Source organism: Hetaerina americana, unplaced genomic scaffold (assembly GCF_022747635.1).
Source record: "Hetaerina americana unplaced genomic scaffold, ioHetAmer1.1.p SCAF_4, whole genome shotgun sequence".
In the NCBI taxonomy this organism is placed as follows: domain Eukaryota; kingdom Metazoa; phylum Arthropoda; class Insecta; order Odonata; family Calopterygidae; genus Hetaerina; species Hetaerina americana.
In genome coordinates this window covers 63,657,180-63,729,268 of record NW_027286985.1, presented here as the reverse complement: position 1 = coordinate 63,729,268, position 72,089 = coordinate 63,657,180, and the positions used below count along the sequence as shown (strand labels likewise).

Genomic DNA, 72,089 nt, shown 5'->3' with positions numbered 1-72,089 from the left:
TGACTAACGCGGTCTTGCTGGTACCACCACCTTATGGACGCGATGATCGAATAAGGCCTTCCGTCATAATCCCACCCTTCTCCCTATAAATAGATACTTTTATCTTTCTCCTCGCCCCTCATTCACTCTCCCAACACAAAAGGCACCACTTCCTCGCCCCTCCCCTCTCTATTCCGCTCACAATCGTTTCCAACCCGTCCCCTGAACCAAGCCCCACCGCATCGTCTGCCCTTCCCCCCTCCGTGACTCACCTTGCCGTTGACACACCGACCCACACCCCTTCTTTCCCAGCCATCCCACCTTCCTCCTTTGCACAGCCTCACGTAGACTACGCTCTATCCTCACATTGAAGGCATTCACCAATCGCCGATGTCGCGCCCATCAAAGTTGGGGAAAAACCTTCATCCGCCTCAGGACGTGTTCTTTTATTCTACCCCATTGGTTGGACGAAATGCTTGATTTTGTTTGCAATAGAGGTTTTGGCCCGCAGCCGGGGTCGTTCGGGCATAGGTGGGGCAATTGGTTCGTTCATCTACATCTATGCAATGCCCCCTGCAAGACGCCACAAGGGCGTTCGTTCCCTGGGAATGTTTGGACGCCACACGGAAAAGAGAATTGAACTACATGCAGAGAGAAAACAGAAAAAAAACACAAAAACCAAAAAAAATTATGCCAATTCACACTCGCACGGACACCCCTATATACTTATATATATGTCATCATCATTGGTCGTTTAGTCCTATGATAGGTTGATTGCAGCCCTCCCTACCTACCCACCCTATCTAATGCTCATAATTGGCTTACTTCCTGGTATTTTTGAATGCAAATTACTTTCTTCTTTATTTGCCCCATGTATTTATCCCTAAGCCTTCCTCTTGGGACTTTTCCCTCTATTTTTCCTTCTATTATATTCTTCACGAATCCACATACAGAGATGGATTCCAGGAGAGATAGCTACAAATACTCATTCTTTCATCGAACAATCAGAAATCATAATAGCAAGAAACCGAAGTCACTTTAAAAATATTTAAAACATTTAAGGTACAAGTTGAAACACAAAATTGCAAAGACATCAGGTATATTTGTGGGTGCATGTGTATTTTAGTTGGTAGTTTGTGTGTTTGCATGAGTGTGGGGTGTAAGGGTTTTTGCATGAATGTGTACCATGTTTTGTTTGTGGATAATACTATTGTAAATAAAAATAAAATTAAAAAAAAAATTAAAAAAAAAATCAAAAATCAAAAATTAAAAATCAAATTTATTATTATAAATTTGTGGCTTTTGCATGCCGTTTTTTCCTAAATACGGGTGGTGCTCTAACATTCCCCGCCAGACGTCTTTGCGGCGGCTTTCGGGGTATTAAGTAGATGTAGATGTGAATCCATTGTGCCTCGGGGAGTGGCGAATCCATCTGGTTCGTCATTTCTCTATGGTATTCCATAAGCTACGTTCTTCGTCCATTCTTCTACATACTTCTTTATTGGTTGTTTAACCCGTCCATTTGATTTTAAGCATCCTCCTCCATCACCAGGTTTCGAAGGCTTCTCGTCTTTTCTGGTCTGGTCTACTACTCCGATGGTCCATGCTTCTGATCCAGAGAGTGCCTCACTCCATACGAATGGTTTCACGTATTGTTTCCTCGTCTGTAGTTCTGTATTCTTTGAACACAGCAGTTGTCTTTTCATTGTGAATGCTATCTTAGCTTGAGCTAGTCTTCGCTTGATGTGTGTAGTACTTTTTCTGTCCCTTGTGAGGAAGGTCCGTCCGAAATAGGCGAAGGAATCAACTTGCCCTAATTTTTGCCTTTCAGTGTGACTACTATGCTCCGCCTCTCTCTTACACATACTAGGATTTTAACCTTCGTCTTGTTTGTGTTCATGTTGTATCTTTGTAGAACTTGATCCAATACGTTCAAAAACCCTTTGAAGATCCTCCAGGTTTTCTGCTATCATTGCAATATCGTCGGCTAAGCGTAACATGTTTATCTCTTCTCCATTGATCCTAATTCCGTTTGATGCGATGCCATGTGCCCTTATTGCCTCCTCCAGATACATGTTGAACAGCGCAGGTGGGAGGTTGTATCCTTGTCTAACGCCTTTGTTAATTTTAGCCCCTCTATGGCCGCCATCTCTCATTCGCATTGTGCCTACTTGCTTCTTGTACAGCCGATGGATTATTCTTCTGTCGTTGCATTCTATTCCATGTTTTTCCAGCCGTCCAAGCATCTTGTTCCATTCCACTTCGTCCAAGGCTTTCTCCAAGTCCACGAATTCCACATACATCTACATCTACATCATACCCCGCAAGCCGCCGCAAGGGCGTGTGGCGGGGGGTGTTAGGACACCACCCGTAATTTAGAAAAGAAAGAGAAAAAAAACCGCATGCAATGACCACAAAATCATATATAAAAAAAAAACTTGGCATAAATTCATGCATGAACACTTACACCCCACACACATGCAAACACTCAATCTACACCTTACATACACATGCACCTGAAAGTATACCTAACATCTCTATAGTGTTAAATTTTGTTCCGACTTGTAAATTCAACGTTTTTAATATTTCTAAAGTGACTTCGGTTTCTTACTATTATGATTTCTGATTGTTCGGGGAAAGAATGAGTATTTGTACCTATCTGTCCTGGAATCTATCTCCCTTAGTTTATCTTTGTGGTCTGATCTACCTAAGTAGTGTGGGGCCATTATAATTCCTTCAGTGTCATAGTTAAACTCGTTTGTTCTGAACCTTTCTAACAGTCTAAGCCTCGCTTGTTCTCTCCGCATTTCAAGTGGTTCCCAGCCTAAATCCCCTAAGAGACCTGCCACACTTGTGTTGTGTTAAAACGCAAAGCGTTACCGAAATGCTCATGGATTTGGGGTGGGAATCATTAGAAGAGAGACGATTCAATGCAAGACTGAAATTATTAAATAAATTCAGATCCGCATGTTTCAGCACCGAGGTCTCGCAGATTATTCGTACTCCTACATACATTGGTCGCTTGGATCATGCATATAAAATTCGGGAAATAGATGCCAGGACTAGCCGACTCAAGGACTCCTTCTTCCCACGGACAATACGGGATAGCAACTGTAGGATTATAGATAGTAAAAATTCCACTTGCCACCCTCAGTGTCTAAAAAATAATTAGTTCTACTTAAATGCATGCTCCTCCACTAACCTTATGTGTTTTGTTATAATAACCCATTCTTTCCGCATGATATCATTCGTGTTCTGTTCATCTGTTTTTAAGTTTCCCTTTCAGTCCCTCTTCCCTCCCGGCGGGGGGAAATTCCTGCTACCTACAACGTTGGGTCGAATTCCCTTCCTTTTACTGTCTCTTTGGGGGGTTGAGTGTTTTGTGGTGCATTTTCATGTGGTAGTGATGTTTCACATTCTTGCTTGTTGTGTCCTGGCTTGCGTGTTTTAGGATGGCTTTCGTGCTGTATCCTGGGGTGCAGTTTTTTGTTGTTTGGCGGTGTATGTGTTTGCATGAGTATTGGATGGAGGGAGTTTTGCATGAGTGTGTGCGCTGCTGGGGTGTAATTTTCCGTGTTGTTTTTTGCATGTGGTATTTTTCGTTTTTACGGTTGGTGACCTAACACCCCCCGCCACACGCCCTTGCGGCGGCTTGCGGGGTATTATGTAGATGTAGATGTAGATGTGTTCTTATCATAACAATTTTTAACGAATCTAGCGGATTTTCTCTGGACTTTATCTAATTCTTTTTGCCAAATTTTCTCCCAAGGATCCCAAATACTTGCGGCATATTCCAAATGAGGTCTAACTAGAGCAAAATAACACCTCTCTTTAACTTTTTCATTACATTTCCCCCCACCCGTTTAATGAAGCCAAGTTTCTTTAAAGCTGATCCGCATATTGTCCTGGCATACAGTTGCTTGCTCGCGTGTATTGTTTTCTCTATCATGACTCTCAGACAGAGTATGAACTCCCTGGTTCCTCTGTTCTTCCTGAAGCCAAATTGGTCTTCCGATAGATTATCTTACCCTCTTCAGTTCATCCCATCTCTCACCGGTGCTCCTTTCTCCTTCCTCACCTAGCTGGGTGGCAATGGCCGTGGCGAATCTTTCCCTTTGGTCTTTTTCCGCCAGCAATTTTGAGTCCCACCTTGGCTCTCTTTTTGGCCTTCTTAATTTTCTTGTTGCGAAGTTGGCTCTCCATGATTACTAAGTTGTGATCACTATTTATGCCGGCACCGAGGTAGCTCTTGCACTGCTTCGCCTGGTTCTTGTATCTCCTTCTTACTAGTATGTAGTCTTTTGGTAGTGTACTGGTGAGTATGCTGGTAAAGTTTCGTACCTGAGGAAAATAAACTTGTAATGTGCTCTCTTAAATGTTGTTGTGGATGGGGAGTATTCTATGCCATCCGGGAGAGTTCAACCGACGCCATGCTGTAACATGAAATGATTTGATCTAGATTTTCGTGCGATGGTGTGGGACAAGACGTTTATTGATACACTTCATCTGCATCTACATCTACATGATACCCCGCAAGCCGCCGCAAGGGCGTGTGGCGGAGGGTGTTGGGTCACCACCCGTAAAAGATAACAATACCACATACAAAAATAACCACATGAAAAAGTACACCCACAGCAGCGAATGCACTCATGCAAAGAACCCCTCGTCCAACACTCATGCAAACACACATACCTTATACCAACAAACAACTGCACCCCAGGATGCAGCACTAAAGCCATCCAACAACACGCAAGCTAGAACACAACAAGCAAGAATGTGAATCTCCACCACCACATGAACATGCAATACAAAACACTCCCCCCCCCCCCCCCGAGGAGACGGTGAAAGGAGGGAATGCGACCCAATGTTGCAGGTAGCAAGAATTTCCCCCCGCGGAGAGGGACGAGGGATTGAAGGGGAGACTTAAAAACAGATGAATAGAACACTAATGAGATCATTCGGAAAGAATGGGTTATGATAACAAAACACAGTTCTCTGTATTGGCTGTCATTGTTTTTGTCTTTCATTCTGATAATTCTATTTTAAAATATTCTCGTTGTCCGTTAAAATTTGCCTTGTTGTATAGGCATATTCTACGCTTTTCTTTGTTTATTTTGACGAACTTAGTTTTTAACTCTACAAAAATAGCCTTGTGGTCACTGATTCCATCCATTATTTCAAGAAGTCGCAAAGATATCTAGTATGCTTTGTCCCCGTGTTGGTGATTTAACAATTTGTTCTAAGGAGTTCTGAGTTTGTGAATATATGAAGGAGATCTTGGCATGAATTTCGGTTTATTGCAGATTTTCCTTCGCAGTAGTTGTCCCAGTCAAATGACGGTAGATTTGTGTCACCAGCGATTATAGTAATACTGTTGTTATGTCTGGTGCTGAGAGTGGATATTTGTTCGTCGAGCTTGTGTAGAACATCTGTGTTAGAATCTGGGGGTCTATAAAATGAACACACTAATAGGCTTGTGCAGTTGTTCGGGGAAGAATGAGTATTTGTATCTATCTGTGCTGGAATCTATCTCCCTTATTTCATCTTTGGGGTCTGATCTACCTAAGTAGTGTGGGGCCATTATAATTCCTTCAGTGTTATAGTTAAACTCGTTTGTTCTGAACCTTTCTAAAAGTCTAAGCCTCGCTTGGTCTCTCCGCACTTCAAGTGGTTCCCAGCCTAAATCCCCTAAGAGATCTGTCACCCTTGTGTTCTTATCATAACAATTTTTAACGAATCTAGCGGATTTTCTCTGGACTTTATCTAACTCTTTTTGCCAAATTTTCTCCCAAGGATCCCAAATACTTGCGGCATACTATATTCCAAATGAGGTCTAACTAGAGCAAAATAACACCTCTCTTTAACTTTTTCATTACATTTCCCCCCACCCGTTTTATGAAGCCAAGTTCCTTTAAAGCTGATCCGCATATTGCCCTGATATGTGCTCCCCATGAAAGGCGTGGTGTTAGAACAATCCCCAAATATTTAACTTGATTTGCCGTAGTCAATACTGAACCCTCTATTTTGTAGTTTATATCCTGTTCCTCGCTTCCTTTATTCCAAAATTTTAAAACTGCGCATTTATCTATATTAAGTGTTAATCCCCATTTATTGCACCATTCCGAGATATTGTCTAAGTCTCTAGAGAGTAGCTCGCGATCTAGTTGGCTCCTTATTTCCCTGTACACCACCGTGTCAGCAGCAAATAACCTCAGATTGCTACCAACGTGTGTGCTTAAGTCATTAATGTATATTAAGAACAGAAGAGGCCCTATTACACTTCCCTGGGGGAAGCCCGAAGTTACATCTCTATCCGTTGAGCACGACCCATCTATGACTACTATTTGTTTGCGGTTTGACAAGAAGTCTCTAAGCCAATTCATTATTTTCTCGTTGATCCCATAGTATTTAAGTTTATGTAACAATTTCTTGTGTGGGACTTTGTCAAAGGCTCTTTTGAAATCCAGGAATACTGCATCGACTTGTGTGTTGTTTTCTCCCGATCTAAGTATATCGTGAATGAAGAGACCAAGTTGTGTTTCGCAAGATCTGCTTTTCCTAAATCCGTGCTGGTTGTGGATTAGTATTTTCCTACTATCAAGAAATCACATAATGTTAGTGCCAATAATGTGTTCCAATATTTTACAAGAGATCGATGTTAAAGAAATGGGTCGGTAATTGGCTGGTTTATCCCTATCGCCGCCTTTATAGATGGGAGTTATATGGGCTAGCTTCCAGTCGCGAGGCACTGAGCCTTCTTCTATCGATTTTAGAAAAACAATATGTAAAAACGGGTCAATGTCTTCAGGGAATACCTTTAATGTTCTTGCAAGTATTTCTTCCGGACCAGATGCCTTGTGTGCTTTGATACTACGGAGCAGATGTACTATTCCCAGCTTGGTCGGTGTACTATCGCTCATGTGTTCCCCGGGTGGGTGTGGAGGATCGTTTGGTGCGTTTCTGCTTTTATTGTAGACGCTCTGGAAAAAATGGTTTAAAATAATTGCCTTTTTCACGCTATCTGTAATGATTTCTTCATTTTCCGTCTTCAAAGAATGAACAGTTGGACGTTTACCCTGTGTTTCCCTAACATAGGACCAGAATGACTTTGGATTTTCCTCAAGATTAGCTTAGCATTTTAGATTTAAAAGATGATAGTGCTGTGCTTAGATTGACGAACATAGTTTTTAACTCTAATGGAAATTTTGCTGTCGGGTCGGTCTTCAGTTTCTTATGCGTTCCATCTTGGAGAAGTTTCGTAATTTTGCTCCGGTATTCCTCTTTGTTGGTTATCACAGGTGCGTTCCCCTTGTCTGCAGATATTATGAGAATGCTCTCGTTTTCTTACAGTTTCTTCAGAGCTCTTCTTTCGGCGGTTGTGATATTCGCCTTAGGTGGTCTAGTGTTGCGTAGAATGATTGCCACTTCTTCCCTTATCTCATCAGCGCCTCCCTTTGGAAGTTTTCGGATGGCCGACTCGATACCAGTTATGATCTTCTCCCTTGGTATCATGGCTGGAGCAATGGCGAAGTTTGGACTCTTGGATAGGACTGCAGTGGAGTCGTCATCTAAAGTCAGACCTGTTAGGTTGAAAACGGCTCGGTCCTTCAACCACGGACTATTAACTGGGTGTTGCCTCGAGTTAAGCTTTTCAAATTTCTTGATTTGCGTATCCCGGGTTGACTCATGGGCAGTGCGGGAAGAGTCGTATGTTATCCATTCTATTGTGTCCCATTCAGAAGCGCTCAGAATCTCGCCCACATCCAGATGAATCGCCAACAATTCTTCTGAACAGAGGTAGAGAGCAAGGCGTGTGTGGTGCACCCGCTCTCGTACTTAGACCTCATTGGTGCGACGAAGAATTCTTTTTGCTGCCTTGGTTCTTAGGTGGTGTTTTACTTCAAAACAGGTTGGCAGTGTATCCGTGTTCCTGCAGCGTTGGAGGAAGGCCAAGGAAGACAGGAGTCTTCCTTTCTTCTTCCGCTGCTTCTCAAATCTCCTTATCTTCCTGGGAATTCCCTCCCCGTGGAGGTGAAGTATATGGCTGCGCAGGTTTTCGCGGCGGTGGTTTGAAGGATTCTGCATTCTCGGGTTTCACCGCGTCGTTGTTTGATTCAGACAACAGTTTCGCCAAAGTTGCATTCGGCGTCTTCAGGTCGAAGATGAGGGACTCGGAATTTTGCCACCCTTATATAGGTGGTCCCGTCTAGTGGCTGCTCGCTGATTGGTCCGTTCCCGGAGAACTCTTCCACGCGTTGTGGAGATGGTAGCCTTCATCTCTGTTAATGTTCTCCGGGTTTTTTGCGATCTCAATTGCTTCTCTAATTAATCGTGGGTAGTATCTACTCTCCTTTGCTATGACATTTGTGTCAAACTGTTGTCGGAATCAAAAAACGACGCGGTGAAACCAGAGAATGCAGAATCCTTCAAACCACCGCCGCGAAAACCTACGTAGCCATATAGGTTATGGAAAAATTGTATAATTGCTAGTTCGATAATCTGGAGTTATTAATGAAAAATATGCATCGATTCTACCTTTTTCCTCAACCTTTTCGGTAGATCCTGCGAGACACAACTTGAACTTTTAGTTCGTTGACATAATACCCTGCAAGCAAACGTGAGGGCGTGTGGCGGGGGGTGTTAGGTCACCAGCCATGCGTGCAAAATCCCAATCATGTCACTTCTACAAAAATAGTAGTTTGATCTGCTAATTAAACGTATAGATAACTTAACAGTCGTTAAAATGTCGAATGGGAATCATTTCCTAATTAGAATGATGCAAGAATGCCTTCACTGCTGGTATTTATGGTGCGACGGATAACTGGATTAGTTTTTCCTTTCCTAGCCTCCGTGATGGCCTAAATGTCCCAATTTATTCGTCGGCGGGATTACGTTTTACCCTGCGCTAGAATTTTGCCCAAAAAGTCCTTCGACGCAAAGGGGAGAAGGAGAAAAAGGAAAGTACCCCTGCTTGTGAGCATAATCTGTGTTTCGGATTCATGAAAACTAGACAATGCCTCCAGGAATCATTCTCAGCGGCAGAATACCTATCGCCGATTAAGTGAGCCGTCCTCTCCCTATGCACAGTGTATTGAAGGTGCTTTTTATTATTAAAAGCAAACTTTATTAGTTTGCTTTTTTATGTTCATTATATTCTTATTTTGGGAGAGAGCAATGTTCCCGTGGACGCGATTTTTTCTAGATTTTAGGAAAGCCTTCGACAGAGTACCTCATAGTAAACTAATCGCAAAGCTAGAAGCATATGGCATTAATAAAAATATCCGGGATTGATTTACAGACATTTTGAATGGTCGGGTTCAAAGAGTAGTGATAGATTAAGTTAGCTCAAATGCAGTAGAGGTTACTTCAGGTGTTCCCAAGGGAAGTGTCATCGGATCTCTTTTATACCTACTTTACTTAAACGACATGGACTCCGTGGTCACTGGTAAGATACGTTTGCCGACGAAGCAGTGGTTTACCGTGATATTCATGATCCTGAAGACACAGCATTTATTATCAGATGACCTTAATGCTATACAACGCTGGTGCGACACTTGGCAATTAGAATTAAACTTTAAAAAGGGCGTAGTCATTAATTTTTGTAAAAAGAGAAATTCCCTCCCGAATGCCTACTGCATTGGGAATACCGAAATGGAATGTGTAGACTCGATTAAAGACTTAGGCGTTACCCTCACTAACGACCTCCTAGGAGGTCTAAGGACGAAAAAACGAAGGAATCCCGTTTTAGAGGCGTACTTGCAAAAATTGGGGGGATCCACTCTTGGGGAGGAAGGGGAGAAGGTATTGGCCGCGGTGCATGAAGGGGGATGGGCTGGGAAGGTCTCACATACGCCGATCCATGCCCTCCTCTCCCTCCCTCTATCCCCCTCCCCCCTTTCTCTCCCCTCACTCCTCTTTACGTCCGGCGATGGCATTTTTACCGTAAATATGCTCCGTCTCTCCCTCCTTCCTCTCTCTCTCTCTCTTCGTCCTTGGCTCGGTCGCGGATGGAATTCCTCCCTGCCTTTCGCATACCATCGCTTCGAAGGAAGGGGGTGCGGGGGGGGGGGGCAGAGGGGTCGACGGAAGCGAGCGAGCGGCGGGAGGGCAGCGCGTAGGCTGCGGGCGCACGTCGGGGCGGAGGGGGGGGGGGTGGTGCCCGTGCGTATTCGCCGCGCGCGCTTGTGCGTGCGTGGGTGGGTGGGGAGTTGCATAATTGCGGGTGGCCAGAACCCACTCCTGTTGCCCTGCATTGTCGCTCTCTCCAGGATGGTCAGGGATACTGTTGACCTCTGAAAAGGGTGGGACTGGCGAGGTGATTGCCTCAGGCACCACCGAAAAAGGGGGCGCCAAATATTTTTAAATGACGCTTTCGTTGCCCGTGGAGCGATGTGAGGGTCTCTCGTCGCGGGCCGATGTCTCTTCGCCCGTTTTCGCCGTCTTAATCATATTCGGAGTGCGTGCGTGGGCGCGTGCATCATGAATGGTGGTAAATGAGGGTAGATGGACAGCGGACGGATTTCAGGAGAGAAGGAGTTCTGGCCTTGAGCTGGTCATCGTCTTCGCAGCGCTATCGCCGAATTTCGCCGTACATGTTCAACAGTTATGATTATTCATCTGAAAAGGACGGAGAATATAATCGATGTACGAGGGTCATCCGGAAAGTAGTACCCGTTCGTGAAATAAAAAGACAAAAGTAAATATTAACAAACATAAAAAATTTTATTTGAAAGAGGATACTTTAAACTACTTCTCAACATAATCTCCAAGCAAATTAAGGCATTTGTCATAACGTGTGACAAGTTTCTGTATTCCTGCTGCATAGTCCTTCGCCGCCAGCTCATTGAGATACGCGAGGGACCCATCTTGCACAAATTTTTGCATAATGCAGATGGTGTTTAACAATTTCATGAACAATTGTTCGAGAAACATTGGGAAAATGCTCACAGATGTCATCAATTGTGACGCGCCGATCGTTCCTCACGAATTCGTCAACTGAGCTCACCAGTTGGTCTGTAATGACAGACGGTCTCCCCGAACGCTCATCGTCGTGTGTGTTCCCCCTCCCCATGTTGAAGTTGCGACACCACCGCCGAACAGACGACTCGTCCATTACATTGTCTCCATACACCTCCTTTAATTGGCGATGAATATCACATGGGCGAACGTTTCTTGCATTGAGGAATTTAATCACTGCCCTCACTTCACAACTGGCGGCGTTCTCAATTTTTTTAAACATTGTAAACAATCACAGAAACAACACAGGCAATGCTAGCGTCACGCAACTTGGCTCAGAGAAGGCAGACAAGCCACTGAAGCTATCTGACCTCGTCCAGCGGCTACTCGCGTCGTCAGCACTTCATGCGGCACGAACGGGTACTACTTTCCGGATGACCCTCGTATTATGTGAGAAGTCTTCCGAGTTGTCCGAAGTGCAAAGAACCTTTTCGTGCGTGCCATTTTCTTCAAGAATCCCCTTGACATTGCGGTTTGTTTTGCGGGAATTGTTTTTAAATTACTTACGGTTGGACCAGAGCTGCACGACGTTAGATTTCTGCCATTTCTCACGTAAATCAATCTTTGATGGAAGTGTCGATGCACTAGCTTTCCGATAGAAATGGGGACATCGCGTTCCCATCGCATTATCACATTCGCGTTATTCCTAGGGGTCACCATGTCTTTCCCGATAACTATAATAATCTTATTAGACAATGAAAGTCGTATTGATGGCGATAGAAAAATACTGGCGTCTTCGTCAGCATAGCATCCTCAAAGCCACTGGCAAGATTTGTCTCGGGGGTTTCTTCCATTCCAGGCGTACGCCATTCACGTGACGTACCGCTTAGAGGTCAGGAGCCCAAACACTCGATCAATTGAAGTGACCGCGTCAACTTAGAGCTTTGCATGCGCTGCGGTATTACAGTTTTGAATATCGTTCTCTGCATTCCAGTTGGATGTATTAATTGGAGTTATATAAACTGTAATGTACAGAAAAATAACCTCTTATAGCCATGGACTAACTAAATGTCCGCAATTTTATTTTTTCAATATCTCATTCAAGCAGGAAAATCGAAGCGAATGCAACGGCATTGTTCGGGAATCCGATATCGCAGTGTCACCACATGTGACAAGCGTAGAAAATGGCGAGGGATGCGTGGTGCCGCCGGGATGTTGCGACCTTTGAGGAGGGGAAGGGGCGACGGGGAGAGGGGGGGGCGGTGACGTAAGCAGGAAGGGGGGGGTTGGATCCAGATGCATCCGGTGGGTGGGTGTCGGGAGGAAGTAGGGTGGGCGGGAGGGGAAATCAGAGGAGGGGAAGGGAGGTGGGCGCGCCATTTAAAGTCACGATGGGAAGAAGAGGGGAGGCCTCTCCCCCTCGCTCCCCCACCCTCTCTCTCTCTCTGAGTGGTTAAAGGGTGTCAAACTTGCTCACCTACTATTCTGTTTTAATCGAATAGGTAAATAAATACCTTGCGCCTCCCCTGTCGTTTATTTTTCCTTCTTGTTTTTCTTGGATTCGATGGATAACATGCGAATGCCTGAGTGCCATTGTGTTGAAAGGTATTTAAGACGGCCTTAGTGGTTTAAGGAATGAAGAAGGAGAGGATTGGTTCAACATTCCAGGACAGACATTAATCATTTGTCGAATACTCTTCGGATGGTCGGTTTCGAGTTTCCTCGTGAAGAGCACGCGAATCATGATCACTGAAGGTCTACAGGTTTTCATCTACGTCTACGTTATTACGTTATACCCCGCAGGCCGCCACAAGGGCGTGTGGCGGGAGGTGTTAGGCCACCACCCGTGAAGGAGAACAAAACCACATGCAAAATCAACACATCTTCAGTTTTGCTACAATTGCTCTGTGTATAATATTTCTATATAATTATACATACAGGTATATAATACAATAGTTATTGCATTTCCCGGACACCACGAGCCTTTATTGTATAAGGATTTGAGGAAGATGCACGAGGATTTAAGGCGCGCTAAGAGCTTTCTTCGTCCTTCGGGCAAAATTTAGCAGATTTATTTTATTGGTTTGACGTAATTTCATCGAAGTCTTGCCAACCTGTCGAGTTGACTCCATGTGACTTCAAAACCATCAAGTCATTGTCATCGCTCCGTAGTGTATTTTGTGCAATGTACACTATTAGGGTTTCCTTCGGTCCGGAAGGAGTTAATGACGTGTTTACCTAGTAGAATTAAATTAGCCTTAAATCTGATCCCTTCTCGTTCTCTCCCTCTCATTGCAGTGTGAGTCGTCGTTTCTTCTGCACCGGGGACCCCTCGACCGTACCCCTCCCGCCGGTCCCCAAGTGAGAGGTTGATAAAAGGACGAATGGGGGACCAGGAGGGGGAGGCTCTTTTTTAGCAGAAACCTGGCGGTTCCGAAGTGGAGGCGAGGGGGAGGGAGTGGGAGAGGGCCACTTCGAACTGCCATGTTCACACCAAACATGACACTCCTTGTCTTGGAAGCCTCCGCGGGTCGTCGGATGGGAGGACCAATCGTCTGCCCTTAAGGGCGTCTTTTAATATCAACGTAGCAGCGCCCTTAACTTACCGAAGTGCCCCAAAGGATTCTCCCCGTCTCTCTCTACCCCCGCCCGCCCTCTTGCTTTCATTCATGCATGTTTTAGGAAAATTGTATGAACATTTAAATGAAATGCGAGATTTATAACTGAAAGTATTTCCTACCTATGGTGGGAAAAGGATTGGGCGTTTACGCGCGCGCTACCCGTGATGTCCTACCGAGGTATTCGCTTGGAGGTCCCCTTCTCAGGTTACCTAAGCTTGCTGGAGTCCAAGGAGCGAGCATGTTTTCTCGGAAGGACGCGACATTGATGGCTTGCTCTCGGAGCCAGTCGCTGCTCCGCGGCGGCGCGTTCTCGAGGCGTTAGTCATCGAGCGGAGCACGGCCCAGGCCGCCTCGTATGCCCGCGATCTAACCGGCGGCCTTTGGAATCTCCGGCCACCGGTCCGAGATTGGTTGAGGACGATGGCAGGGTGGCTCGTGGGAAAGGAGAAGGGAGTCGAACCCTTTCCGGAATTTCTTCAGGTTCCCCAATTTACTCGATGAGCAATGTAGTGTCTCTTCCGAGTATATGGACTTTCGATTGTCCAACGACTGCACTTGCGTGCCTCGGAACCATTTGAGAAAGGGGCTGTGGGGTCGGACATGAACTCATGCGCGATGAGAATAAATACTTGAATCGCCGAATAATTACCAAAGTTTTCCCTTTCGATTCATAAAAATGAGGAGTTTTATTTTTACACGGAAAAAAAAGCTTTCAATGAAGTGTTTCTTTATTTCGTCTATTTCCGAAGTCTCTGCGCTAACTTGTTGCTCGAAGACAGTTCATTGAGTCTTTAATGAGCCGCGATGTAAAATGACATAATTGACTTTATTCTGACCTTTTGCAACCACAGTGAGCGGTAATGAAGCTCTTCCTTTGAAATAGAAATCCAAATGACGGGCGGAAATAAGTATTTCACTGCATTCATGTGCATCGGAGTACTCTTCATATGCCGCTTAATCCTCTCGCGTCGTTTTTGTCGATATTCAGGGACGAGGGGAGTTGAGTAATTCAACGAACAGGCAACATATTACGCCCCCGTATTCACTTCTGCTAATGAAGGTATGAGTGGAGAGGTTGCGAAAGCTAGACCAGCGCGCAGCATCGCACGAGGCCATCAGCGCCGTTGGAAGCTGTGCTCGAGTGCGTAAATGACTGCCCATTCGAGGATCGGCCGCTCGTGCACCATCGCCCCTCCCTCCTACCGTCGACTTTCCTCACGTGAACACCTCGCCGAGATGACGTCACATCTGTAATATCCCATGAGAATGTTTCAAATTCGATTCCATTTAATCCTCTTGTCAACTGACGGGTGATTACATTCCATGTGTTGAGTCCACAATCAATTATTGTCTCGTGTCCTCTATTGAAACAATTTCGGTTGCTTTCGGAGAGGCGTTTAATAAAGACCCTAGGCCCTAGACCTTCCCCAAATGCCGCAATGTCAGTTGCCAACATTCGCTTTGGGTGTGACCTGTGACAACCCCGTGTGTGGGCTGGTCGTGCAATCTTTTCCTTTCGTAACTTCCTCCGTGGATTATCAAAGGAGCAAGATGCAAGAGTCCTTGGCGCGCGCACTCAAGTGTTATCTTTACCCCAACATAGACGTCGCCCGATTGGAAAAGGCACCGTGGAGTCTGCTCGTCGACTAAGTTGCGTGGGGAAGTTAGGCTGCGTCATTCGTGTCCCACGGCATCGATCGAACCAAGTCAATAGGTCAATTATTCGCACGGTATCGGGCGTGTGGCTGTTTGGGCCGAGGCGTGAGCTCAGGCGAGAGAGGAATCGCCGAAATTCCTCGAAAGCATCTCAGTCATCTCAAGCGTAGCTGGGCGGCGCGTGATGCCCAAAAAATGTGCCAAAGAGAGCGATTTAATTAGTCATCAAAGCTCCCTCCATGCTTATTCTACGTAATGTCCCGCAAGCCGCCGCAAGGGCCGTTGCTTTTCTTGATTTTTGTTAACGGTTTGAAAAATTGTTGCTTTTCCCTTCGTGCATAACTTTTTCAGGAAAGAAGCGCGGTGGAATGTCTAATCTGCATAAGAATATGAATAAGAATATGCATAAAGAATCGGAGGTGCGAAAAAGGAAACTGAGGTGATGCCCCTCCGAAAATGACTCAATTTACATGCGTTTTCGCCGCATTCCATTTCAATCTTACTTGAAATTCACCCCGTTGCGAGTCGTTTCTTCGCCGTCTTGCGTGGCTGTGTGTCGGCTTCTCTTATTGGCTGGCTCTTTCGACCCGAAATCACCGTGACACACGTGAGGATTTCCGATTGGAGAAAAGAAATTGCGGTCGGAATTCAGTTTTCATATGGATTAACGGTAAGTGGATATTAGGTGACGCTCCATAATTGTGCAATCACTTCTCCTCGCTAACGGGCAATAAGGTTGCATCTTAACGTCATATTTTGGTGGACGTACTGACATCACGATAGATTGCGTTTTGCACTTCATCGGGACTACGCTACATGTGCAGACATAAGCGCGTACTATTTGTTACACATCGCATCTACATGTGGCATCATCACAATCGCCACGTCTCAACATTTTTGAATCCGATTTTACACTTTTGGGCCCTCGAGGAACCATCATCCTAATGTTTTGTCATTATGGATTGTGATGGTACATTTACTTTCTTGGTTCACATGAAGAATCCGTCTCCTAAGTTATCCCTTACTTCTTCGGTTGCGAATATCTTGCATTATGCATACCTTCCACGATCGCGTTGCGGTGCGAAGCAACCTCGTGTGGGGCACGTGAAGACGGCGACTCTCGCCACCGTACCCGGCCTCGCCTCTCACTGGATCCCTCGTATCCATGGACTTGTTGTATTTTATTTAATTTTTAACGACTCCACCTAATGCTAATGTCCATCTTCCCTTTTACGGGCTGGGCTCCTTTGAAGCCCTCTCAGTATTCCAATCCTTCCCCTATTTACTATTCCCAGTGGTGAGCGGCCGCGCACTCCACCCCCTCAACACTTCCTCGGGAGTCTTGGGTATCTGGGCACCGTAACCTGTTTATCGCAAACAATTTCCCTGGAATGCGAGAGCAGGTCGAGGGGGGGGGGGCCTCGGGCCGCCTGCTGAGAGAACCAAGCGAATACGGCCAGCCGGATTAACCTGGTCGGCATTTTCCTTGCCGACTAACTGGAAAGCCCTTTGCGAGGGATGCATTGAAACGGGCCGTCTCGTTAACTCAATTGCTAAGAATGTTCAACCGGAAATCGGGAGATCCTGGTTCGAATCCCGGTCATTAGGGATGATTTATGCTATCGCAAGTTTACCGCGAGTTATTTTTTTCTTTTTCATCAAGAAATAATACACCTTGGAGGTTCGAGTTTCAAAGCCCCGACTCCACCGTCCACGTCTTAGTGCGGGCAGGCATTTCGATGCTCGTGCGACGTAAAAATTCTGTTGCAGGCTTCCCACCGAGAGGGCCCGGGTTCGATTCCTGGAGACGACAGATATTTTGGAGTGGTATCTCGATCCCTAGATGAGGTGCTTTGTGGAGGGCACTTTGAGTGAGTACGCCGTCCGTCGGATGAGACGTTTAACCGCGTGTTACCCCTTGGCGCCTTTCGTTATTAGAGTAGGCTAACACCGGATTTCTCTCCACCCTTCATCCTTTCATCCTGTCCATCCCTAATGGCGCAAATCACCTCAGCTGTCGGTCGCCTCCCATAAACACTACTACTGCGGTCCGTGGTTGGCAGTAAGCCTTTAAGCTTCTGTGGCAGGGTTGGTATTTATAAGATATTTCTTTAGGGTAGGTAAAAGAGTGATGGGATGTTAGGTTTTTTGTTTGTTTTTCTTTTTTATAAAGATATTTTTATTGATTGTTATTGTTATTAATTGAAAGTTTGTTAAATTATTATTTTTTGTTAATGAATGTTTAGGATAGGGTATGGAGATGCTAGGGTAAGGTGGATGCTCAGGTAGGGTCCGGTGGGAGTAGGTTAGGGAGTTCAGGATTGCCAGGGCCTTGGTTTTGTCTTAAATTTTTGTTCATGGGTGGTTTAGTCTTAGGTAAGGGGAAATCACGGTTGCATTGATTTAGTATCGGGTGAAGGGTTATATTTTCAGGGTGTTTTTCCCTTTTTTTATTTTTAGGGATGCGGGGTATGGATTTGATAATTTGGTGCGGGTATTGGCATTTGCCGGTGGGTAGGGATGAGGACCAAAGATTGTTGATGAGAGGGTTTTTTGCATGCTTGAGCGACTTCCTGTAGTTAGTCAATGCAGTGGATATGGCTTCATTGATAGTTATTAGGTTAAGTTCTCTGAATACGATCCTGTTGGGAATGAACCAACGGGCTCCTCCTATCCTGCGGGCCATTTTATTTTCCCAGATTTGGACTCTCTTTATTGCAAAAGCCGGGGTTGTGGCACATATCGGAGACGCGTATAGGATTTGGGGTAGCAGTATGGTATTGAGGATGTCTCTTTTGTTGTTGAGGGAGGTTTTGGAGGTTTGAGTGAGGAGAGGCTGAAGAGCAAATGTGGTTGCTCGGATTTTAGAAATTTTATTGTTATGGTGAGGGGTGAAGGTTAGTTTTGAGTCCAATATCACTCCGAGGAATGTGTGGGTTGATTTCTGTGGTAGAATTTGTTGGTTTGTTTACACGATATCGCCGTTAAAGTCATCGGGGTCTGTAATGACTCGTATTCTCCCCATCGCCCCCTCCCTTTGTGGGGGGTTACGTAAGATCCAGTCGCATATATATGTATGTATATATATACGTCGTCGTTTATATATATATATATATATATATATATATATATATATATATGTGTGTGTGTGTGTGTATATATATATACAAACTTGGACAGCAACAAACAATATAGTAATATGTAAAACGAACACTCACACGTTATTTCTTAATAATTTCGACGGAATTTAGCTCCGTTTTCTGAGGAAGACGGAGATACACTCCGTCGAAATTATTAAGAAATAACGTGTGAGTGTTCTTTTTATGTGCTATTATATTGTTTGTTACTGTCCAAATATGATTCAACACTTCCGTGTTACTTCGGCGAAATCATCTATGTATGTGTGTGTGTATGTATGTATATATATATATATATATATATATATATATATATATATATATATATATATAGTCCAGGGGGTAACGTGTTGGACTGCTTTCGACGCTTTCTCATTACGGCTGCCGGACGTCCGGATTTTGTGTTATGTTAGGAGTCACAAAATATTTTATTTAGTAGCTGTATCCATCCAACCTACCTTAACCGGTAGATTACCTAATAATACAAATAATATGTATATGTCATATGTATATATATATATATATATATATATATATACGAGGGTCATCCGGAAAGTAGTACCCGTTCGTGCCGCATGAAGTGCTGACGACGCGAGTAGCCGCTGGACGAGGTCAGATAGCTTCAGTGGCTTGTCTGCCTTCTCTGAGCCAAGTTGCGTGACGCTAGCATTGCCTGTGTTGTTTCTGTGATTGTTTACAATGTTTAAAAAAATTGAGAACGCCGCCAGTTGTGAAGTGAGGGCAGTGATTAAATTCCTCAATGCAAGAAACGTGCGCCCATGTGATATTCATCGCCAATTAAAGGAGGTGTATGGAGACAATGTAATGGACGAGTCGTCTGTTCGGCGGTGGTGTCGCAACTTCAATATGGGGAGGGGGAACACACACGACGATGAGAACTATGCAGCAGGAATACAGAAACTTGTCACACGTTATGACAAATGCATTAATTTGCTTGGAGATTATGTTGAGAAGTAGTTGAAAGTATCCTCTTTCAAATAAAATTTTTTATGTTTGTTAATATTTACTTTTGTGTCTTTATTTCACGAACGGGTACTACTTTCCGGATGACCCTCGTGTGTGTATATATATATATCAACCATAAACACAGTGATCAACCCGAAGGTTGGTAGGTGATGGTGGAGTTCACCCAGTACTAAGCCCGACGGCGTGTGAAATTCACACATCAGGGTAAGGGGGTCGGATAGATTTCTGCCTTGTCCCTAGCATCGTGGTATAAAATATTGTTTTGCCTGATGGGCTGGTCTGTGCGGCCTTTCTTGGTCAGCTGCCTGGCAACCTTCCAGAGAGAACCGTCCTCAAAAGAAAGGTTGCTGATTTTGTCCTTCCACTGGTCGTTAAACCGACTTTTGATTTCTCGCTTGACGCAAAGAAGTTATAACGCCGTTTATAGACATTATCCCTTGTTCTCGCCCATTGTCTTCGAGCCTTGTTGCGCTGCTTAATGAGCTGCGTGATGTCATCGGGAAGGGCGTTGGAGGGTGGGGGAGGTTCACTATATGGAAGCGATGCGAGTGCATGCGCATTTTGCATTGTTTCCGTAATTGTTTGGACATGCGCGTCAATGTCCTGGGGATAAGTGGAGTGTGGGATTGGGATGGCGGAGAACGCATCGTGGGAAAGGTTGACGAACTGTTTCCAGTTGGTCTTAGTAAGAGAGGAAAGGGGTAGCTCATAGGGTATGGTCGCAATGTTAGTCATGATCGGATAATGATCGCTGGAGAGGTCCCTGAGAACCGAAGGAGTGGTGATGATCGGCGAATTTTTAGTAAGGCAGAAATCAAGGATATCCTCCTCTCCACAGGCGTCCATGTGCGTCGCCGATAACGGCGCTTCGATGTCTACCATGATGGAGTTCGCGATTTTATGCAACCGCCGGCTATTAATATTAGCGGCTCGGCACCCCCATTCCGCGTGTTTTGAGTTCCATTCGCCGATGGCTATGACGCGTCCGTCATTCGGGAATAAGGGACGAATTTCGTCAGAAGAGATAGTGTTACCAGGAGGTTGGTAAACAGGATAGATGTCAAGTTCACCTATGGCAGTTGGGAGTCGTATTCCAACATATTCTATTGTACTAAGGGCGTGCGCTTTAAGTGCCTTGTGTTTGATAGACGATTTCACTGCGATGAGCACGCCACCGCCGCGGGCGGCGACGCGGTCACGCCGATATGTTGTATAATTGGGCAGTTTTAGTGTATGATTCGGTTTTAGATATGTCTCCTGAAGGGCGACTAAATCAAAATTGCCAGAGCTTATTAGGTTTTTGAATTCCCGTTGGCGGCCGAGAATGCCATTGCAATTCCAACTGAGGAGACATGTTACGGAGCTTAGTAGTCATTAAGCTCGTGCAACTCGCATAATTGCTGGAGCATAAAGATATTTTTCTCCGTTTTGGTCTTTAAGAGACATAACTGTGTGTATATGGACATAAAATATCCAAACAGTGATTGTTCTGCGACACACACATATATATATATAGATAAAAATCTATTTTATGTATAATATATATTGTATATATATACACAGTATACCATAAACACAGTAATCAACCCGAAGGTCGGTTTGGTAGGTGATGGTAGAGATAACCCAGTACTAAGCCCTATACGGCGTGTGAAAATTCACACATCAGGGTAGGGGGGCCAGTTCCTTTCCCTGTGCCGGTTATGGTTTCCCAGGAAGATCTGGTGTCCGAAAAATCACTTTAGCTTGGGTGGAGCTGCAGGTGCCCAGAGTGCCTTGCCCGGGAATCGAACCCGGGACCCTCTGGTCAGCAGTCTAACACTCTACCCACTGGACTACCGCGACCCGCATATAATATATTTATTTATTTATTTTATTCAGTATTAGTCCGAAAACAGCGGATTTTGGCCTTTACATCGAACTGTTAACAACGATAACAATGGTCACACATTTACAAACACCCAAGCCCTAGATGGAGGGAAACACCCAGGCGGGAATCGAACCCGCGACCCTTGGAATGGCAGACGAGGACGTTACCCCGCCTCCACCGGGGTCGGCATATATATATATATATATATATATATATATATATATATATATATATATATATATATATATTTCTATATGTATAGAGAGAATGTGTGTATAGAAGATGCGGTCATGCACCACCGAGGGGCGGGCGACCTCATTGTCGGACTGGCGACCTTGGTTACCGGCTGGTGCCCACGATGACTCGGTGGCTGTCCGTGACGAACCTCATCCCTTTGACGACGAAATCGCGTGCTTGATTCGGTGTCACATCCGTGACTCGGAACTGCCTTTCCAAGGATTTTGCATCAACTGACTTTCCTGGTTATATCACATCGCTTCGCTGTATTTATTAGTCATTACTCCATTTTAATTCCTTTGAAAGAAGGGAACCGAAAGTGTTTCATCTCGTTCTCCTCCTTCGTACCTGCCCAGCAGGCCCATCGAACCGGCCCTCCACCGGGTGACGTCATGCTCCCGGTGGAAGGACATTGGGGCGTCATCTCTGCATCCTCCGTGGCCTCTTGTAGGTGGGGCGCAATCAGACGAGCGAAATACTCACTCGCTCGCCCGCTCCTCATGAACACAGCCCAGCAGATGCCAAGTTCCTCCCCCCTCTGAGCCGGAGGAAGTCTCGCGTCACGTGGTCGACGGTTACGCAACGCCGTTTCCGCTGAAAGGGCGCCTGCGCATCAGTGCACTGGAACGCCGGAGTTCCCGAGGCTGGCCGGGGCCATAATGGAGCGAGGCACCACACATTGCGAACGAGCCGATCTGCTGTCATCTCACTGCGCCGTGTCTCTCATCCGGATAATTAATTATTATCGCCTCCCGCTCAGAGAATCACGACCATGGAAGGATTTCGATTGTCGAAGGAAGACCTGTGTGACCCACCGTCAGCATGGAGGTTGTGGAGCGTCTCCCTATTTTAATTGATTGCGAAGAAACTCTGGGCCAGTTCATGTCAAATACGTGCAACATGGAGTTTGCAATGCGAAGGGCGCATTGAGGGAGGTAGCCTCATCACCTCGCGTCAACCTTAATTTTGAACTCGTGTCCGGCGATTGAGTGTGATGCGTTTTCTGGATGATGGGTACGTAGAAAGTGCGCAGAGCGAGACATGATTGTGATTGGAGATCGAAGGGAATACCGTCCGCGGTGCATGCGTGAGCGTGACACACGGACTGCCCTCGCCACTGATGAAAGCGATGACCAGCACTCGAGCTTACGGCTGCTCCGACGAAGAGGCATTGACTGCAGCAGTCGGTGGGCTGGCGCCATGACTCTCAATGAATGCTTCTCACCGACGTCCCCGGAAATCTTGGCAGGAGTAAGTTTCGTTTTCTGGGCGTGAAAAGTCTCTCGCCATTCATTCGACGGAGACAATTCCCATTCCTTCCGACCCATTCACCCACGTGCCTTCAATATCAATGGGAGGGTTTTCGCCTCTCAAATGGATCATGACCGTACATTTTTCTAGGACGGCGAATGTCTATCCTTAATCCTTTTGGATTCCAATGGAATGGCTTTCTTTGGGGATGCCGATAAACCTTCTGGGGATGAGAACGGAGATCTCCTGGAGTAATATGATATTCGTTGTGAATGAGGAATTACTTGTCGGAGCTAATCACTTGCTTTAGCGAAGAAAACTTGATGGTAGACCCACGCGATGGGAAATTGCAGAGAGAGAGAGAGAGAGAGATGGCGTGGGACGGAGGCCAACTGGACGAATGGCGATTGCGAATCCGCGTTTTTATGCGGTGACATCACTTGTCACCTCGAGCGTGCGTCCGCTTGCTCAGAACGACCTGCTCGCGGCCTGATTGTCGTCGAGACGCGATGGGCTTCGTTTATTGTACAGGGTTGCGATTAAAATAAATTTTGAATGTCTCACTGTTATTTTACACAGGGTCTAATGGTTCCCGGAAGCAGAGTAGGTGTGGTAACAATGTAACGGAGACCATGGGGGGGGGGGGGGGGAGAGTGCTATTTCGTAAAATATACCGAAGTGATGCCTTCTCAGTCATTTCTCCTTTATGGTTGAGGGCAGTAATCAAAATGAAATCCCGAAAAAAAAGAAATATATGTAAGCACAGACTGATCAGTGATTCAACAAGTACACTACGGTGTGCGCACTTGGTTCGATAGAAACTGGCAGTCGGAGACGCAGTTTTTTACTGTGGAATGTGTGCGCATTTTCTTGTTTAAGTTTTATTTCGTCGCCGAGGGAATTATTCTTTTGGGGTCGCAGATTCGGCCACTGATAAAGAGGCTTACACCGTCACAGACTCAGGTCGAGTATTCGTTCTTCTCTCGCACCGGCGGTAGTCCTAACCAAATCGATCCCAAAGGGCCACTATATATTAACTTCAAGACTAAAATGTAATGTTTTAATCTAGCACACCAACTATTGCATGATGTATACAGCCATCCATGCATGTGTTCGAGTTTTTTCAATTATTGCTAAGACATGCTCAAATGCATGGTTGAATATTTGGGCATTCGTGGCTATTCCCTGCCACGCGTCCTCTCGCGGGGTATTGTGCCGACGTATCGTAGGTTCATATTACGAGGGATTCTCTCGATTTATCTTATGCGAATCCCCTCATGCTTTTCATTTTTCGACTTACGAGTAATACATTGAGATAATTTCAATTTCGAAAAGCTCGTTTGGTCTTTTATTTGAACCACAGCCATCTTGCGAGTGGGAATCCTAGCTATCCATATCGTTTCCGGGACGCAGTAGAATATATTTCATCGTTTCGTCTCCTCCTGACGCAACCCGACGTTTCATTTGTCAGTTCGCTCTGATACGGTGGCGAGTCATTTGAGATGGCATTTCATTCGTCATCATCAGCAGGGCGCAGTAGCGAAGGACTTTCTGGTATCTTTTTGTGGGATTTGTGGAATTCGGAAATGCCTGGAGTTGGTATTTCCATTACAATACACTTTTTCCCCAATTACTTTCCCATTTTCCTAGTAATTTCCCAATTACTAGGAAACAGCCTCGGGATTTGGAATGAAGGACCTTCTGCTAAGAAAACCATTTTGAGCTGAAAGTCGTTCGCCATCGCACCTCAGAAATAGGAGTAGAAATATAACATCGACCGATGCTACAAAACATTGGCAATGCCTTATCAGGAATAATCTTAATATCCAAAATCTACGACTACATAAAAACCCTTAGGGGTGTGTGGCGGGGGGTGTTAGGTCATGCCGGCACAATCCCAATGGTTCCACCTCTACACAGATATCAATCAGTTCTATCATGCTCCCGAGCTATGTCATTCACACGAAAAAAGCGACGTAAATGCTAGAATATTCAACGGCAGGATATGCTCAAATCATGCGGGAACAATGTTAAGATGACGGGTCTATTTGAAATGCATGCCGGGTATCGACAACAAAATATGTACACCACCAATAATAATTATCCTCTTCGCGCTTGCGATGATATCTCTAATTTAGCATAAATCAAAATAATATAGTACATATTGATCGTACCCTGTAATTGTCGTCTTTCTTGGTGTTTATCGATTTAAAAAAATTCAGAAGTATGAACAACATTACTATTGCTTTGGGGTGCCTGCTCCTCCCCTCCCCGCCGTCGGCGCTGCGCACGCTTTTTGTGCTCAGGAATTTTCTGAATGAACCTTGCCCGCGACGACCCCGTTCTCTCCCCCCCCCATCTTACCCCCCCCCCTTCCACTTCCCCGCCCCTCCCGGGCCCCCTCCCCTCACCCCAATGCCTACTTCCCTTCCTGCTTGCCCCCCACTCCTTCACCGAATGCCTAATGCCGGAGTAGGATGTCAGTGGCGACATCTGTACGCGGAATCCATAGTGTGTAACGTGTTTCCCGCTAGTTGGCGGTACGTGGCTACCTAATGGTCGTCGCTGGGAGTTTCAAACGAGTTCTGGTTAACGTGGTGAAGTGAACGCGTCGCCGTAATTGTGGGCGAAACTTCTGGATCGAACGGTTGGCTTAAATCTTGGGGAGAAAGGCTCTTTTTAGTGTTGGAGTGAAATTCATTTGCTTATCGTGTTCATTTTCCTGTGCCTGGCTCATAACCCATGAAGAAGTTGGAACGTGTGCACGTGGTGTGGTAATCACGTTATTTCGTGAGGGTTCGTGGTCTTGAAGTAATTACTTTTTTGACCCTTGTTTCATTACTCGTATGGATACTTTTATCTATCTAGCCATTGCTTTATCAGTTTAATAACTATTTTCTGGAAATGTTTAGGTGCTTAATTGTATTCGTACTTGCAACAGTTAGGATTTTTAATGCAAGTCCTGTATGTATAGTGAACTGTGTGTTAAGGATATTTTCATTGATTGAAATGCCACTGCCCAAGTGTGTCGAATTTGGAGTAACTATGCGTTTGAGCTACATTTTATCGTAGGATATGGAACCTCGTGACGTTAGGCTACCTTCTTCCATGAATGTAGAGAGATAACGAATCGAAGAGAGTACTCATATTTGCCTGAAATATTTTTACGAATAGTGAGTCATGAGTTTGTTGTTTGCCACTTCATTGAGTCCTCTCCCTTTCTTTTGTGGATGTATCATCATTAAGCGTTGGTAGTGGTTCAGGCTGACTGAAATTCTGAATAGACAAATTGGATCCAACTGTCGCATGCTTGTTAATTTTCATTGATACCTTATGTTTGGTCGTATAACAGAATATAGTCCAATCACATCCACACGTTTCACGACCTTATTCAACATTTTGTTGCAAGTACGCACGATATGTCAACGATTTAATGACACATCTTTCGAGACTGCATTTGTTTAAAATATGAAAATCATTGAAACAAGTAATGAAGTCAAGACAAGATGAAAAGTTAAAAAGTCGTTGCCATTTGTCACTCATTTTGTCTAAAATTTTCGTCAAATATGTCATGTCTTTCATGTTAATTGAAATTCATTGTTTTTCTTCATGAAATTTCAGATTTCCCGGCACCGGAGTTGCCTTTGCTGTTGGCCGAGATTTAGAATTTCAGGTATGCTTCTTTGCAATTTTCATTTATTTGACCCGCGACTGGCATTGACCTCTGTGTGTGCTGGTTTAATTGTTCCTTTACATTGATATACCTTCTCCATTTCATCCATATTTATGTCATGACCAGCATGCCAATTATGTATTTTTTTGTCGACATGCTTTCTAAAATTTCCAACCCATTTTCCCCTGATAAGCGTGTCTAGTAATCCATGATCTGTGACGTAGTAGTTGACATTTCTCTTTGTCACAATACCGAAGTTTCATTTCGCCTTAAAATGTCGTCTATCCCCAGCAATCACCACTAGAGCATGTTTTCTCCGAGGCTTACCTAACTTACATGAGTCCTTAGGATTTCATGTGATGAGTGCTACAAGTTCTCCCAAGAGTAATGCTGGAGTACTAGTTAGAATATTAATTGTCAAATTATTACTCTTATTTGATTCTTGCTGGCTTATAAATTCAACATTTCAGTCCAACATGAGAATGCACTTGTGATATCAATATCCTGAATAGAATGTTTTGAGGAAGTATCACTTTGTGGAAGCGATTCATATCAGACAAGAAAATACTTTGTTCTTCCACGTACTTATGTTTGGGGAAGAGCTGTCTTTTTTTCCGATGGTATCACTCCAATGGAAGAAAAAAAGTTGTTAATCTTCTTGAGATAGAATTGCAATCATTGCAGTTTTTTTAAGATGGATATTTTATTTTGTATCCTTTAGACTCTGGGTGGTGGTTCATGTTTTAAAAAGTATGAGTTTTGAAAGCGATGAAATATTTTATTTTCAGACCGAAGTGGTGCTCTTTGGCAAGGTGGCTTCTGTTGCAGTGTTGAGATGGAAAACAGTCCGATTTGAGTTAACATGCAGTTGGTGCTCTTCATCAAGATAATGCCTCTCCATGCTTTGGATGTAAGCATTTCATTTTATACTTTCCATTTCATGAACACTGTAACTGTTGCCGTAAAATAATAGCATTTACACTCAATGGTTTGTTTTTTATCTAGCCTCATTTTATACTGCAAAGAATATTTTTACTGTAAGGAAAACGTTATTCATATGCAATTGGGATTTATTATGCTTATTTCACCTACTGTGAATACTATTTCACCATAAGTTAGCAATGATTTTGGTTCTCTAAACAAGCCACTTTTTATCATCACTTATTCTATCGATTGAACTTAAAAAAATTCGCAAGTATTTTTTGTGTTATCAAGTAGATAGATAGTGCATAATGGCTCTCCTGTGGTGTAGGAAGAAATGCAGTGGTGGATGTAACTTTCTTTGGTTGACAGTCAATGGTTTATTGTGTTCTTATATCTTAGTGTGTGGGTCACGGTAGTTCAGGGGAGAGGATTTTGGACTACTGACCGGAGGTCCCGGGTTTGATTCCAGGAATGGTCTCTCTGGGCTCCAACCAAACTGTGTGATTATTTTGGATGCCAGATCTTCCTGGGAAACCATAGCCGGCACAAGGAAAGGAACTGGCCCCCCTACCCTGATGTGTGAATTTCACACACCATACTTAGTGCTTAATGAACTCTACCAACACGGGCCTAACAGACCTTTGGGCTGATAACTTTGTTTTTGGTTTTTGTATTTTGTAGCGAGAGTGTTGATGCAATTTTTTTAGCCTTGCATAGTAATTCTTATTTTTTTCACCTCCGCTTTATAAGGTTTATAATCCGGCGGAGACTTAAAATATTTGAACCTGCAATAAATGGTTGAAAAATTAATTTTTAAAATTTTTGAATCTCTGCAGTAATATAATATTTTTATGCTGTGTATAATAGCTTTTTCAGTGATGAGGGAAGTTATTTTTCAAATGGCTATTTTTACAGATTTATTTTAATTTATTTTCTTAAAAACTGCTGTTTTAATGGCTTTTTAATTTAAGGAACTTGTCATTAAATGTTGATTTATTTTCAGTACTTTTTTGATAGTATTGAAAAAATATTAAATACCATTTCTCCAATAAAATATTCGATTTCACTGTTAGTTTCACTTCACATGGGATATTTTGATGCATTAATTTTTGTTTTTATAGAGTAATGTATGCAGAGATTTATAATATATTCAAAATAAGAAAAGTCAGCAAGAGTCAGCATTTCTTGTTAAGTTCCACAAATCTCACCTACAAATTATCAGGGAAGCTCAATTTAATTTAAATTAACATGTTTCAGGACTAACTTGGAGTGTTAATATCTATTTGTGATTCTATTTCGTGCTTTCATATGAATTTCTTCATGGATGTGGGTGGCATTTCAGTAAACCAGTGTGTGGTGATATTAACCTTTCAAATTAAAAACTTTTCCAGGCATGAGTTCACGAATAAACTATTATTGTGTGCGCGCACAAGTTGGATGTTGACATTTTACAACAAAGTTTCAATTGACTGTTGTGATAGTTATGATGAATATGTGTAAAGACCTGGTTGCATGAAGCTGATCAAAATACATCCTTGTAGTGTTTTGTTTTCCTTTTCGCGTCATCGATAAATTTTGACACCTGTGGATTTGGAGGTTTTCTTCGATGAATAATTTGAAATTGTATTCATGTATGTACTTGATTAAAAATCAAGCTTGGAAACTGACCTCATTCACACAGTTGCTTAATCTGAATTGAATTTTGAAAAGGTCTCATTCTTATAATGTCTCTTAAGATGGGTTTTATTCTTATAAAATAATTACTTTGTAGGCCAGGATAACATTAGGTCCTAATTGGCAAGCTCTGTTTGCCTTTGAAATGCATTCTAGGGAGTGCTGCTAATCTCCCAAGTTCTGGGGCCTATCTGATGACATTCTCAAGCCTAATAATTGAATGTACTTGCAAGTGAAGAATCTTTCTGCTATTGACAGTGTTGCTGATGATAGGGCCTCTTGAATACATTAATGGGTAATTCGTATAATTCATGCTATCTACCATTTATCATCCTGCGTGGTTAACTTCATTAATATCCATTACTAAAAAAGAAAGAAAGAAAGACTCGTACTTTTCCACAGATTTTGTTATAAATTCCACTTTTATTTCATTTTTTTTCTTTTAATTCCAATTTATTATTCCACAGATTTTATTATAAAGTACCGTATAATAAAATCTGTGGAAAAGTACGAGTCTTTCTTTCTTTCTTTTTTAGTAATGGATATTAATTACTTCCACGAAGTGAAGCCTGGAACAATAGAATAACTTCATTAAGGTTCACATCCATTTGAGATAGGGCCAAAACTTACATTACTCTCCCCATTAGTTAATGACTCAATTTTTATTGACTGGATATTGAAAACATTCTTGAATCCTGTTTATGAAAAATTGTTCACCTGCCGTATCCTTTGTGCACCAATTAATTCTGTGGATGTTCTTGAGTGGTAGTGGAATGTTAACGATCATGCTGAAGGAAAATAGTGTTGGGTTATGGAGGTTAAGGGAGTATGACTTTGAATGGAATGAGCAAGAGTCTAAGAAAGTGTGCGGAGTTAAAAATGTTTTGTTATGTATCGGGTTTTTAGGAATTTAGTTAATGTTTGGTTGAACATGTAAGTCCTGAGTTTCTTGTCCTTGCTCCATCAAAACTTAAGTTTACCACTTATTTTAACAATTGTCAATTTTTGTTTTGGAAAAATGTTGCTTTGCTGTCGTTGCAGTGTTAAATGATTGGAAATAATTTGTTCCTTTTATTTAGTATTTATCTGAAAAAACTTTTTATAAATTTTAATGCACTTGCATCATTATTTTGCAAAGATGTGGCACACCAAGAGAGACACACCCTGATGCCATCGCTCCGTATTGTTGCTTTTGGTTTGAATTCTTTGATTTATGTAAAAATCCTAAACTTGTTTGCAGCATTCCCTCTGTGACATATGATTGTTTCTTAAGAGTTTTCAAGTTTTGAGAGCGCGAGGGAGATTGAGGTGCCCGAATTGGACGACAAAGAATCTCTTTTGTGGCTAAGATTGCTAATTTAAATCCTGCCCATTTTAATAATTGAAAGGCACTTGCAACTCGGCACCTGAGCCACTCACATGAATGTGAATCCATAGCTAAGGGGTGCCTGCCTTTTATGCATTCTCTCTTTGGTGAATTAATCTTGGGAGGTTCATGTGGTAGTGTGGAGCTATTTGGAGGAATTGGAGATGGGAAGTGGGTGGGCATGATTTTGTAATGGAGAAGTTTACTGCCTCAAATTTCTTTGGCCTCTTGGGTAATAACATTTTTCAGTTTTGCATTTGGAAATTGGACCATTTAATGGACTTGCCAGCTGCATTAAAAAAACTTGAAAATAATAGTTAAATTTAAGTCCTCTCCATTTAGAATTTTCTATCAAGGAATGAATTTTTTCAGTTTTAAAAATGAAAAATACCTCTTTGATTCATATATCTATATTTATTTCCAGATGTCTCAGATTTACTTTGTCATTGCGCACTGAGATGACGCTCTGGAGGCAGCGCTCTGGATGCTATTGAGGGCAGCAGCTGCCTGATCTGTTTTGCATGGACATTTATGTATGTGGTAATGTTTTTTATTGTTCTCCATAACTACTCTAATATTAATATTTTAACTATTTTGACCATGTTTGTCTGTATCAAGTAAACATTTTACCTTTAGAACAGCTTTAGTTTTTGAATACACGTGAAATACATGTGATGTAAGTGTGTCATGAAGCTATAAAACCAGGAAATAGGGTTTAAATGGCATAGTTTAGAGAGGGGAAGTTGCCGTAGACTGTAAGATAAAAGAATTTCTTTCAGCTTATGTAGCTTCTCTATAGAAATATATAAACTTAACTGAAAGAACTTCGTTTTCCTTGATTGAATTTTTTCATTTAATTGCATTTTCATTAATTTGTTGCATCGATTCTTCAAATAATTTCACGTCATGTGATATCTATGTATTCCTCTGTAGAAGTAAATGTTATTGACTGTATTTAAAATAGTGTATCTAATTGCACATTATATCTAAGCTTAAAGACGAATTGAACTGAGAAATCCTGTGGAATGTGTGGCTGATATCTCCATTTGAATATGTGATAATTTAAAAGAAAACATGGATGGCATAATAAATGAAAATATCAGCGAAATTCAATGGTTAAATTCATCACTGTGCTGTCAGTGAACTCAAATTCGTGAAGTACTGTAAAGGGATGAAATATTTTGTTTTGAAACTTAATGTAAAGGTTAAGATTTTAATGATGTCCCTCAGTGTAATTTCTGTATTAGTTGACTAATTGATGGCAGTCCTAAATTTGTCCCACCTGTGTCACATGATGTGTGGGGGGGGGGGGGATGCTGTTTGCTATTAAACTCTCCATTCCTTGTTCCTTCATCATCATTATCTTAGTGAAGGGAGTACGTAGTTGATTCTCTGTACTGTTAAATAATTGTGTAACCCTATTGACTAAACTTCATTTCACACAAGTTTTATTTTATGGTAGTTGATAAAGTTGCCAAGTTGAACAAATCATCCTGGCTGCCTTCTAGTGTTTTCATTTTCATAAATATCACTTATAAAGTTAATAATTGGACGCAGTGATTTCATATATTACAGGTTTAGTCCAAGGGTGAAGTATCAAATACTTCATAGTCAAACGTACTTTTGGAATTTCCATAAGAAATTTGCCCTTGTCTTTTGTCATTTTGGAAATCTATGGCAGGTATTAGCATTTGTCGTCTGTTAAAAGAAAGAAAAGGTAATTTTGGGGTCAGGAAGGATAGAAATGAGAGGGAATGGCTTTAAATAGACTATCTTGTCAAATTCGTTCCATGTAATACTGCTCCTCTGAAGTCGGAGGCTTACTGTGTGATATCCTGTTGTTACCTGTGATGGCCTGTTGTTCCCTTCTCTCCTACTCCACCCGCTCTCTTGCGTTGGTTTCCATCATCACTTCTTGAAACACATTCATGCTCAAGTATGTCCGCTTATTTTATAAATTTCAATTCTGTGTTGTTATTAATGACATTTTTTACACATTCGCCCTTGTCTGCATTACTAATGAATATTTTGTGCTCAATTGATGAGGAAATGTTGAAATTTATATTTAGGAATGCATGGATGAATAAAGGGTTTTGCGATACTCCAGGGGGTAGAATGTTGGACTACTGACTGGATGGCCCAGGTTCGATTCCCGATTCAAGCCTCTTCGGGCACCCTCAATTCCGCTCAAGCTATGCCATTTTTCGGGTACCAGATCTTCCTGAGAAAATATAGCCGGCACAGGGAAAGGAACGGACCCCTTACCATGATGTGTGAATTTCACATGCTGTGCATATGGTGCTTGGTGCTGGGTGAACTATAACCATCACCTACCAAAGTGACCTTAGGGTGGATTGCAGAGTTTTTTTTTTACGGATATAAAGAGTGATTCAGAGTTAATGATTTTTGCCATTTTAAGTTTTCACTTTTCAGACATCTGGCAATAACTTGTTTTGAACGCCCCCCTCGGTGTGTGTGTAGATGAGAAATGCCGATTCCATGGATTCGGAGGGATACCAGTTAGATTCAGATCTGTGAAGTGATCATGATTACATTCAGATCTGTGAAGTGTCAATAATTGGCACAAATTCGTGGGTGCAAATGCAGATTCGGTTAATAATTTAACTCAATGGATTTAATGTCAGATTCACAAGGCTCGAAAGAGGGAAGAGAGTTGTGAAAATGTGATGTAGAATTGACGGTGTCTTAAAAGAGCGGTGCCAAATGAAGTGGAAGAGGTGAGCAGGACCGGTGGCATCTGGGACAGCAGAAGAGTAAGGGGAGCATATCAAGAAAGGGATGTTGAAACGACCAAACTAGTGGAACACTAAATAGGAAAAGGACAAGGAAACAATGGATTACAGATGATGTGATTGAAAGCGTAGGTGAGAGGAGGGAATGATAGCAAGTAAACACATTGGGTCTGAGAAAGCACCAAGTACAACAATAATGGATTGAGTTGGTGAAGCTGAAAGGGTAGCATGATGTGTGAGGCACCGGGATGTGGAAGGCTTACAGAATGAGGGCGCAATTGTTGCACCGTACAGGAAGGTAAATAGACATGAGAAGAAGTGAGAAGGGAAAATCTGTGCACACTATCAAAGATAAGTTCAACAGATTCAGGCTTGAGGTCGTGGAAGTTCATCATAATGAAATAAGGACAATTTGCACTTTTCCACAGTTTATTTAACGTACGACGCGTTTCGACTCACAGAGTCATCATCAGGTACAAGACTGTCTTGTACCTGATGATGACTCTGTGAGTTGAAACGCGTCGTACGTTAAATAAACTGTGGAAAAGTGCAAATTGTCCTTATTTCACTATCAAAGATGTTGGAAAAGTCGATTGATCCAGGGATGAAAATGATTGAAGAGACTGAAAGAATACATTGAGGATCTCTATGTTAAAGCCCAGCCAGCTTAGACGTAGAAAAGAGAATATGATGTACATGAGAATAGTTAGCTTCCAGGCATACTTGATTTATATGTATCAGTGGAATTAAAATCAAATAATACCTTGGGAATGAATAACATATCAGTGGAACTACTTAAAGGCCTGGGAAAACTTGGAAAGAGTAGTTTTAATGGGCTAAATATAGAATGAGGTTTGATTTCTCATGAGGTGGTTCTCGGGATCATCAAAGAGAGGTTGGAGGGCAATGTTGACGTAGATGGTGATCACTTTGGTTCAGGGAGGTTAGGGGCCCACGTGAAGCCAAAGCAGTGATGAGGTCCCTAATAGAGGGGAGCGTAGGCTACGCACAGGATGTATTTGCTTAATTATCCCCTGTGCTTTTCAGAATTTGTGGATGTGAACTGCGGAAGCCTTTGCAAGGAAAACGAAAGGTTATTTGAATCTTTAATCTGTTGTTTAACTTACTGTACACACTTCATTGGCAGTATTAGAATCACATGTATTATCCAAAAAAATATTGTAATTTTAAAATTTTAAACTGGTTCTGGCCAATAAGAGTTTGAATTATGATATAATAAATTGTTAAACAATCTTCTCATCTTTGAGCATTAGAGCAGGCTGATGTCTTTCCCTATAAAGGACAAAAAATTTCTTGGACGAAATATTAGTGGTAAATTATATGATGATTGAAAAGTGTTATGAGTGTAGCTCATTGCCCCACTGTCTGTTCTGGGTGTGACTCTGGGAATCAATTCCTATTGTGGGGCATCGTATAAATGTGGGAACTAGGTGATATGGGAAGGGAGGAACGCTCAGAGCATTTGTCATTTGTGCAAGGGATGCAAGATGTACTTGGGTGGAGAAAAGTGCTTTCACTGCTGGAATACAATGAGTGGCAACGGAAAGCCTTGAAGCATCCTCTATGCCCTTCAGAGTTGAGTCCTTCTGGCAATCCCTACTCCTTGAAAGAATGACACTCTCTGAGAGCAGAGGCTTTGTCGGTAGTTAAATATTTAATTTAGCGCAGGTCTCTTGAGGTCGGGAGATGTCATACATTAACAATGTTTTCTACATATTATAACCACATTCCAAAAAGAAAAGAGCCAATTTTCAAACAACATGTGTGGACTAAAATATTAATTGCATAATGAAGGCTTGAATAGTGATATTAAACACACAAAATTCAGATTCTGGGTTAATATTGTTTATGTGAAGAGGCCTTTGCCTCTTAAGACTTTGATAATTTGATTTAATTTCTTGAGACATATTTATGCGCAAGATATTTGTTTGCTATTCTTAATGATAGAATTTATTTGTAAATGAAAACCTAATGTACTATTTTATTTTTTGTGGGCGTACGAGTTCCATGTTTGGTCTTCCGACTATGGAGAACCGTGAGTTGACTGTCGAGGTGCAGGCTTTTGGTGAATTGGTTAATTTGGGATATCAATTTTTCATGTGATGGTTATTTATAGGTACAGTGGGCATAGCTCTAAAAGTGAGACCTTGAGGAAATGTGCATGATGGTGTTTGACCTCTTCGGCTTTGCTTGATGCGTAATGAAATGTTTCCATTTACATCTAGTTGCACCCATAATTCCTACATGCTCATTGTTGTATTTTTAGTTCATGTTAGTTGACAGCAATCAAAATGGGGGAGTACAAGGGTTTAATGACTGTAGTTCGCTATTGTCACGTATAGATGGTGTTTAAATTGTCGAAGAATATTTGGCTGGTCATGAAATTTGTTGTCTCCATCATATGGTTATGTAATTAGCATAAAATATTGAAATGAAATGATTGATATCGTAATTCCACACACTTCATTTAAAAGCGAGAGCCAGGTTTTAGATGTTGAATGTCATGATTGTCATGAACGACATGTAACGTCATCCCTGAAGTGGCGATACCTGGGTCTTGTTTTTAAATGAAGTGTGTGGAATTACGATATCAATAATTTCATTTCAATATTTGGCTGGTCATTGAATGGTGATAATCTATGTGGTGTATGTACATTATTGGGAATAAGGGCACTTGGGGGGGGGGGGGATAGGTTGACACCTTTCAATTTAATGACGAGTGTGTTTCGTTGAGTGGAATGCTTTCCCTTTCCACGGACTTGTATTTTCCAAAAGCCAGATTGCTTTTGGTTTGGAAGATGAGTACATGATTATTTAATAGTTGAAAGGGAATAGTTCGCATATTTAGCTGCCAACATATTGGATTCTAATTGGTCCCCAGTGGGGTGGTTCAGCTGGCTTGGGAGCACTGTGGTGGTGTGTGTGTGTGTTCTAAGTTCCCCTCACATGCTTGGAATGCTTAACAAAATATTGCATTAGAATCCACCTTAGATTTTTCCCGAAAATAAAGTTATCATTTTATGATAGATTAAGTATGGTTGATTAGTTAATAGATGATAGTCAGCAAGTTAGTTGTTTGTTTTATTGTAGGAGGGGAAAATTTAAAATAACTAAATTCCCTTACTTGAGTGTACAACCTCTTGATACGGGTGAATTTTGAACAATTCCGTAAGAGATGGAGCTTGTAACCCAAGTGAAGTAATTATGATTTGAAATCATAATGAAGTGGTCTCTAAATTTTTTGGCATATTCCTTCATCCGCATGAATGCTATTGAACAATTAAGTTTTGCTAATCTCTGGAATATACGTATAATACCGGTTAGAGTTAAAATGCAATTTAATTGCATTGGTGAGAAAAATTTTTGGTGTGTGCAGTATAATAGCCAGCTTGGATATGTTAGTTTCCTCCTCCTGAATTGAAAGTGAGCGAATTGCAGTGCAACGGAAGCTCACGTTTGATTTGAATCGTCTTACAACTCGAGAATCTCTTCTCCATCTTTGATTATTGCATGCATTTCTCCATATTCACTGGAAGGTGAGATATGGTTGAGAGTAGCTTCAGGCGTGATGTGGTGGAAGTCGAACGTAATGAATAACTGATCGTAGCACTTTCCACTTGATGAAATTTTTTTTTATTTGACGACTGGGTTTTGATGTATTTCATCATCATCAGGTTACCTACTCACCTGATCATGTAGTACATCAAAACCTGGTGGTAAGATAAAAAAAAAACTTTTATCAAGTGGAAAAGTGCTTCGATCCGTTATTTATAATGTGAGATATGATTGTTGAAACTTTTTTAATTTTTCATTTTAGCTCCTCTCGCGGATTCTTTTCAATTACTGAATCTCAATACCGAAATAATTCATATCAGTCAATGCAGATATATTGTAACAAAAGTGTGGACACTTTGAAAGGCCCATACTGGTGGATTTTATCGGATATCTTTAAGATAAAACTCCAAATGAAGATGATTTGGAAGATGCAAATTTCCCGCTATACGTTGTCACTTAGGGTATACTTCTTGTTAGTATTATTTAACAAATAATGTGCATCCCATTTTAGGAGAGCTCTCACTCAATGTTTACAGAACATTATGAAAATGTTGAAACTATGTAACAAATTTTTTAATGACTATTAACAATTGGTTGAACTTCTGGAATGCAATGCTTAATTTATGCGCAATTAGGGTGTGGTGACATCTGCCTCGGAGGCAGCCTCTTCGATCGTCCTGGCCGACTGCCATGCTCTCCTGAAGGCTGTCGCAGGCCAAAATGGCTCTCAGCACTCCCTCGGGGTCGGGCTTAGTCCTAGATGGTCGCATGGATGTCTAAGACTTGGACCCTTTGCTAATTAAATCTAGAATTTTCTTCGTATAATTTATCTTGTGATTTCTTGGCGTTGAGTACCTTAACGTGGAGGCTGATGAAGTAAATTATGAATTGTATTACTAATATTTCTAGAATGTTTTCCGTTGGGTTTCTCCACTTAGTCACCCATTTCAAATGCCTACCTCTAATCTTTTTTTTCACAGATCCAAGCGTTTATCCCTTGCAATGTCAAATTGATCTGCGAATTGTTTCATTCTACATTTGTTAGCTAACAGTTAATTATTTACGCTAACAACTCATAGTTTCCCCATACTTGAGATGTGTGATTATCTCTTGGCATCTTACCCTGCCTTTATCTTTTTCCTGGTGTATAGAGATTAAACGCTGAATAACATGTAATCATGATCATGTCTTAAGTGTTAATTGTTGTGTTCATGGTTCTCTTCAGATTTTTTCATACCCTTATATGTATACATGGTAAGGTAATAGTTGACCCAGTAAAGATCCAAGAGAGATGGAAGGAGTATATAGAAGAACTGTATAGTAATGAACTTCGACCAACAAAGTTAGACATTGAAAAGCAATATGACGTAGAGGAAGATAGCTTAGGCCCAGGCATACAAGACGATGGGATAGAAAGGACATTAAGGGAGATGAAACTAAATAAGGCTGTGGGGTTGGATAACATTCCTGCGGAACTATTGAAATGTTTAGGGAAATGTGGGAGGAAGAGGCTATATGGGCTGATCCGTAGTATTTATGAGGAGGGAATCTGGCCGGAAGACTTTGTGAGATCAGTTTTAGTTCCTATTCCGAAAAAGGTAAAGGCTACATCATGTGAAGACTACAGGACGATAAGTTTGATATCCCACGCAGCTAAAGTTGTTCTCAGGATCATAAACAAAAGGATAGAGAGTAGGGCAAATGATTACTTAAGGGATGACCAGGTTAGGTTTAGGAAGGGGAGAGGTACACCTGATGCCATTGCAGTAATGAGATTATTAATCGAGAGGAATATATAACACAACCAGGAGGTATTTGCCTTTTTCGTAGATTTCGAAAAAGCGTTTGATAGAGTGAATTGGGAAAAACTAATGACTACATTGTAGAAAATAGGAATAGATTGGAGGGAAAGGAGGCTAATCCGCAACCTGTACATGTCTCAGACTGCTCAGGTGTGGATGGGAAACGGGGAGTCCGGATGGGCAGTGTTAGGAAGGGGTGTAAGGCAAGGTTGCCCATTATCACCGTTGTTGTTCAACCTATATGTATCGTAGAGGAAATGATCAAAGAGGCATGGGATGAACTGGAGGTAGGAATGAAATTGGGTGGGGAATTCATAAAATCAGTTAGGTTTGCTGATGACCAAGCTTTAGTTTGTCAGTCAGCCAAGGGGTTGCAAGCATTGCTTAGTGCATTGGAAATTGTGCCACCGGTATGGGATGAAAATCAATATTAATAAATCAAAGGTTATGCAATTTTCTAGAAAGAAAAGGGATAAGCTAAACATTTAAATAGGAGGGCAAAAAATAGACCCCAAAAATTGCGCTAGGCAAAGAGGCTTTCACAAGGAGGAGGGAGTTGATGACGGGGACTTTGGGTAAGGATATTAAGAAGACTCGTAAAAACCTTGATATGGAGCGTAGCTATGTACGGTGCGGAAACGTGGTCATTGAAGCAGGAGGATAGACGTAGATTGGAGGCTTTTGAAATGTGGGTGTGGAGAAGAATGGAGAAGGTGAAATGGACAGAAGAAAACAAATGAGGAAGTACTTGGTATGGTGGGCGAAGAGAGGGGATTTGTTGGGAGAAATCCTATGGAGGCAGGAAAAGTGGATGAAGGGGGTGTTGACCGGCAGTGGGATGTTGAAGACTGTAATAGAGGGGAGAATGTTAGCCAAACGTGGAACGGGAAGGAACAGGATAGGGATGTTGGACGGGATGAAGGGAGGAAGAAAGTACTCGGAGCTGAAGAGGGACCTGATGTAGAGTAGGATGTAGTGTTTTGCTAGGGGTCACAAGTTATTTAATTAGTAATTATGTCCATCCAAAAACCTACCTTAACCGGTAGAATACCTAACAATATAATGTATGTGATGCAGTAAATAACTTACACCTTCATTGTTGGACGATTTTGAGCATGTTTTTATTCATGATAAAATTTTTTATTGTTCTAGTCAGGAATATCTCATTAATTTTAGCCCTCTCTCGTACAGATACTCTGCATACTAAGAGTTTTGTGTGTTTCTCTCGAATTCTAGTTCATTTGGTTGTGCATCAAATTTTGTATGCTTGAATTGTAAGCTTGCGGTTTTCGCGGTTGAGCTGGTGTCACACAACAGTGCACTGTTCCCCCTTCTTGCATAACATCCATCAGAACTTTGCGTACTTATGCAGTTTATCTTTAGGCGTGGAGCCCTGGGGCTCTCGCCCTTCCTATTCTAGTTTTTTTGTATAATTTGGAACCCATGGTCCAGCATGCAATTCTAACTCGTACTGTCCTTTCTGCCTTCAGTCATAGGTAAACATTCTTAACCTTGCCTGTGTTTCAGGTCAAATAGATGTATGAAATAAAAGGCAAGCAGATAATACATTCAATTCATTAATGCCCAACTTTCATGAAATGGCTAGGCACATGTTGAATGACCATTCCTGGATTGTTGTTTGATTCTAACATTCTTTAACTTAGTGATAGCCGTAAACATTCAACTCCTTGATAATGCTATCTGACCAGATTGCGCACACACCCAGAGATATGCTAGCTCTTCACGGATTACTGTAGTCTTTCACTTCCTTTCTGAACTGGCTAGCCTCTTATAGTCTGTCCTGATTAATACTTAAACTTTCCCAGCTCTCAGAGCATATCTTTCACAGCTCTGCCTGTTCCTATGCAACTCACTCTTCTCGGCATTATTCAAGCTGAATTTGGCATGCTGAAGCAGGTTCCCTTGACCATTTCTCTCTTTCTTCTAGTCATGTTTTGGCCTGTTATCCTTAAATTCTGGAAGTTGAGGAATCCAGGACGGGGAATATGTGTAAAAACCCTCAAGTTGGGTATTCAAAGCGTAGAAATGTGGGACATTGTTTTCCTAGTCATTCTGAATCATTCTTCCAGGTGCATCCTTTTTATTGTTGAATTTCCTTGCATTTACAGGATCCTGTGTTCATTCCTGGCGTCACTATTCTCCAAACACTGCCAATCCACACTACTCAATTTATTCATTTCACTCCTCATTCTCATGAGTTCTATGGTCTGGGGCTCAACTTTGTGGAGGTTCATGTTCGTTTAAATGAAAATACTTTGTAACCTCCACACAATTTTTATTCGTACTACTGGTTTCAACGCTTCGGCGTCATCATCAGGTACCTCATTCTCATCATAATACTTAACGTAGCTTGTTCTGCATTCTCTATTTCAAAGACCTTCACTGTGTATTCCTTCTAATTTTACACTGCTTAATAGTTATAGTCTGTCTGATTGTAGAACTTGCCTGGTAAATATTTGCTTAACGCTTTACCTACTGTCAGGATTGGCTCGGAAATCATTTCTGCTCTCCAACTCGAACGTGTGCCATTTGTGTACTAAGGTGCCGGTGGGTTGCCGCTCCGAATTCTAACCTTGGTCGCTTTCGATTAATTTCTCTATTTAATATTTCTCCTCCCTGCCTTCTCCCCTGCTGTTTGTTGTTATTCATCGGTCTTCCAAGCTTTTCCATTTCTTCCAGTGGCCATCCTTTGCCCTCGCCCTGCATCGCGCCACTCGCGTGTGTTAAGGTTTTTTTCCTCTCGACGATTCGTCCCCCAGTACTTCTCTGAGTGGGGTTTATTTATGCACTCGTTCACCGGAGGGAGACTCTTTCCCGCCGCCAGGGGAGCTCGGCGCCCCCTAACTCACGCCCTCCCCGCCCCCTCAAAAGCTCCCCCGAGAATGGGTTTAAATTTGGGGGGGGGGGGAGATTGGAGGAGGGACGGGACTGCCTACAGAGCATATTTGAGAACATCCCATGACGGACTAGTTTCCTTTCTTCCTGATTTATCACGGTTTTTACTGTTCCTTTTTTTGACTTGCTCGCATGCATTTTATGATCCGGTGGGAGACCATACCATACCATTCGCTTTCACCGGGGTCAGTCCTTACAAGCTTGACGTTTTGTCATTCCCTTCATTGATGACGTCTTGTTTCCGTTCGCACCGCATCTGAACTAGTGCTCTGCGGCTGCATGAGGGATTGTGGACCCTTTTATAAAACTTCGCAGGAAATCTCCCGAGCCAAGATAATGGTCTACATCCTGTATTTGTTAGGGTTTTGCGCTTTCGTAATTTCGTTCCACCCTTTGAGCATAACCGCACGGGTATTTATTCATTGAGTTAACGTGGTTTATTGAAAATTGAGAACAATTTTTTTATATTACTAATTTCTAGGAAACTGTTGACGAACTTGTTTGTTAGTAACCCGATGATATCAAATTGTATTCAGGATTTATACTGATGCTAAGAGTATTCCTCGCTAATAAGACATTTAATTTCTAACTTGCACTAATTCGTATTCGTAATTTATAATATTGTGCAAGATACTGCCTATTGTTTCATCAATTATCCTTCCCGTCTCCTTGATATTTTCCGACGATTCTGCGCCTTCCTGAGACCCTCTTTCAGACGACTAATGGAGTAGTAGATGCGAACCCTGATCTCTCTCCCACCCTGACGACATTTGGAGGGCACGCGAAGCGACATCCACGCGTTTTTATAGAGGGTGCACAGGATTCCGTGTGTTACCCGATGTCGAGTCCAAGTGACGAGAAATGTTGCGATTAACTCCAAAAAATCTTCGTATCAAGTGCTGCAATTTCATTTCCGGGAAACGAAGTTGCTGTAGGAGTAGTGCCGCTAGTCACTAGTGTGTTTTGCAGAATAACCCCGTGCGTAGTCCTCGACGACCATTGGATTTTCGTCTCATTTTTCACCGCGAGCGAGATTTCTGAGGAGTTAATTGTAATGAAAGGATATTTTGAGTCTCTCGGAAACTATTGTATCCCATTTCCGAACCAAAAAAACTTCCTGGGGGCGAGTGAAAGACCCCCATTGACCCCGAGGCCGGAGCTGGCGATAATAAACTCTGCCTCCCCTCTGGCTGGGAGAGCGGGGGCGGGGCCAGTCGTATCTTCTTCTCGAACATTCCGCGTTCAGATGTTCATCTGTTTTCATTCATTCATCTCCGGACCGTTTAGCGTGTTATTCCAAAACGGCATGGTGTGTCCATATCGAGTTGCCATGGATCCCCCGGTTTCCTCTTGCCCTCTCCCCCGCCATCCCTGGACCCAGCCCTCCGAAGTTGACCGCTTCCCCTCGGGCGGCGGCGACCCCTGTCGCCCGGCAGATACGGAACCCTTCCGAAGGGCTTGATCTTATTTCTACTCGCTCCGAGGCCTTAGGGAGGACGAAGATTGCGAACGAAATGAAAAAATGAACGTCTTGAGCCCTAAAAAGAAAAGAGGTCATAAGAGAAGTCGTTAAAAGTTTGCAGCTGGGTTTTTGTAAAAGGAGATAAGTTTCGTGCTGCCGACACGTCATGTACCTACGTCACTCCCTTTGAGCGATGGTTAACGAGCGTTGCATTTACATGGATGAAGAGTGCGGGTCAATAGAGGCATTGCGACTAGGTGGAATAATCTGGTCAAAGTGTTACGGCGCGAGTTACAACCTAGACGTGTAAGCAGTTATTCTCTTGGGAATTCACTAAAAATGTCACAAGCGGGAAAGGGTTTTCTTTTTCAAGCTCGTGTGATATTTGCGATGCTTAAATTTTTCTTGCCGCTTCCGTAACAGCTATGTAGGTAATTAAATCAGTCGTGTGAATGATGCCTTGACTGATGAAACAAAGCTTCCTCTCTCTGCATGCATGATTGGTTGGTTATCCTTGAGGCGATCAGGCTGTAATTATCCTCAGCAAAGAACAGACTGGGTAGCCGAACTGTTAAAGAGTTGATGGATCGCAGTGTTATTGGTACTTCAATGCAACATTTTCAGGTTTTTTGAATGAGCCGCTGGGTTTGGTAGCGGGAAATAAACCGAAGAGAGAGTTATTGAACCCAAGGAAAGACGTGCATTTGAAGCCTAGAGAGGCGTCAATGGTCGTACGTCATATGTAATGTCGGAAATTCTTTTTTTTTCTCCTCGGCTGTGGCGTCGGCGTCCCATCTCGGGTGCGGCTGCTCCTGATTGCCGCCCTGCACCTCTCCTTCTTTTGACGAAACTGGTTTTCACAATGATCTTCCAGATGCGTTAGATTCTGAGATCATTGTGAAAGCTGATTTTGTTGTCCATTCACCGTTGGCTGCGTGGCCGTTGTTGACCAAATGTCGCCGGTGCTCGTTCAGCAGCTACGGCGGCAACTGGTCGGCGTGTAGCGGCAGTGGCACCTCTCCATCGCCGGCATGTTGGTGCGCCATGCAGTCATTGCAGCGTTCCGGGTCTTTTTAAACTGGGCACGAGTCCAGATGTCATTTTGTTGTGATGTTGCCTCTTCTCGATTCTTGTTTTGTCATTGTTAAATAAAAAATAGTGAAATGGGTTATGGTATTGTTTTTATTGAACAAAGGGAACATAGTTTTCATCCTCCCGCACATTGTTCACCCCTATAGGAGGCTTATTAGTTTCATGTGGAAGATTAAATAATCACCACTCCTTCACAGCCGGAATGGGATTCGGACGATATTTCTTAAGCCCGATATTAATTATGGGCGCAATTGTGCTGTTTTAGTAAAATGTTTGACTCAATTTTTGTATTTTGGCATCGCTGTTGAGTTACGTATCTCAAAAGGGCCCTTACATAATGTACTACCGTAATGTTCAAGGTGTGATAAAAAAAGACCGGAATGATTTTCTAACTTATTTCGACGGGTACAGCTTAATCGGACTTGTCGCCTTCAAAGTAAATGCCTCGGCTGATGACACATCTTTGCCAACATTTCTTCCTGATCTCGAACCCTGCCTCGTAAGCAGCCCTAAAGGATCCTCTTCAGATCAGCCAAACAATTAGTTTTAATGTCCGCAATAGAGTCGATTCGGCGCCCTTTCAAGGTTGATTTCAACTCTGGATACAAAAAAGTCAGGAGAGAAGGGTGGCTGCGGGTTCACGGAAGTTCCGGTTCTGGCGAAAAACTCACGATCAGCGTCGTGTGACCCCTCGTTATCGTGGTGGAAGCGCCATTCATTGTTTCTACATACCCGGACTCTTTCGCCTCACTACGACCCTCGGCCTCTTCATAACCATTGAGTAGAAATCTATGTTGACGGTTGACCTTGAGGGACGTATTCATCATGGGTCAGCCCTGGCCAATCGAAGAAACACACCAGCATGACCTTCACATTGGACCGGGACATGCGAGCTTTCTTTGGTCTCGGAGAAAGAGGACCTTTCCTCTGAGAAGACGGAGCTTTTGTCTCAACATCATAACCGTAAGCCCAGGTTTCGACACAGGTCACGATAGTTTTAAGAAACTATGGGTCTGTATTGGCTCAATCCAGGAGTTCCTGTCAAATGTCCACATGTTTTTGTCTTATGTTCATCAGTTCGAATTTTGACTCGACGTGCATCATGCCCAAAATGTTAGTCAAAATTGTCTGACAGGATCCAAAACTAATGTTCACTTCCTCAGATATCTTCCTCACAGTCAAACAGCGATTTGCCCGCACCAATTTGACGTGGTTGGGGACTGTCGAAGTGGTTCGCGAATCTTCATCTGTCGAGGTTCTGCCCGATTTAAAACGACTGTCACTGGAAACACTTTTCGACTCATAGCTTCACTAACAAAGGCTTGCTTAATGATTCCAAATGTCTCTGTAGAACTTTTGCCTAGTTTGAAACAAAATTTCACGCGCACACGCTGTTCCTCTAGCTCCTTCCTTGCTGCCGTTGCACGCGGCGACGAACAGGTTAAGACACGTACCGCTGCTGCTGCATAATGAATCGACTTAAACGCAACACTTCTCGTTTTAGTCGTTAGATAAGTCGCTAGATGGCGCTTTGCGTCTCGTTTTGATCCGTTGAACGATTTGCGAAGTACAAAATCAGTGCGGTCTTTCTTTAATCACACCTCGTATATGCAAAACGCGAGTATTTCTGTCGAAATTGTTGTAAGACCCTGTTGCCCATGAGGATTCTTTTACCAATTGCCATTGACCACCAGTGCCCATTGCTGACCGGAGAAGAATAATTTTATCTTCCTTGCGTGGAATCAATAGTTAAAATCCTAAATGAAATTTAAAGGCATAGTTATTGGAGTTTTGATCTTGTGAAGAAACTGGTGACTTTTTCGACTTAACGGATCCATGAGCGATTACAATAACTTTCAATTAATAAGTGTATTTTGTAAATTAGTTCCATTTTGATCACTTAAATCATACTCGTTAAAAATGTTTTGACAGTGTTTCTACAAATGTACTTCAATCTTCTAAATATTCGATGTTCACTTGCAAGCCCTTTTCGTAACATTGAACCGTCTAATACCTCGGCATAGAAGTTCTCAGGTTCCTCCCTCCTCGTCCCCAAACCGTTACCTACGAAGCCACTGTTGTTTCAAGTGCGGGAAGGGGAAATTTTTGCCATGTCTAATCTCCGTCTGGACGATATCGGCCCAAAAGCGCTCGTCCACTCAACATTCTTTGTTCGCTCTTTGTATTGGCCGGTAAGTATTTTCGGTGGCTAACTTGCACACGATTTGTGATGTACGAAATTTTCGCGAACAATCGGGTGTGTGAAATTAAGGATACCAAGTAACTTTCCACTGCTGTCCTTTAATAGCGTACAACCGGTTTCAACGCTCAAGCGTCATCATCAGGTACAAAATAAATCAGTCGCAGTCCACTTCTATGCCAATCATGAGGGAGAGGAGGGATGGTTGAGAGAGGGGGACGAGGAGGAGGCGAAAGAAAATGGATTGGCGTTGATGGGGAGGGGGAAGAGGGGTGTTAAGCGTCAGGACAGGTGCTTGGTTGGTTTAGAGTGGGGGGGGGATTTGTCGGGTCTATCTGTGAGGGAAAGGGGTACTTCCAGGATTGGGGAGAGGTATTCAAACAATGAATCATTAACCAAATGACCCGTTTTTAACTTCTTTCTGATTTCAAGTTCTTCCCACTTGTCCATCCTCATTCCTTTTTCACTCTTGTGTAACAGTTCTGGGTTGAAATCACTCCCATGGTTTTCTTCCCATAGATGTTTGGCGAAGTGCGATTGTTTTAGGTCACAAGTTCTAAAACAGCGTTTATTTTCCTCCGCCCGTGTCTTTAATGACCTCCCCGTTTGACCTATATATATAGCACCACAGTCCCCACAAGTTAACTTATACACACCACTTTTATTTTGCGTACATATTTTGTCTTTAGTGTTGTTCAAGAATGATTTTAAGTTTTTATTATAATAAAAAGCTATTCGAAATTTCTCTCTAGGAAAAAGGATGGCTAACTTCTGTGAAATTATACCATAATATGGGAGTTTGCACCATTTGTAACCTATTTCCTCCCTATTAATAGGTTTGAACAAAAGATTGTATGCTTTGGAGGAACATTTTCTTTGTAGCATTTTGTCAATTAAATTTTCTTGGTAACCATTTTTCAATGCTAAACCTTTAATCGTTTTGAGTTCTTTAGCAAAATTACTTTTGGAAAGGGGGATGGCTAACAGTCTGTTTAAATTCCAATTTTCCAAACCCCTGTATCTTAGGATTAACAACCACCGAGCCTCGTGCAATCCCTCCGCCCCGCCCGCGGGTCTCCCCATACCCAAACATGCTTCCCATCATAATACCCCTTTCAACCAGTGCTACAATGTTTCCGTCCTAGCGCCCCTTCCCACATCCGATAACCCTATAGAATTAAAAACTCTTGAAATAGCATTCATATACCTCTGTATGGCCTATCGTCATCCGGGCCTCAATGTCGTTCACTGATGGGAATGGCCTAAAATTGTTACTTTGTGGAAGCGATGCATGCCGGAGAGTTGAGGGGATCGAGATGGTGCGGGGGCTAACGTACTGGCTTCCCACCCTGAGGGCGCGGGTTCAAATCCCGGCGGTGTTGAATATTTTTCAGAGGTATCTCGATCCCTACTTGAGGTGCTTTGTGGAGGGCACTTTGAGTGAGTACGGCGTCCGTCGGATGGGACGTTAAGCTGCGGACCCCTTGGCGCCTTTCGTAAAGAGTAGGCTAATGCCGACGCCGGGTTTCTCTCCACCCTTTCATCCTTTCCTGTCCATCCCCTATGGCGCAAATGACCTTAGCTGTCGGTCGCCTCCCCTAAAAACTACTACTACTACTCGGAGAGTTGAATACTATGTTTTTCCGCATGAGTTTTGGTGTACGTGGCCTTTGTTTCGACTTGCAGGGTCTTGATCACGGCTTTGTAAGTTGAAACCTGGGTCTCGGATGTAGCAATAGTTGCGGTGAGCAGATTGTTTTCTTTTCCGATTTTGTGTCAATTCCACCTCCTCCCTCTCCCTCCTTCCCTATCACCGCTCCCCTCTAGCCTCCCCCTCCCTTTCCTCTCCCCAACCATTCCTCTCACCCCGCCTCCGCCTCCCGTTCTCCCCGTCCCCTGGCCCCCTTCCCTTTCTCTCGCACCCCTCGCCTCTACTATTCCAGCAGTCATTACTTATCTATCTTCCGATGAAGACGGAGCATAATTCCGTCAAAATGATCAAGAAATAACGTGTAAGTGATCATTGATGTGTTTCTATATTGTTTGTTGGTGTCCAATTCATTATATATATATATATATATATATATATATATATATATATATATATACACGAGTATATATATATATACGAGTATATATATATATATATATATATATATATTAGGTAATATACCTGTTAAGGTAGGTTTTTGGATGGGCAAAATTACTAAATTAAACACTTAGTGAACCCCAGCAAAACACAACATCCTACTTTACATCAGGTCCCCCTTCAGCTCTGAGTACTTCCTTCTTCCCTTCATCCCGTCAAACATCCCTATTCTCTTCCTGCCCTTTCCTCCTTTGCCTAACATTCTCCCCTCTATTACAGTCTTGAACATCCCACAGCCGGTCAAGAAATATGAATTAGTACGAGCATGGAGTTGCGCCATAAGATTAAGTGCTATGCTTGAGAAAGTAGGGGGAAAATGTTTGTCCTGGCGCAGGTTTGACCTTGACATTCCAACCCGGAACTATCGGTCGCAGAGAAAAACAAATGACGTCACGTGAAAGAGGGGGGCATTTGTCCTTCACAGGCAATATAATTGCATCACGTCAACCCAACCCACGCAGGAAAAATCATCCTGGCGCAAGTTTCACCTTGAAACTCAAACCCGGATACATCAACAACTATCGGTCGCAGAGAAAAACAAATAACGTCACGTGAAAGAGGGGGGGGGCATTTTTCCTTCATATGCAATCTAGTTGTACGACGTCAACCCAACCCATGCAGGAAAAATCATGACCCAAGGCCATCGCCTCTTATATCTCCAGAACTATCGATTGTAGAGTACAACAAACGGTGCCAAGTGAAAAGGGAGGTAATTATACTTCAGATTAAAGCCTTAAAGTGTCCTCTTTATATTGGACAATATATAGATTTTATCAAATATCTCGTTTAATAATAACGATAACAACAAATAAACAAAAATAATGGAAAGACAACTTGATTATATGTAAAAAAGTTCCTCATCATTTTTTCGATAGCACTTTAAATAAGCCCGTAAAAATTAATTAAAGTTCTCAAGACCTAATTTTTTGAAATTCCCGCTATTTCTCTTCAATTCCGCTTTGCTATTCTCTCATTCTATACCTATTAATCAGTCTCCTTCTCCTATTCGGAAATTGACATTTAAAGCGGAGGGCATGAAGAGAGAGTAGAATTGCGTTAACCGGGAAACGCCCATCCCTCACCCCTTAGCTTTTTCCCTTTCCACTACACCTTCTACGCAGTATATAAAGGGGACGGATCGGCGTTAGGTCGCCAGCAGATCGGGAAATAGTCCCGATCTATAGGCCCACCTAATCATCGTGTAGGGTTCCAGATGAGATCTTCCTCCGTGGGGCTAACACCAAAAGCTGTGGGGGTAAGTATGACCCGTTAGCCAAATTGGCTTTTCGGATTTTTTTTCATTTTTTCTATACGCTCTAGAAGCGAGCAAATGTGAAGATGGGTCACTCTCAATGCCCGCCTTCGATTCCCGGCGAGAAAACCGGAGACCCTTTCCAGGGTATCCAAGGGTTTTCAGGGTACGGGAATATCATTGTCGAAAGGACACCCCCTATGTACCCCTTAGCGGGTTGAGCACCGTGGGGGTACTCAGTACTATCGTACTGAGTATTTTCCAGAACTTTCAGACCGATCGGACCAGTGGTTTTGGCCCTATGGCCAAAAAAGCCGAAATTTTCGGGAATTATGCTCAATAACTCCGTTGTTTGAAGAGATAAAAATATGATTTAAATTTGAATGTTTATCAGAAAACAGCTGGCTACCGATTCCGCGTGGAATTAATCGTAAAAATATTAGGGTTCACCCTAGGGTAATAAGGGTATAGTAAAATCTCCGACTGAAGTACCCTTTTCAAAATGCTATATGATACGGAGCATAAGTGTTTACTATTCCCAATTTCTAAAAGTTTGATATACCAAATAGGTAGGTCACTATTCCTAAAAGAAAGGATAAGAATTAGGCGGTGGCGTTTACAAAAAACCCTCTAGATAAAAATAAGGTTTAAATTTGAAAGTTTATCAGGGAAAATTTAGTTATCTATTCCGCATTGAATTACCCGTAAAATTATAAGTGTTTACCCTTGGAAAACTAAGGGTATGGAAAAATCCCTAATTGAGGTACCATTTTTAAAATTCTGTACGATACCAGACATAAGGGTATAACATTCCCAATTTCTAAAACTTTGATATACCAAATAGGTGGACCAAATATATAATGTTTTCTCTAAGGAATAGGGATACAAAATTGTGGAAATTCATATATATTAAAACGAACATTTTGTTTCAAATAATTTTTATTTGATTATTTTTTTTACATATAAAAAACTTTTCTTGGCTATAATTATAAATCATAACCTCCCCCACCGTCATTGTAAACATTCGGGGGAGAAAAAGTTTCTTCTCCCTCCCCCGAAAAAAGATTGTCGCCACCACCCCCTCCCCGAATCGGGTGGTCATCATCTCCACCTTCTCCACCCGGTAGCGGGTTTCCTCCTCCAAATCCTCCTTCTTCAGAAATGACCCCTCCTCCTGCAACCGAAAGAATCTTTCCCGGATGCTAGCCTGCCAGAATAAAAATAGGTACCGTCAGTAGATATTAATTACACTTCGAGCATTATTAAAATTTGATATAACCAGTTAAAAAAGCTACCACAGAAGTTGATGAAGAGGTCAACGCTTCGGGTGACGTTGAGGTGGAGGTGGTGACGCTGACAGTGGGGGTGCTGTTAAGCGTCGTGGTTGAGGGGGTGGACTCCATCCTACAAAGGTAAAAACGAAAACTTTGTATACAATAAATCATATGTATATATATATATATATATTAATCGTTACTCACATCAATTAACTGGAGGGTGATTAGAACTGCCAAAACCACCCTGTCCTCGGTTACTATTAGAGGTAACGTCATCAGACACTACAAATGAAACATCTGTAGCGATTCTTTCAAGGATGATTTGACATATTCTAGCTCCTCTTCTCACCAAAAAATCCTCATCACTATGGTTATAGAGGAGAACCTTAATTTCCCCCCTATAATCAGGATCAATTACACCCGCCCCAACTTCTATCCCATACCTCAGCGAAAGACTAGAGCGGGATGCGAGTCTCCCGTAAAATCCTTTGGGGATTTCAAGGGAGAATCCGCAAGGTATTAAAGCCCGCCCCCGCTTAGGAATTATATCCCACTGGACAGCACTAATATCATATCCAGCAGGGCATTCATAGCATGGCATAGGGGTACTTGCAAACGGGTGTAGTTTCCTAATGATGATGGAAATTCTGAAAATTTTAATATGATAAATATATATATTTAAGACCCCTCCTCAACCATATTCAAATAACATTTAAAATAATGTTAATTATCTCTAAGTCATAATTACCCAGAAGCAGAAGTAGTAGCCTCCATGATGATGATTTTTGGTGCAGGAGTGGTGACAAGACTGGAATATGGTGCAATTCGGCAATTCGGCAATGAGCGGCGATGATCAGAGGAGAGCGGATAATAGCGATGGTAGTAGATCTCTGCCAGGTGTTGAATGATGGAGACTCAAAGCTGAGGGTTTATATACAGGAACGCTTCTGTAGAGCATCATGCTACGTGCTAAAACTAGGAAGTTAGAGGAGGAGGTTGCATTAAGCAAGATCGGATAGTGGAGTGGGTTTTTTTCACTCCGCTGACCTCACTCGTTGAACATATCCCAACATCCTTGAGAGATTCCTCATCCTCCTAATCTCTTTCAATAACAACTCCTTGCATGTCCTCGGATGTTCGGCATTGAGCATTGCATTTTTCAGTAGAAGCTGCCAACTCCAAAGACCTTGGCACATGCTCAGGTTGCGTCGAAGGATAATTGAAAGGAAATACCTGAACTAGTCAATTCCATCCAAGCACATGCGTAGATGATGAAATTACTTGATTTCAACTAAGTAACCTTCTTGCGCGGATGTTCGGCATTGAGCATTGCATTTTTCAGTAGAAGCTGCCAACTCCAAAGACCTTGGCACATGCTCAGGTTGCGTCGAAGGATAATTGAAAGGAAATACCTGAACTAGTCAATTCCATCCAAGCACATGCGTAGATGATGAAATTACTTGATTTCAACTAAGTAACCTTCTTGCGCGGATGTTCGGCATTGAGCATTGCATTTTTCAGTAGAAGCTGCCAACTCCAAAGACCTTGGCACATGCTCAGGTTGCGTCGAAGGATAATTGAAAGGAAATACCTGAACTAGTCAATTCCATCCAAGCACATGCGTAGATGATGAAATTACTTGATTTCAACTAGGTAACCTTCTTGCGCGGATGTTCGGCATTGAGCATTGCATTTTTTCAGTAGAAGCTGCCAACTCCGCAAACCTTGGCACATGCTTAGGTCGGTGGATAATTCAAATGGTTGAACTAGCTAATTCCATCCACATCCAGACCAGCACATGCACAGATGATGACATTACTTGATTCTAACTAGGTGGCCTTCTTGCACGGGTGTTCCGCTGAGGGAATTAGCTTTTATTTCTATAAAACTCCACTTCTGAGAGTTAAGTTTCCATTTCCTCCAGAGCAGCTTAGAGAGCTATTACGGACCGATTTCACCTCCCGAATCATCAGCTGTATTCATTGACGTCAGGAGTAAGTACATATCATTAATAATCGCATTAATTTTTTAGGGTATATGCAATACCTAAAAGAAATTCATATATAATTGATTTTATCAATAGGATTGCATAGTTTGTTAACTAATCAGAAGTAGTAATATATATACAGCAATGTCTAACGTAAATTCACTATATAAAATATCATTATTAAAGTTATCAAAATATATTGTTCAAAGCGCATTCGTTAAGACGGAGAAGAGACAATCACCGGGTATCTCATTTAGACATTGTTTGCAGAGTAAAGTTGACATAATCTTGTACCATTTATCCGATTCAATACCTCGCACTGCGTTTAATCATATTGAGCAATATACTATTGCAGAAGAATACGAGTTTCTGTTCGAACGGGGTTATGAAGTAGATGATATTCGTTACGAGGTTTTTCTACCTCTAGATCCTGCACTTAATGTAATGAGATGAAAATGTATTTTTTCATACGTATCATTTTTTTATTTTATTTCAGCAACAGCTCAAAGAACCTTTAATCATGCCCTCTATCCAAGAAATTCTAGAAAATTACAATGCTGGTAGCTATCACAATTCGGAAGAATTAGAACAGGCATTAAGTGACATATATATGAAAATAGTGTTTGATGACGATAACATTTCTGATATGGGGACGTATAATCGAATGAAAAATGCGCTGGATAAGGCAAAGGGAAGAAAATTTTGCACTTACTGTGAAATCTTCTATGACATTGACGAGGCTATGCCTCATGAGAATACCAACGCGCACCGGATTAAAATCAACGAGCAAATAGGGAGAGGATTCAATGAAATTGAATCAGCTATTCGTTCCAGACTGAAAACATTTTGGATTACTCCCGTGGAAGATGGTGAACAGGACGTGATCTCATTTCTCAATAACATCAAAACTCAGTTGATCGAAAAGATAAATGATCAAATAGTGGAAAATAGTGCCATTAAATTCAATCTTGTTTTGATTTGCAAATTCAAAAAGGGTGAGAGGGATGAAATGAACGCTTCCTTCAAAACCAACAATCGCAGGTTATTGTTAGCAGATGAAATTCAGGAAGTAATCAATGAGACATTTTCTAAACTTTTAAAAGAAAAGTCCGAATTTCAAGCTAAAGGTTCAGGATGGGCCTTATCAAATGTGCTAGGTTTAGAACTGCGAATAAACAAGTACACGCCATTTCGAGGATCAACATTCATTGAGCTGCCTATAAAAATTAGGAATACTAAATCCGTTATCAATATCAGAAATGATGATCAATACTGCTTTATGTATGCCATTTGGGCCAAAAATATCGATAAGGATCCTCAAAGAGTTTCCCAGTATAAGACACGAGCATGCCATATGGGTTACAATTGGGACTGCATCGCGTACCCGGTGGAGCTGAAAGATATTCCCAAATTCGAACGTGTCAATAATATTTCAATCAACGTTTTTGGTCTGACAGATAAGAACCTCGTGTACCCACTAAAAATTGTAGATCATGAGCTCGAGGATCATCGCGACCTCCTTTACATTAGCAACGAAACAACCGCTCACTATTGTTGGATTAGGAATTTTGATAAATTGATTCACTCCCAAATTACGAAGCATTCTAATAGAATATTCACTTGCAAACGCTGCCTCACACATTACCGGAGTAAGCACAGGCTAGAAGAGCATCAACAGCTATGTAAAGGTACAGGCGAGCCGAGTAAAATCATTCTACCTGACGAGGACAATAAAAGTTTACAATTCACAAACTTAAATTATTCTTTTCGGGTACCTTTTGTCATTTACGCTGACTTTGAATGTCTTCTAGAAAATATTAGTACCTGCGAGCCTTATCCTTACTCATCTTATACTAATTTAATGCAGAGACATACCCCATTCAGCTTTAGTTACATCGTAGTGGGACCTGAGGGATGCGAGGACCCATACCTGTACCGAGGTCCCAATGCTGCTAGGGTATTCATTTTACGGATGAAAGAAGAGGCTGAAAAAGTTTGTAAACTTTACAAAAATATTATTCCAATGAATCCTCTCACTCCAGAGGAAGACTCAGATTTTGAAACTGCAAACGCATGTCACATTTGTGGTAAAGAATTGAAGGAGAATAAAGTTAGAGACCATGATCATTTGACAGGAAAGTATAGAGGACCTGCGCACTATTTTTGTAACATTCAATATAAAATGCCGAATTTCCTTCCAATCTTTATTCATAACCTCTCATCATATGATGGGCATTTCATCGTACGAGAGCTTAACTATGATGACAGGGAAATATTTATAATTCCAAATTCTGAAGAAAAATATATATCTTTTTCTAAGTCTATCACGGAAAATTTCAAAATTCGGTTTGTTGACACGTTTAGATTCATGCCTACCTCTCTAGCTTCATTGGTTGCCAATTTAACAGAGTTTAAATGCACAAGCACAATATTCGGTGAAAAGACAAATTTAGTTACACGAAAGGGGGTTTATCCCTATGATTACACTGATTCGTTGAATAAACTCGATGAAACCTTGCTCCCGGAAAAGGAGAATTTTTACAACAGACTGACCGATGAATATGTATCTGACGAAGATTATCAGCATGCAGAAAATGTTTGGGACGCATTTGAATGTGAAACACTCGGCGATTACAGCGATGTCTATCTGAAAAGCGACGTGACCCTTTTAGCTGATGTTTTTGAAAATTTTCGTGACGTATGCTACAGCGCGTATAAACTAGATCCTGCGTGGTATTATACTGCTCCAGGTTTAACTTTTGATGCAATGCTCAAATACACTGAAATAGAACTAGAGCTTTTGACTGACTACGACATGATACTAATGATTGAAAACGGCATCCGAGGAGGAATTTCACAATGCTGTAAAAGGTACTGCGAATCGAACAATAGATACATGTCAAGTCATGACCCAGATTCAGGTCCAACCTATTTGACATATCTAGACGCTAACAATCTCTATGGGTGGGCCCTTTCGAGACCCCTTCCCTACGGTAAATTTCGATGGTTAACACAGGCAGAAATTGATGATTTAAACGTTGAAAATGTTCCCGAAGACAGTGAAACTGGATATATTCTCGAAGTTGATCTTGAGTACCCACATAGGCTACACGATACACATTCAGATCTCCCTCTTTGCCCGGAAAACAAGACACCACCTGGCGGTAAACATAAAAAACTGCTAACAACTCTCGAAAATAAGAGTAAATATGTAATTCATTACGTAAACTTGAAACAAGCTTTAGAACTAGGACTGGTGCTGAAGAAGGTGCATAGAGTAATCAGGTTTAGTCAATCACCTTGGTTAAAGACCTATATTGATTTGAACACTGAGAAAAGAAAAATGGCAGTCAATGATTTTGAGAAGGATTTCTATAAACTGATGAACAATGCAGTATTTGGGAAAACAATGGAGAACGTGAGGAAACGTATGAATATGGAATTAGTGGTAAACGAAAAAAGACTACAAAAACTAATTAATAAGTCAACATTTCTGGATAGGACGATTTTTCACGAGTGTTTAGTTGCCATTCACATGCGGAAGGCAGTCATAAAAATGAATAAACCTATATATATAGGTTTCTGTGTCTTGGACTTGAGTAAGACTTTAATGTATGACTTTCATTATAGAACAATGCTTCCGAAATACGGGGAAAATATATCCCTCGCCTACACCGATACTGATAGCTTCATATATGAAATAAAAACGGATGATGTGTATAGGGATTTTCTGGGGAACCTAGATGCATTTGACACGTCGAATTATCCAAAGGATCACTTTTGCTTTTCTGAACAAAATAAAAAAGTAATTGGTAAATTCAAGGACGAATGCGATGGAAACCTAATGACACATTTTGTCGGATTACGTAGTAAACTTTATTCGTTCAAGGTAGAGGGAGGTAAAGAAAAGAAGAAAGCAAAAGGAATAACGAAAGTTGTTAAGGAAAAAGGTTTAAAATTTAACGACTATGTACAATGTCTCCGGGAGAACTCGGTGGTATTTCGAAAAATGAACGTGATACGGAGTAAAATGCATAATATTTACACCATGGAGATGAATAAAGTCACGCTGAATGCATCCGACGATAAGCGATACCTTTGTGAAGACGGGATAAAAACGTTTGCGTGGGGTCACTATAAAATTCCACGAAAACGAACGCATAATGATGCTTTTAACGGCGATTGAAATTATAAAAGAAAGATATTTTTAATCTAAATTTCAGTGTTAACCATGACGTTAGCCTGGAAGCATCCATTTACCTGTATTTGCGCGGGTCCCTCAGGCTGCGGGAAAACCACATTTGTCACGCAGTTTTTGGAAAATTTAGATTATATGGTGAATAGCCCGATACGTGAAATAGTATGGTGCTGTGCTCCTGGAAGTGAACCAAGCATTAGAATACCCGTTCAATTTCGAACCGAAATACCGCCTTTCGAAGAATTTGGTGGTGTGCCAACGTTGTACGTGATTGATGATTTAATGAGCGAAGGGGCCTATAGCAAAGACGTCTCTAAACTGTTCACTAGAGGAAGCCATCACTTTAACATTTCGGTTTTCCTAATTACGCAGAATATTTTTTATCAAAACCCGCAAGCGAGAAACATCTCGCTAAATTCCAAGTATATCGTTGTCTTTAAGAATCCTAGAGATAGGTCGCAATTTGGTCACTTGGCTAGGCAGGTGTATCCGGAAAAATCGGGGGAATTGGAGAGGGTATATAAACAAGTTACGCAACAACCATTCGGTTATTTGGTTCTGGATCTTGGTCAGGACTCAGACGAGAGGTTTCGTTTTAGAACGAAAATATTTCCTAAAGACGGGGCAACTGTAGTTTACATGTCCCTACACGATGAAAAGATTGAAGAACAATAAACATTTGCTCCACGTCTTAAAATCGGCAAAACCAAAACTTCGCACTGCGATTGTTAAAACCTCGGACGACGAGTTGATCAAAGCCATTTGCGATTGTTGTTTGAATACACTTAACGGGAACCATAAGATAGATAATAGGTTAAAACAAAAACTATCCAAGCATCGTAACACGTTGAGAAAGTTAGCTGTGCGGGGGGCGAGTGTGAAGAAGAAACGTGCGCTGCTCGTACAAAAAGGTGGTTTTTTACCATTATTGCTGGGATCAATTTTAAGCGGTGTCATCGGTAGCCTGCTGGGAAAATGAGCCTGCGTAAGATGCTAGTCGTGACTCCGGAAGTTTTTGATCGAAGTCGTGTAAAGGCTAGGTTGAGTACATTGGACAAGGAAATGAAAGGTGTGTTGGTTAAGAAAAGTATAAAGGATATTGATAAGTGGCATTTGTATAAAAGAATACTCGATAAATACCTTGACGCCGTCTCAGATATAAACTCCCCCGTACACGTTCCAATAGTCAAGTCCTTGGTAGAAACACCAACGAGGTCACGAGTTGCTGACGAGAGAGAGGAAATCCCCGCATTGAGAAAAACTCTGGCAGAAGTGAAAAGGTTGAATAAAGATTTAGACTCGACATGGGGACGCATACACGAAAGGCTAGGGGGAATGGAAAGCGTAACGTCAACGAGAAAAAAACGAAACCTATCGCGAGAAAGAAAACAACAGCTACCGTCTCCAAGAAAAATTCCGAGAAAAAGCGAGCGCGTAAGAAAACCGAAGACATACGGTCCGGATTGGGACACGACGTGATTGAGAACATATATAATAGCCCAGAGCACCCTGCCGGGTTTTCATCGGTTGAAAAATTATATAAAGCTACGGGAATAGGCCGAAAGGTGATTCGTGAGTGGTTAGAATCTCAAGAGGCATATACACGACACAAACCGGTGAGGAAAAGGTTCCCCAGAAATCACTATAACGTAACTTACATTGATGAGTGCTGGCAGTGCGATTTGAATGATTTGAGAAGATTGAAAAAATACAACAACGGGTGCTGTTACATTATGACTATAATAGACCTATTCTCCCGTTTTGCGTGGGCGAAAGCTTTGAGGACAAAGAGGCCGGAGGAGATAATTGAAGTATTTAAGGCTATATTTCGCGAACGCAAACCATTGAAAATTCAGAGCGATAAAGGGGGTGAATTTGTTAATAGTAAATTTAAAACTTTTCTCTCGAATCGAGGGGTAAAGTTTTACACCACAAATAATCCGGACATTAAGGCTAGCCTCGTTGAACGTTTCAATCGCACGCTAAAGTCTAAAATGTACAAGTATTTCACGAAATACACAACCTACAAATATGTCGATGTGCTCCCAAAACTCATTAGTAGTTATAACAATTGCGTTCATTCTAGCACAGGTATCGCACCCTCCAAAGTGAATGCAAAAAATGCATTTTCAATCGCTAGTCACATGAGGAAACCACTTACTAGCAAGGATTTTAAATTGAACGCGAATGATTATGTGAGAATCAGTAAGGAGCGACTTCCATTTACCAAAGGATACACTCCAAACTATACTAGTGAAATATTCAAAATCGCGGACGTGGATCGATCGAGGTCAATACCGACATATAAATTGAAGGACCTTAACGGTGAGGATATAAAGGGTAGTTTCTATGTGGAAGAACTAGTCAAGGTGAATGTGTCCTCCGAGACGGAATATAGGATAGAAAAAGTTTTGAGACGTAAAGGGAGTGGACCTAAATTGGAATACTTTGTCAAGTGGGAAGGATACCCATCCTCATTTAATTCTTGGATTCCTGCCTCCTCCGTGCGTACATTATGAACGAATTTTATCTTACACTACCTAGCGACAGTTCGAGGGATTTCTATCCGAGAAATACGATAGCTAACTACAAAACAAAATTGAGTCATCGTATCGATTTGATGAATGATGATTGGTACGTAGGTCTGGCGGAAATTTCCCTTCCATCTATTCATATTCTTTCTGGTGAAGTTAGAGAGGAAATTGGAGATGCTGGAACTTTGGAGGAAGAAGAAGCGTCTTCTAAAGATAATAGAACGCGAAATGAAAAGGGATTAGTTCGCGGAGAGATAGGAGGAGGACCGAGGTATGAATCTAGCGACGTTAAAATTACATTAAAAGATGGTTCGTTCTTTGTGGTACCTACTGGCGCATACGAATCACTAGGTAAGGCATTTGTCAAACCATTCCTCGAACTAGATAAAGCGAAACGTATAGCAGTACAAACGGAAATCTTTAATGCGAATAATGATGATCTTCCATTCGCTGAAAACGTATCAGGATTGAGTGAGCGTATAGAACCTGGCGCGTTAATTACTGCTAAAAACGTTACTTACACTTTACTTCCGGGCACGTATAATTCCTTTCGAGATTTATTTATTACTACTCTGTCAGATTTTAGTACGATTAGTAGAAATTACATTCGTGGAGACATATCAGGTATAATATCCATGCTAGCAGCGAAGGAAGCACATGCAATAAACAAAAGCGATGTGGTAAAAGGAATCATAGCAAACTCCTCTTCCAACATATATGTCTACACAGATATAATCAAACCGCAATTTGTGGGTGATTCGCTCAGTCGATGCGTACGCATCTTGAATACTAAAATTGGTGAATATCAGACATTCAATCCGATATATTATTTCCCCGTTGAGAAGAACCATATCGAAAGCATCGAAATTCTACTGAGTGATAAACTCGGTGAGCCCATATCTTTTCGTAGTGGTGAGCAAAGCTCTATAATAGTGTTACACTTTATAAAAAAGAACTAATTCACGTTAGTTTATCATTCTGCGTCGAGATGGCATCGGTGGTGGACCGATATTACAGTTATTATGCGAAGCAGGTGGGGGGAGAGATTGGGCCATTGTATAGAGCTTCGTACAGGGTACAAAAGGGACGAGGTATTGGAAGTTTTCTCGCAGGTCTGTGGCGTTTTGCTAAGCCATTACTATTCAGCGGACTGAAAAGTGTGGGTAAGGAAGCAGCGAGTGCGGGAGCGGCGGCACTCGCGGACCTTGGGACTAAACCGGTAAAGGATATACTGCGCAGTAGAATAAACGAGGCGGGGCAGAACTTGAAACGCAAGGCCGAGGATAAGTTGAAAGGTATGACTGGTGGACGATTGAGGTTCGTGAAACGTCCAAGGCTAAATAAAATAAAACCCGTTGGTGGTAAGAAAAAACAGCATTCGAGTAGAAGGCGGAAACGAGGAAAGGTCGTGCTGAGTGATATTTTTTCATAATGAGTGAGCACATGCTGAGTTCGCTGGACATATTCCAACCCAATCCTCCGATACAGACGAACATTCTCTCGAAGCGACTTGTATCATATAAACCCATCTCTTCGTTGGATAATAGATCCGTTATCGAATTTCTAATAAAAGATTCTGGAGATGCGTACAAGGACTTGAATAGCGTTTATCTGAGACTTAAGGTGAAACTCTGTAAAAAGAATTTAACTGACTTTACCGATAGTGATACCAATCAGCCGGGAGTCGTCAACAATCTTCTCCATTCTCTCTTTGAACAGTGTAATGTATATTTCAATGGAACTCTTGTCACACCATCCGAGGATAATTACCACTATAGGAGCTTTTTCGAAAACGCGTTAAACTATGGGGTCGATGCGAGCAGAACGCACCTGCGTAATGTAGGCTGGGAATTAGATACGGGAAATGATATCGATAAGACGGATTCTTCCAATGCAGGGTACACGAAACGAAAATCATGGTTCAAGAATAGCACCGAGGTGGAACTATTTGGTAAATTGCACGTGGACGTGTTCAATCAGTCGCAACTATTGCTGGATCGAGTCGATGTTGGAATTAGGTTGATGCTTGCACCTCCCTCCTTCTATCTCATGGAGGGAGAAGAAGGAAACTTGAAAATTCTCGACGCTACTCTTTCCGTGCAACAGTTTGAAATCAATCCGTCCATATTGGTGGCGCATAGTAAAATATTACAAAGTGGGAAAAATGCGAAATATCATTACAAAAGAACTGAACTAAAGACTTTTACTATACCTGCCGGAGGTCGAACCTTGAATATCGATAATGCTATTGTTGGACGGATACCTAACACAATCGTTTTTGCAATGGTAGATAATGAATCATATGCGGGCAGTGTGATGAGGAATCCGTTCGCCTTATCTCATTATTCATTGGAGAATTTTTCAATGTTTGTAAACGGTGTTCAGATTCCTTCGGAAGGTTTGGAGTGTAATTTCTACGGGAAAAAATATTGGGCACGTGCGTACGATACATTATTTTCGGGTACTGGAATAAAGCACGCTGACAGAGGTAATCAAATCACGTACGACATGTTCGGACACGGTTATTTCATGCTAGTCTTTGATCTAACCCCCGACAATTCTGGGAATGAGGATCATATAAGTTTAGGAGATAGAGGTGTGGTGAGAATAGAGGCTAAATTCGAGCGAGAGTTGACAAAAACAGTCACGTGTCTGCTTTTTGCAGAGTATGACGCTACATTGGAAATAGATAAGGACAGGAACATTATCGCAAACTTTTAGTCATGGATAGCGTGCAGATAGATACGTTATTAAGACAATTAAAAATATTCCGCGGAGTCTATGCATCTGATAGGTTACCAAAATCACCTCAAAATGGAGTTTACATAGTTAATTTAGATCCTTCTAATTTACCGGGTTCTCACTGGGTGGGGATATACTTGGACAATCATTCAGCCGAGTATTTTGATTCTTATGGTCTGCCTCCCTTCGTAGCGAACGTACGCCAATTTTTAAAACCATTCACAGTCACTCAAAATCGCGTACAAATTCAAAGCTTTCATTCGGATATTTGCGGTGAATACTGCTGTCTCTATACCGCGAGTAAATCTTTAGGACAAAAACTACACAAATTCCTCAACCAATTCCACCAAACCATCCCCCATCTCAACGACTGCCGAGCCTTGAAGCTGTTCCGTCTAACCTTCAACCAACTACGACGCGTCAGATGTCACCCTAGAGCTCAACGGTGCTGTTCCAGAATAAATAGGACGAATTGGTGAGGAAAACATCCATTGCGGAAGAGAAAGCCAAAGGATGCAGATCATCGTGGCCGTGTGCTTTTCAAAGGGGGGAGTTACGGAGATGGCAGCCGTCGATTTGGATAGCAATCGTCTCTTCTGGGGCAGCTTTCGTCGTCATGGAAAGCTCACAGCTGGAGGAAAGAAGCTTCGATTTCAAGATCCACTGCATTGCAACGAGGAGACCTCGTTTGAGCACGGCTTCATCTCACACATCGAGTTGGCCCCAGCTTTGGAAGCCATCATAGAGGGGGTCACGGGGCTTTACGCATTTAGCGAGGCAGAGTGCGAATTTCTCTCTGATCTCACGGGGCGCACGTTCATTTGCATGGAAAAGGAGCTGGCCTGCCCCCATCCCGAGAAATGTACCTTCCCCTCATTTTCCTGCCTGAATCCCTGTCATAAATTGCGCAGTAGCGTTTGTGCCCTCAGAAACGCGCACTCTCTGGCGCAGTGGTTCCAATACCACCGCCTCAAGGCTGAGGTTGAGCCCTGCCCAGATGACTGTTCCCCATCCCCTCTTCCATCGCCGATCTCTTAAGCAATTTTAATACACGCTAGACTTCAGTCGTGATGCAGCCGTCAGTGGATGCGGTTCTCCAGTCACCACCGGTGAAGAGAAAGAGACCTGCTGGACATTCGACTTGCTCTCCGCCTCGACTTTTGAACAATTTACTTCTTCAAACTGTGTATTATTTGAATGAGACAAAGACAAAGAGCGTGTGCATTGGTTACGGAAGTGACTTTGAATCAGTGGTTCAATTTAACGGTAAAAAAAGTGTAACATTTTCACAAAGTGAATGGGAAAGCATCTCAAATTCGATAGGGACTGTAAACGTGTACTTTTATAGGGGAGAAAAAGGTGTGTTAACGTCACCCTGCTTGGCATATGCAAATTACTTTGGGAAGAGACATTTGGTTTTGAAAAGCAATTTAACGAAAAACACCGTCAACTTGAATGGTGATGAGTGGGGGGCTCTAATACAACTCTTCAAACTGATAAATCTATTTCTCCAGAGGCTTTTGGATAGTCGTCAAAAAATAAAACAGTTTCTCGCGAATAAATTAGCAAATAATATTGCAAATTGTGATATACAGAGGCTTGAATTGGAGAAGGTACTCATTGCGTATGATTCGGCTGATGACTAAAAGTATTTGGCTTCCTGTGTGCGAATGTAAGACTTTTTAACCTCTGGCACGAATGAAAGTTCTGTAAGTTAAAAGGTCTTGATGTAAGTTCAACCCCTGGCATTGGGTGTAAAAACCTTGTAAGTTGGACATACATCGCGATGAGTGCCATTATCGAATTTCAAGGATTTATGACCAGCGATGGAAAATTTATTGTCAAGGAATTGGCAATCATCGCTGTCCAGAACAAATGTTGTAATACGTGGCTATTTAAATCGCCGGCGAGAATTCTTTATACTAAAGAGGCGACTTGGCTGCGTAACAATTATCACGGCTTGACGGAATATTCTGGAGACGTGGATTATTCTGATTTGGAGAGTGTATTATCCAATTATACGAGGCCATATAAATATTTATATACCAAGGGTGTACAAAAGGCATCTTTCTTAAACGGTCTTCTTCCCGAGGGAATTTGTGTTGCTAATCTCGAACTGTACGGCTGTCCCTCGCTCAAGAAATTAACTACACATGAGGGATGCTTATTACCTGCACACCAGAATACCACACAATGTGCAAGAAAAAACTGTTTCAAGTTGGCTGAATGGTGTATTCAAAATAAAATTTGTAAATAAAAAATGTAAAAATTATTATTGTTGTAATGAAAACCAGTAAAAAAATGTATGTATGCTTTAATAAATTGTGTAAAACCCGTATCCGTGTTTTATTTCTAACCTTATATCCCATAAAATGAGTAATAAAAAACAATGTTCAATAATAAACTTTTATTTACTTTAATATACAAACATTTCATCTTCAAATTTGAGTACAAATTTGATCACTCTCAGACGGGTGCCTCGGATATGGTCCGTGGTACAGTATCGCACTTTCGATTCTTTATGGTCTGTGTAGCAAACTGGCTTCACTCCGTCAACTTCCACGCGATCTCCTTTGCTAACAAATTGCGATCCACCGTCAAACTCAGTTCTTCCTCGACGCTCTAGAACATATCCTCCATTTACTCTCGATTGCGGGCGATGTGCTTCGTACACGTCCAGCCAAATGAAGGGAAGCTGCTCCTCGGCCTTTAGACGCCTCTCAGGATCGGAGATGTCAGATGCCTGGGTGATGTTGAATCTCACGACTCTCCCACTTCCATCTTGAAAGCCGGAAAATTTCACTTTTTGCCCGACGACATCAAACTCACGGTTCTGGTGTCGGAACACACAGTAGTACGTAGTTAGGAAAGAAACTGATAGCATAAAATCGGTATTTTCAATTCTTTCTCTCGGGATGTATATTGAGTACGCATCCTCATCTTCTATTCGCTCCATGCGCAGATATGCGTCACCCAAGCGAGCACATAAAAAGTCAATTTTCACGCTCATGTTGACGGAGAATGAGCTTCTTTTCGGAAGAGGTTATTTATATACATAAGTGGGAGGAGTCACGTTGCAACCTCACTTGTTAAGATCTTGGTAACTGCCAATGGGATATGGCAGCATTAGGGTAGTAGATACGAGAAGCCGTTCCTGAAACACGCCATCTTGGATTTTCTAGAAGGCGGGTCCTATACCGGATGCTGGGATGGTTATCGATAGGACAGAGGTGATGGCCTGTGTCCTATGTTTTTATCTGCCAATTCTATTTTACAGCACTAGGGTATTTGATAGGAAATTAACGAGATAATTGATGAAATCTATATATTGTTCAATTTAAAGGGGACACTTTAAGGCATTTATCTGAAGTATAATTGCCTCCCTTTTCACTTGGCACCGTTTGTTGTACTCTTCAATCGATAGTTCTGGAGATATAAGAGGCGATGGCCTTGGGTCATGATTTTTCCTGCATGGGTTGGGTTGACGTCGTACAACTAGATTGCATATGAAGGAAAAATGCTCCCTCCCCCCTCTTTCACGTGACGTTATTTGTTTTTCTCTACGACCGATAGTTGTTGATGTATCCGGGTTTGAGTTTCAAGGTGAAACTTGCGCCAGGATGATTTTTCCTGCGTGGGTTGGGTTGACGTGATGCAATTATATTGCCTGTGAAGGACAAATGCCCCCCTCTTTCACGTGACGTCATTTGTTTTTCTCTACGACCGATAGTTCCGGGTTGGAATGTCAAGGTCAAACCTGCGCCAGGACAAACATTTTCCCCCTACTTGAGAATACGTGCAACCTTGCAGTAATCTAAGAGTGTAGATTCGTTAAAAGTTCTATAGTAATCCTGATAAGAAAGTCTATTTAATGGAGGATAAAAATCTTTCCATTCTTTCACTTTTACTGGTCGACTATGAAAACAAATTAATGCAGCTCTACTTTACCTTCGCAAGTTCGCGCTTGGTTCACACTGGAAAAAATTAAGCTCCCTCATTTCTTGTCTTTAATATCGCATTTCATGAAAGGTTTGAAGAATTAAGGCCTTAAGGTAACACATCATGCACATAAATAAAGAATTTTTTTTATAATACCCGAAAATTTCTTTTTTTACCTCTTCTACGACCATAATCAACCGTTCGTCGAAAACTAGATCGGAAAATCAAACGTTTTGTTTATTACACAAAGCCCTTTTTCATTTGCGAAATAAAGTACTAATAAAGAGGCATGTGAATAATTCAAGTTCTTTGTCTATCTTTTATAAAAAATATAGTTCGCTGTATTGGAACCCTATTGCAAAATATTGGGCACCTTGTGAGCGATTCAAGGGAAAATGATTGAAGAAAAAGTATGGGGGTCAAGAATTACGCTTGAATTAGGATGAAATTAAACTAGAAAATGGTTACATGGAATTTCACTTTCTATTATTGATATTTCGGTAACATAAATGAAAATTAATATTTAGCCACTAAGATTAGATTTTCAATTTAATATAAATGATTTGTATTTACATTTTAATTTGTTACTGAATATACCTTCACAAAAGTACCATCAAATTATTATTTTATTTAGAATTCGACGTATATAATAAGATACTAATGCTATCTTTATAAGGGGTATTTAAGTCAATCCGCCTTCGCTGAGAATCTTTGTGAAATGTTAAGCATATCGAGAAGCAATATCATTTTATATTTATTGTGCGCAGTATTTATTAACGACGCTAATCATAAACGCTAATAAACTGCTCACATATAGTATAGTCTAATTTTTCAAAAATGGATGCAATAAATCTGGAGAACTTAATGAACTAAATATTTTAGATACCTTAATCAGTATTTCTGGCCACTAACTACTAAAGGAATACTTGACTTTTTTCATTAATTACATAATTATTATGTTATCTTAAATGTACTGTGTAGACCCTAAAAAGCTGTTAGTTTTCAAGAACAATTTGGGCTCTGTGGTTAGAAAATTGTAGTTCAAACCTTATAGGCCAGAGGTCGAATGGCAGTGAAGGTCGAGAAGACGCATGGAACTATATCCCTGCTTGTAAAACACGATATCCTTTCCTCGTAAGTAGGTGTTCAGAGAACACTAGGAGAGCAAGAGGCAGTCGTAGAAGCTTAGACTATTCCTTAGATGGGTGTATGGCTTTAGTTTGCACGTTAATTCTGGGAGAGAGGAGAGAGGTTAAATTCAGGATAGGGTCAGTCGGAAAGTTCAGCTACAAACTGGAATGTACTCCCATTGCTTCTGCCGGAGCTTTAACGTTGGAGCATTGACCGCGGGAAGGACAGAGGGTTTTTGTCTTGTCTCACGCTCCTTATCTTGCAGGCGACTGCCAGTAAATTGCCAAAAAAATACAGTTCCTACCCTTTGCCCTTCCGTTTCTCTTTTTGCAAACCTTCGAACATTTTATGTGAAGTTTGCTCCAGAGTTCCATAAATATCACGTCTTTAGAAGGTTCCGTTAATTTAAGATCGAAAGTTCTTCAGTAGTTTTGGTCATTGATGAAATTTGATTACATTTTTAAACATTACACACTTATGCTTCGGAAGTTCATTGGAATGTGCTATTAAGTGTTCCCTTTGACTCTCGACAATCATTCAGGTTGTGGAAAATCCTTATGGTAACTATTGCAAAAATATGCATCAGGAGGGAAAGGGAAAAAAGGGAGGAGGTTAAGTAAAAGAGGAAGACAAAGGAAAAGTCATAGAACGAGAGTAGAATACGAGTTGCGGTTATTTACCAATGAGACAATGGGTTATTATTTAATTAATATTTATGGGTATATGATATACAGAAGGAGATTACATATTTCAGAGGCACTGCTTATTGAAAGAAAAATATGTAATTTTTTTAGTTAAACGAATGCCCATATGCGTTTTTCAATGCCTATTGTATCTTCAGATTTGTGCACATTTTAGTGTCATAACCTCTGCAATTTTACGATCACCATAGATACGATATCGATATTAATTTTTGATAGTTAAAATTTTGGGATTCATTACAATGACTGCTAATCACTTATCAATATTAGATTACAAAGGGATTAAAAACTGATTAAACGTAAGCCCACCATCTATAAACTGAGGATAAAAACTGACCATTTATTGCTTAAATACACATTTTTTTATGTTTACACCAAAGTGCACCTAATAGTTTGTAGAATCACAGAAGTATTTGAGATGCTCGATTTATGGCAGTATATTCTCGAACGTAATCATGGGTATACGAGGGTCATCCGGAAAGTAGTACCCGTTCGTGCCGCATGAAGTGCTGACGACGCGAGTAGCCGCTGGACGAGGTCAGATAGCTTCAGTGGCTTGTCTGCCTTCTCTGAGCCAAGTTGCGTGACGCTAGCATTGCCTGTGTTGTTTCTGTGATTGTTTACAATGTTTAAAAAAATTGAGAACGCCGCCAGTTGTGAAGTGAGGGCAGTGATTAAATTCCTCAATGCAAGAAGCGTTCGCCCATGTGATATTCATCGCCAATTAAAGGAGGTGTATGGAGACAATGTAATGGACGAGTCGTCTGTTCGGCGGTGGTGTCGCAACTTCAACATGGGGAGGGGGAACACACACGACGATGAGCGTTCGGGGAGACCGTCTGTCATTACAGACCAACTGGTGAGCTCAGTTGACGAATTCGTGAGGAACGATCGGCGCGTCACAATTGATGACATCTGTGAGCATTTTCCCAATGTTTCTCGAACAATTGTTCATGAAATTGTTAAACACCATCTGCATTATGCAAAAATTTGTGCAAGATGGGTCCCTCGCGTATCTCAATGAGCTGGCGGCGAAGGACTATGCAGCAGGAATACAGAAACTTGTCACACGTTATGACAAATGCCTTAATTTGCTTGGAGATTATGTTGAGAAGTAGTTTAAAGTATCCTCTTTCAAATAAAATTTTTTATGTTTGTTAATATTTACTTTTGTGTCTTTATTTCACGAACGGGTACTACTTTCCGGATGACCCTCGTATATTTAATTTTCCGGCAAGTTTCATTTCTCTCTGTCCAATGTTTAAAGTATATCGCATCTTCTTACTATTCTCATCAGTATAATTGGAATTTTAGACCAAATTAATGGGGTTGTCGTGAATTTAAGACAAAATGCGTGTACCGCAATGGCCTCATAAACCTTTAAGTAGCCAGTGTTTATCTTGTAACTCCTCAACAATTAACCTTTTATATTTTCGCATTGAGTTAAGGTGAGAGAACTCCGACAGTGTATTAATGCGCTCACCTTGGCCAATGCTAAGTTGGGGAACTTCTCGAAGGCGAGCTTGTGGTCCTCTCCAGAGCCCCCGAGCTGCTGACCCTTGAGTATCCTCGCGGCGGTCACCGTGGAGATACCCATTCCGTCGCCGACGAACAAAACCACATTTCGCGCCACGCCAACCTCCCAGCCGGAGGGGTGGTCTGTTCCTTTGCTGTCCTTTCCCCTTCTGCCATGGCCGCCGTCCCCAGGGCCAAAGGCAAGGATGTCCTCCAAGGTTGATCTCGCTTCCCGGTACCAATATTCCCGGTCTGCAGAAAAAGGAGAGAAGTTTGTCAAGCCCATCATTTATTAATGTTAATTGTCTTAGTGGGAAATAGTGATATATGGTAATTACAGTTTGAACACGGGATTTGAAACGGCATGGACCTTGGTCAACTTATAATCAATTTTTAATATATAGGAAATAAAATGTATGATGTAAAAAAGGATAGGAATTATCCATAAAACTGCCGGCTATTGAGCACCATCTTGTTCTTTAACAAGTGAAATATCGTGGAATAATTTATTTTTAGGAAAGCTACTTACTTAGCTAAGCAACACGACTGCACATGAAAGGAAACGTTTAAAAGATTTAAAGTAATGAATAATCTCTCTTTCTGATAACAACCTCGAATAGAAATACTATTTTATAGCTATCCCGCTGCATTTCTCCCCTATTTGCTCTTCTCATAAACCTAGATATTACTGGCCAATAAATACCAACCGCTCTCTTAAAGACATCCCAAAACTTCAGTATATAACATCAGTACGTCATCTACTTTCACGATCCCTCTCCACCTGGTTCTGCTATTTCCTCGACTTAATTGAAAAAACCTTTTTATGGAATCTAAAGAAGTGTTCCTGGCGATTTCTCACTTGCTTAAAAGAACTATTGGGATTGATGTTTCGGTCTGTTTATTTGTGGGCAGAAAGTCTCATGAACTACCTCAGGCGTGTGATAAAAAATTATATAAAAGGTGGACTTTTCTGCTCGATCCTCAGTAAATATTGAATTGGGATTTTACATTTTAGGAATTTCAGACATCTTTGGTAGAGCAAAGCTAACGTAAAAAAGCTGTCCCTTCGAGGTGTCATTAAGGATTGTCAATCTCTTGAAATCTTCGGATTCCCGAGATTTTGAATAAAATTCATTTAATCAGAGAGAATGCTAGTTCATCGACACTCCTATTTTGAAATTGTTTGCTGTCAATGATATCACAAGTATTGGAGCGAGACTAAGAAAGAATGAAACCGTTTGAAAAAAATGCCGAAAATGCGGAAAGCATGGAAAAAACAGGTAACTGATATCAAGTAATATTTGTATGTAGTTCCTCCATTTATATATATGAGTAAATTTCAAGCTATTTATTTTGCTGTTTTTTGTTATTTTGATCAACTCATCTCATTTCTAAATTAGTCCCAGCTGAATTCAGGTTTAAATTTTCCCTGTTGTGCAATATTTATTGATTACATTTTCTTCGATGTGTTTATGAGTTACACCCTATCAATATGGCCAATCATTATAACAGTGGCAGGTTTCATATTGTTATTCTATTTAAACTTTTCAATCATGCGTTGTGCGGCGGTAATAACCGGTAAATTTAATGTCAATTTCGACTAAATGGGATGATAATCCACTTGTCATCATTTTGAATCTATAATGGCTCTTCTGTGATATTTCTGATGGTTTTTCTCGTCGCCATAGTTGGAAATCTCTTGCTCCTCGCTTTTCTTCGTTTGCGCCCTATTAGGTATCATTCTTTTTGAATCCCCTTCTTTCATCTTGGTAATGACGCCTTGGAATCTAATTCTAGGTAAGGCTGATAATGAATCTCTTTGAATTATGTATTCCCTCTAAATCAGGAAATGGTGTCACCGTTCCTATTCATACAGTAGAGGGATTTAATTTGGCCGTAAGTTTCGAGAGAAGTAGACCTGAAAGGAGCACAAATTAGGAAACAGTTGCCCTGAATTCATCATGTCGCGCATTTTATTTGAGATTTGGTTGGTCGAATAGGAGTAATTCTCTCTCAACGTACTTAAATGTCGATTAACTTATAATTAGAGATCGTGCGTCTCTACGTTGATCAATAGAAGTACTTAGAATTTACTCTTGGTAAAATTTGGCCAAAGTAAGAAATACAATGTAGCCAAAATACAATTATTTGAATTTCTGATTTCTATAGTAATCCTTTGCATATTGCACTCATTGTCTCTATACAATATTAAATTCGATTTATTGAGCGCGGATCCTTTATCAAGTGAATGTAACTTTAATTCAGTATTTCAGACTCCAATAGATATTGCAAATTAATTTATTGTAGCTCAAATTATTATATTACTTAGTGAAATGTTTTATGAATTAGCTGGCAATCAGGAAATCAAATTTGTTTTTTTTAAGAACCTAGTTTTTTTTCGAATTAATTTTTCCTAGACTGCTTATTGGATAATCATGACGCAGAATTTAGTTATCCAATTTGGGCATTAAGTACGTAATTATTAATGACAGGAAACCAGTAAGGTTGATATTGATGGATTTTTCACGTTCAGTT

General features: G+C 41.6%; 1 long non-coding RNA gene across 3 annotated transcripts; it reads right to left on the bottom strand.

The window, feature by feature from the left end:
* Positions 1–50,466: 50,466 nt before the first annotated feature.
* Positions 50,467–51,920, bottom strand: LOC139692148 (uncharacterized). 3 transcript variants are annotated; one of them, XR_011701715.1, is made up of 4 exons: positions 51,556–51,920; positions 51,012–51,454; positions 50,826–50,955; positions 50,467–50,737 (listed from the first exon to the last, which is right to left on the bottom strand). It is a non-coding gene; the product is annotated as an uncharacterized lncRNA (long non-coding RNA). The 3 variants fall into 3 exon arrangements; XR_011701714.1 differs by having other exon boundaries at positions 50,826–50,934; XR_011701716.1 differs by lacking the exon at positions 51,012–51,454 and having other exon boundaries at positions 50,826–50,934; positions 51,556–51,732.
* Positions 51,921–72,089: the final 20,169 nt, after the last annotated feature.